Source organism: Prosopis cineraria, unplaced genomic scaffold, assembly GCF_029017545.1.
Source record: "Prosopis cineraria cultivar Desert tree isolate PC_DT_omini unplaced genomic scaffold, ASM2901754v1 PC4, whole genome shotgun sequence".
NCBI lineage: Eukaryota > Viridiplantae > Streptophyta > Magnoliopsida > Fabales > Fabaceae > Prosopis > Prosopis cineraria.
This window is the reverse complement of record NW_026555335.1, coordinates 7,374,889-7,437,323: the sequence shown is the minus strand read 5'-3', so window position 1 is coordinate 7,437,323 and position 62,435 is coordinate 7,374,889. Positions and strand designations below refer to the sequence as shown.

General features: G+C 32.7%; 4 protein-coding genes, 2 long non-coding RNA genes and 1 pseudogene across 7 annotated transcripts; 4 read left to right on the top strand and 3 right to left on the bottom strand.

Annotated features, from left to right (window-relative positions):
* Positions 1–2,968: 2,968 nt before the first annotated feature.
* LOC129308438 (beta-glucosidase-like SFR2, chloroplastic) lies at positions 2,969–8,829 on the bottom strand (annotated as a pseudogene).
* A 547-nt stretch (positions 8,830–9,376) lies between these two features.
* LOC129310022 (uncharacterized) lies at positions 9,377–24,893 on the top strand. 2 transcript variants are annotated; one of them, XR_008592999.1, is made up of 3 exons: positions 9,377–9,725; positions 9,805–9,970; positions 24,734–24,893. It is a non-coding gene; the product is annotated as an uncharacterized LOC129310022 (long non-coding RNA). The 2 variants fall into 2 exon arrangements; XR_008592998.1 differs by lacking the exon at positions 24,734–24,893 and adding an exon at positions 21,986–22,201.
* Positions 24,894–29,012: 4,119 nt separating this feature from the next.
* LOC129309699 (uncharacterized) lies at positions 29,013–31,735 on the bottom strand. The gene is made up of 2 exons (XR_008592953.1): positions 30,974–31,735; positions 29,013–30,537 (listed from the first exon to the last, which is right to left on the bottom strand). It is a non-coding gene; the product is annotated as an uncharacterized LOC129309699 (long non-coding RNA).
* A 3,246-nt stretch (positions 31,736–34,981) lies between these two features.
* LOC129310050 (UPF0481 protein At3g47200-like) lies at positions 34,982–37,488 on the top strand. The gene is made up of 2 exons (XM_054951883.1): positions 34,982–35,076; positions 36,032–37,488. The coding sequence occupies exon 2, from the start codon at positions 36,035–36,037 to the stop codon at positions 37,370–37,372; it is 1,338 nt and encodes a 445-aa protein (XP_054807858.1). The 5' UTR covers positions 34,982–35,076; positions 36,032–36,034; the 3' UTR covers positions 37,373–37,488.
* A 1,608-nt stretch (positions 37,489–39,096) lies between these two features.
* LOC129309979 (UPF0481 protein At3g47200-like) lies at positions 39,097–40,994 on the top strand. The gene is made up of 2 exons (XM_054951780.1): positions 39,097–39,291; positions 39,425–40,994. Exon 2 carries the CDS (start codon positions 39,476–39,478, stop codon positions 40,796–40,798), a length of 1,323 nt encoding a protein of 440 aa, XP_054807755.1. The 5' UTR covers positions 39,097–39,291; positions 39,425–39,475; the 3' UTR covers positions 40,799–40,994.
* A 302-nt stretch (positions 40,995–41,296) lies between these two features.
* LOC129307752 (alkaline/neutral invertase A, mitochondrial-like) lies at positions 41,297–45,367 on the top strand. The gene is made up of 6 exons (XM_054948629.1): positions 41,297–42,424; positions 43,049–43,214; positions 43,470–43,681; positions 43,920–44,413; positions 44,523–44,571; positions 44,743–45,367. Exons 1-6 carry the CDS (start codon positions 41,705–41,707, stop codon positions 45,067–45,069), a joined length of 1,968 nt encoding a protein of 655 aa, XP_054804604.1. The 5' UTR covers positions 41,297–41,704; the 3' UTR covers positions 45,070–45,367.
* Positions 45,368–46,402: 1,035 nt separating this feature from the next.
* Positions 46,403–56,194, bottom strand: LOC129308435 (gibberellin 2-beta-dioxygenase 2-like). The gene is made up of 4 exons (XM_054949543.1): positions 56,088–56,194; positions 50,392–50,718; positions 47,317–47,650; positions 46,403–46,860 (listed from the first exon to the last, which is right to left on the bottom strand). The coding sequence occupies exons 1-4, from the start codon at positions 56,192–56,194 to the stop codon at positions 46,603–46,605; spliced, it is 1,026 nt and encodes a 341-aa protein (XP_054805518.1). The 3' UTR covers positions 46,403–46,602.
* Between the last annotated feature and the right edge of the window lie 6,241 nt (positions 56,195–62,435).

Here is a 62,435-nt window from a genome sequence, read left to right as displayed (position 1 = left end):
TATATATATATATGTAATAATGGCACGAGGAAAAGCTGAAAGCATCCATTCCTTCTCTTCTTTTTCTTCTTTTTTTTACCTTTTCCCTTTTTTTATTATAATAATAATATTTAATAATATTTTTTAATTAATTTTTTTTATTTTAATTTATATGATATCCTAAGTTAGATTTACTAATTATTTTCTACTAATTGCTTACCTTTAAATATTTTTTTAAATTTTTATTAACCCAAATTAACTATTAAAATTTAATTGGGATGTTACAAATTTAAACATTAAAAAATAGTGGTCGGATTTACATATAATGTTAGAAAATTAACAATTAAAATTAGGAAATTAACAACAAAGTTACTTCTTAAATTCAGATAATTCATTAAACAAGTCTTCTCATTTTCTCACGGACTAACAAGTCAAGTAAGTAATTTAACCATAATATTGAAGAATTAATAAGTAAAGTTGCGATATTAACAACTCATATTGTTTCATAAAGTCAAGATAAATTAATTGAACAAATCAAGGAGTGTCAAGAAAGTAATTTACAACTAATATTAAGAAATTAAGAAGTAAAATTAAAAAAAATTAATAACTGATGTTGTTTCATAAATTTAGATAAACTAATCAACAAGTAACTTATAAAATAATTTTAATTGTTAATTTCCTAACATTAAATATGGACATTACCATTATTTTTTTAATATTTAAAAAAAAGTTATTTTGATCCTTTCATTATTTAGATTAATTTCATTTCAATCTTTCTGAAGATTAATTTTATTTCAATCTTTCTAAACTAAACTAATGCCCCGTTTGGTACACTAGAAATGGAGACATAGAAATGAAAATGGAATTGCAATTCACATTTTTTTTTATTTGGTATGCATGAAATGGATTCCATGTGGAAATGAAATCCATCAAAATAGGTGAAATTGAATTTCATAATAAGATCCATGGAAATGAGATGGGTTCCATGGAAGTGAATTTTTTTGGACAAAAATAACCTCAGTTACAAAATTATTTGATAGATTTGCCCCTTCATCAATCATTGAAGTAAATCAAAAGTTTTTTTAGTAAATATGCATATATTAAATAAAAAATATATCATAATGTAAAAAAATTGGTAGGGGTATTTTAGTAAATTAATTATATAGATGCATATATTAAAAAAAAATATATCTTAATTTTAAAAAATATATGGGTATTTTAGTAAATTGATTATATAAGTGCATATATTAAATAAAAATATATCATAATTAAAAAATGACAGGGGTATTTTAGTAAATTGATTATACAGATGCACATATTAAATAAAAAGTATATCATAATTAAAAAATTAGATAGGGGTAGTTTAATAAATTGATTATATAAATGCATATATTAATTAAAAAATATATCATAATTTCAAAAATAGATAGGGGTATTTTAGTAAATTGATTATATAAGTGCATATTTAAATATATCATAATTAAAAAATTGACAGAGGTATTTTAGTAAATTGATTATCTAGATGCACATATTAAATAAAAAAATATATCATAATTTAAAAAATAGATAAAGATATTTTAGTAAATTGATTATATAAATGTATATATTAAATAAAAGTATATTATAATTAAAAAATTAACAGGGGTATTTTAGTATATTAATTATATAAATGCAATAATTAAATAAAAAAGTATTCATAATTCCCTGTACATACCAAATATACTTTTAAACTCAACTTTCTACCTTTATTTTTATTTTCATATTTATTTCTATTTTTATTTTTTTTTCTATCAAAAACATTTTCAGGATACCAAACGAGGCATAAAATTTCATATTTTAATAAAATTTATTATTATTATGTCGCATCTAAAATTCTCCCAAACCATTATGTTAATTTAACAGCAACAAAAGTTAGTGCGCTTGTAATAATACAATTCATACTTCACCTCAATTTTTATTCGTTGACGAGCTCTCGAAACTCCATTCAAACAAACTTTCATCTGGGGGAAAAAAATCTTGTAACAGAAACGAAGACAGTGGCACATTTCTGGAATGGAATAGGTTTTATTATTTAATCATTCTGAAAATAACACTTTTTATAACACAAATCGTCTATTGAAACAACAGCCGCCAACCCAGACTCGCATGGCATGACTGCGGTTTGTGTTGATGCTTTATACCTTTGCAGGCGCTAAGCAACTAGGCCAGAGATTACTCGGCTGAGATTCCAGTTCATGCAGTGTAGATGATAAGAAAGTAAGCATTTTTTTTTTAATAGATCATTTGATGCCTCCAGAGAATATTATTCACATAGTACCAAGGAAAAGAATTGTCACAAGCGATGCAAAACTAAAAACAGCATAGCAAGTTATGGCATCTAATAAGTCATCGCAGGGAGCATATATGAACAGACTGCTTCAAAAGCATTAAGAGTTCCCGGGGGATGAACATTTATGTCTCATATAGTTGGAACTTGGATGATGAAACCAAACTAGAAGCGAGAAATTCTCTTGCCTTTATCCAATTACCGCAGATTATTCTTCTGCTGTGAAGGTTTGCCTCTCAAAAAGTTGAATTCATTGGCTGCACAAATTACAATTAGAAATAAACTTGAGCAGTATGATATGAGATTCTCCATGTGTTCAGCGCAATCAAATTTGAGAAAACAGGTATTCTACCAATCGTGATGAACGAGGATTGAGAGTGCTTAGGACCTAATATCTGGCTACTAAGCAAAGAGAAATGCAGGGTCTGCATTGGTTTGTAAGGTAAAGTAGACCCTTCTACACTTATATTATGCAGTAAATGACTTCTTTGTTGAGCATATATCTAGTATTTGGTGTTAAACACCATAATGATAGAAGCTCTAAATTGAACACAACGACAAACAGATGGAGTAATGGACGATACACTTGAACTCTTGCCTTGGACAAAGTGCTCATTATGAGACCTAAGTTTTAGATATGTGGCAGAATATTAAAATCTACCTTCAAGAGGCTGAAGAACTAATGTGTCGCTCTTCTCTCTGAGGTTTCCTTTTCTTTTCAGGGGGAATGGCGGATGATGAATCTTGAGAAGCGCTCAAAGGATCCTGTAGGCCATCCATCTCATAGTGGCCAAACCGCCAATCTCTCTCAACATAAGGTCGCTGAATGGGTTCATCGAGTCCACCTTCAATGAGGAACAAGGAAAACAGTGGTTTACTTTTATCCAAATTTACCACTAATATAGAAAAGTCCAGCCTTCGCTCAGGAGTCACAAGGAATTATAGACATGTCAAACTACAGTTACATGGAATCAATGTAATTTGATCTGACTGGTCAGATACAAATAGCCCATGAATTGAACAACTACTTGATATGATTTTTAAATTTGCTATGCAACAAGTCAGGGTAAGTCAAGATACAAGTACATAGAACTCAGAAAGGACCCAGAAATATTTGTCCTCAACTTCTGCGCATTGGTTTTATTATTACTTCTATAACCATGAACTGACAAAATTATTGGTTCGAAGTGACGCTGGCAAAACAATGCGACTGAATGAATTGGTGAGCAATTGTTAATATGAGAAGGGGGGATAGAGAAAGATGAGCAAGTGAAGTCCAAAGGCGCACGCACACATCACACGCACCATGAAAGCCTGAAACAGAATATAAGCTGAAAGCCCAGAATGTGAGTGATTATGACGGGCTGTAGGGAGTTTACAATAGGATAGGGAAGAATGAACGAAAGGAAGATGAAGGGAGCCTATTTTATACTAGAAGGAAGAAAAACACATAAGGACAAGGAGCTGGCAAGAGGGGCAAAATGGGGGGAAGCCCCAGTTTAACTACCTTTTTCTGGTACTGCGAGGGTAGGAGAGAATGGGAGCAGGACAGAATATTACAGAGGAAGGGAAGCTGGAGGAGGCAAGCAGAATTTGATTAGTGATAGAAGAGGTCTTGGTCTCTCAAATACCAGGGAAAGCATTGTCATTTTCTCTTTTTTCTTTTGTCGCTCTTTTCTCTTAGACATTCAGAACACTATTCTGTTAAGGCAACAGCAGCCTGCTTCCTTTGGTGGGCAATTGAATCAGAATCCAAAAATAAGACAAACTCAGACTCTCAATGGATACCTGCATACATCAAACCATGCTTATTTACAGCCCGATAAAATGGTCTTGTTTCTTCTCGTTGGCAGCTCTCTGGAGTTCATTCCATGCTCTGTCACGATCTTCACGTGTGACTTTCCCTGTGTTCACAATCTGGAATTAAGGATACATTAAAGGTGTCTGTTCAGAGAAAAATAGTGTCAAGTAAAACAACTATAGAAAGAGTTCTAACTTTAGAAAATAGGTAGTAAGAAGGGCGTGGGTTGCGTGCAAGATTATTAGCTCGGTCAACTGCAACGAGTCCAAACTTTGGACCATATCCATCAGCCCACTCCCAATTATCAGAAATAGTCCAAAACAAGTAACCAAGCACAGGCACGCCCTATAAACCAGAAAAAGAAGGCCTGGCATGATAACAATCAATACAAGGAAATGAATGATTTAAAGCTGATCAATGGTAAATTCAGAGTCCAAACCATTATCATGGCTGCATATACAGCAAGCAAATGTTCCAACAGATATGGACCTCGAATTAGATCTGTCTCATCAGAGACCCCATTTTCAGTAATGATGAAGGGTACGTTTAGATGTTTGTATCTTTCATGGAACTGAAGCAACATGCGATACAAGCCATCAGGATATACCCCACGACCAGATTCACTGTACTCATCTGTTTCCACAAGTTTCAGTCCCGCACCAGAAACAACTTCCTAAATGTTAGAATAGTTATATAAGTATGAGCCTAATGCACATAGTGCATTCACCATGTTATTAAAACAAACCTGCCCATAGTAGTTTATGCCTATAAAATCCAGCTTGCCAGAAATACTATCAATGTACGGGAAGAGAGTCATGGAGTTAGCCAGTGAAACAGCAGCAACATCAAACAGACCATAGGGTCGCATGAATGACACATGGTGTGCTACACCAACTATGGGTTTAAACGAGTCACTGCCAAAAGGTTTTCATGAATCAGAAACTTATAATTACAAAATCAGCAAAGAGGTCAACCATGGACATCAACTATGAAAGCATAACTTATTGATTAAGATGGATTCAAAAGAAAAAGGTCATAAATATTGTTCAAGGTTCTATAAGCAAGCTACATATTCTGTAGCTTCTTTGAGAAAGGCAAACCTTTGTTCATGGATATAATCATATGCTTTTGAGTGTGCAATAGCCATCCAATGCATGGCCTGTTGGAAAACACCAGTTGGAAGAGCAGATGTAGCAACCTCCAGCATATCAGGATTACCACCAGGCCAAGCTCCAGCACAATAAGTAAGCATACAGAAGACATGAGGTTCATTAAAAGTAACCCAATATTCTACCAGATCAGATACATTGTTTACAACAAGCCTGCAACATGGAATATAAGAGATGAGGAAAAGCATCATTTCACATACTACCGAAAGATGAATAACTCATTGACACTGAATAAGAACATAATCATGTAGGGGAAGGAACATGAGGACAAGTTCCAAGCTGCTCAATGCAATCTCAAAGTAACCACTACATGCTGATACCAACATATGGGATTTAATAAATATCAGCAAACAAACAGTGTCATAATTCAAGATGGACAGTTTACTATGGAGGGCAACTAATGTTCAGTCATTCACAAACCTTCGCAACTGTCTTAAGTGATTTTTTATCACAAGGGAAAAACCACTACTTTTTAACAACAAAATGTAACGATGGACAGATATATTAATCAACAAGGAGAAAGTTGGACAGCTCTGCCAATCAACATGCAGCTTAATTAAATTGTTTAATATGAAACCAGTGGTTTATATAATAGTATAATACAGCTCCAAGAATTGCTTCCAATTATTATATAATGGTTCAATATACAGGTCAGACAAACCTGGAAGACACGGAAAACCCAGTCAAATCAGGCCAGGTTTTTGGGTTGGGGCTTGTTAATCAGGCCAGGCTCAACATAAATTGTCATGAAAAGATAATGGTAGTGACAATGATCAAAACCTGACCACCCAGTCAATGGGACATTATCAATGACCATAAATTACTGAAAGGTTAAGCTTTTAGAAGAAGCCCAAAAATGGCTTTGATACCTTATCTTTATCTTTTGTTTTAATTTGCAGGCTTTTGTTTAGGGGAATATCTCGTACTCCCCTTTCTTTTGTAATACTTTTTTCCATTAAATTTTATTTTTTCCTTATCACACACACACACCTTAGTGAGAAAGAGAAAAAAGGCCCAGAAACAAGAAAATGATGCGATTCTGCAGTAAATTGCTCTCATATCATAATGGAGAAAAATCGAAAATCCAAATAGAAAGTTCAATCATGTTTGACATCACAATTGCTATATATATTGGGAAAATCATGATTGACATTAATATAATAAAGTTATAGAATAAATAATGCATGGAAAAATCCGCATGTCCTGATTCCATTGAAATAACAGTACCTTAAATATACAAGTTTGAGTACCTAAGTTTTTCTTTCTAAAAATCCCATTACATTGTGAAATAGGCATGCATGCACTGGTTTCCCTTACAAACAAGGATAGGCTGGCACAGTGCAGTGGTTGTTCTAACGCAAATGTCACTAGAAGCAGTTAGAGGAAATAACATAAATAACATATATGGACAACTAACACGAAGGAAAGACTAACCTGGTAAAGTCCATGAAATAATCAACAGTCTTTTCCAGCTTCCAACCTCCATACTCACCAGCCCAGGGTGGTAGTGAGTGATGAAAAAGAGTGAGCATGACCTTCATTCCATATGATCGAACCCTACTGATAATCCACTTATAACGCTCCAAAGCACATAATTAACCTAAGAAGATTGAGTAACTTACTCATAAAAGTAAAATATCTGGACCAGTTGAATTCACTGAACTGGTTTTTCATAAACAATATCAGAAAACACCTCAGCTGTCTCCTTAAGAAGCTATCTAACAATACTAATTATCAGTTATCACACTTGCGAAGCAGTGAAAGATGGCATCTTTTAATACTTAATCAGTATGGAAAGCCATTAAGACACTCACAGATTGTTTCAGCCCATTTACAGGTTCCTTTGGCATTATTCTTGTCCAATCTATACCCATGCGAAAGACAGTAACACCAGTATCTTTGGCCAACTTCAGTTCTGTATCAGGATCAGACCAAACCTTAATCTCTCCTTCCTGAGAATGAGGCATCATTTTATATTTTGAATGAACGTATCCCCTGTGACATGATTAAGATACTCCAAAAGCACACAATATCCATCTCTTTTACTAATTGATGCTTAAAAAATACATGATATCAACATTAAAATCTGGGCTTACGGGTTTGGAACATTATGCCAAGCAGTTACATTGTATTGCTGTTCCTCTTCCAGCACGGCAGCTGGTGCTTCTTCTTCTTCTTCTTTTGAGTACTCTCAAATCCTCTGATCATGGCCTCCATAGCAACCTTTAAAGGCCTTTTCCTCTTTTTGACTGCATAATCATCACGTTGCTGAGATGAAGCAGCTTGGTGAGACCCACCATCACCAGTAGCAGAGCCCATTAAAGCATCAGCTTTTTGTTTGACCTCTTGTGAGTCAACATTAGGCTTTTGTTCTTCTGCAACTGAATCCAAGCATCATTGAGCCTATCCTCAACATGCGCTGGTGCTGTAGCCAGGCCAAAGAGAAAACCATTTTTTCTTCTGCAGGTAGTCATCACGAAAAGAAACTTCGTGACCCACTTTCAGATATACACAATTGCACATAATTACATACGCTAAGTAGGATCACCATATACATGAGAATGTTATATTATCAATGACAAGCCAAAAATTTAATAAAGTTGTTGAGTTTGACAAATATAGCTCGTCAAATCAATAATAATACGATAGCTTCGCAGTTGCGGGCCGTGTAGTTCTTGCTTAATTATTTGGTACATAGAGGACAAAGCCAAGAAACTTAAACGTAGTCACAATCCTGGTCAGAAGAACCCCTAGAATATAATCAAGAACAGCGCTCCAACCCCTGGCGATGAGTAGTCAGCTTCTCGAATTGCAACATGCATTTGTCGAGAAATTTCTTGCCAACCACGACTCCATGGCCCTCCCAATAACCGAGTAATTCTTACTTCTAATCCTTTGCATAAAACCCGAAACCAATTTCAGTTGAAGTAAGAACTTAAACTAAATTTCCTCCCATTAAAAATCAAGTTCGAGCTTCATACTTCTTCGGACTAAACCCTCGCAATTGCGTTATATACGATTCTCCGAACTTACTAAGAATTCCCCTGTCCCCAAGTTTATATGACCAGAAGTAGGACACCAACAATTAACAATACTCAATAATCACTTAGACTTTACTAACAATAACAAATCCCAGATTGCTCAAATAGTCTGAAAACGGAAGTGATCATTTCTAGTTGCTCACCGTCAACATTGAAGACAGCGAGCACGTTGGAGGACTCGTCAATAGGCGAGCGGAATGGGCGAAGATTCTTTCTCTTGAAACGGAAGAATGAGAAGGCATTAGCGGCGACGCTGATCGTGACGATTGCTCCAGCGAGCTTCGTGACGGTAACGAAGAGAGCCTCAAACGTCATTTCGTCCTGCCTCCGGGGTCGCGCGCACTCACTGAAACGAAACACAAGTGAGGCGGAGGATATCCACGTGTCTGAGAGATAACGAACTCATAAAGCGAGAGAGCTGCAAGGGGCCCACCGATAACATTATGTACACGTGGGCTTAGCCTCAACGAAATACGGCAACCTCTATCGGCGTTTTCTGGTACGTGGGCGTGGTCGCGGGGATATCTGATAGCTCCCGTTCCGGTAAAAATCACTCAGAATCCAGCCCAAAGCAGAGTCCAATTCCCTACGGATTTGCAAGCTTCGTTATGATGATAAATGAAATTATAATATCACTCAAAACACAATAGAGGGATGGGGTGTGGGTCCAAAAAAATTGGAAAAATAATAACACTCATATATTAATATAAAAATTAAGAACCCCCAAACTTTACCCAAAAAAATTACTGAACTTTTTAGACTAAGCTATAGATCAATCTATATGTCTTGTATATCAAAAGATTTCAAGCTACATAGAAAATGGCTCATATCCACTCGTTACCTATATTACTCTTTCATTGAATAGTTCTAGCTTTATTTTTTGTTTAGCATCAGGCTTGCTGCTACAGGAAGTCAGCTTAAGAAAGGTTCCATCCCTTTATTTTCAAATTTCAAACTCTCTCCCAAATCTCAAATTTCAAAGAACAAAAAAGCTAATTACTCTACCATCTGCCGTCTACTACTCCACCCATCTTTTTTCCTTTCTCCTTCTTTCCCCTCCTCCTCTCATCCCCTTCTGTTTTCTCCTTTAATTTTGCCTTCGACATTCCAAGCTTCCTCCATTCAGCTTTCAAGTTTTCCCCCTCCAATCTTCACTTACCCTATTTAGATTTGTTGCCTTTGCATCGATACATTTGCCTTTCTCCTTTATTCTTTTCGTCTCACCCTCTCTTCTGGTAGCTTTGCCTTAAGGTTCTGAGCTTCCTCCGATTAAGATTTCATGCCTTTCCACCCTGATCTCTACTTCCTCTGTTTAGATTCAAATGCAAATGTAAATGTGCATTTCATTCTTTATGCTTATCGGCCAGCTTTTGGTGATTCTAGATCAACTTATTGATTTTGACTCCCAGGTTCTCCTATTTGACAAGATTAGTTTGCACTATGAGTTTTGCATCTTTTAAATGACGCTATGTTATTTTATTTTTTTAGCTTACAGTGATCTAGTACTCTTCATCATCCTCTCATCTGGTCATTTGACGGCTTTCAAGTGAAGTATTGTCCAAAATATAACAAGCATCTCAGCCATTTCTCTACTTGCGAGGCGTATGGGAAAATGATTGGAAGCTTTCTCCTGAAAATTAACTCTCTTTGTATGGTAAGCTTTCATTTCTCGAATCCCACCATGTTTGAAGCTATTTCATTATATGAAAGGATTAGTGGCTTTTCAAATTTATTGATGGCATTTAAATTTATTGAACCAATTATCAGAGCTGATGTAACTACCTTCATGTAAATTTAGAGAGAAGTTTTTAGACATGTTCTTTATGTAAAAACAGGGCACTTAACCTAAGCCCACACTGTTAGGCAAGAAATAGCCTAATATCTATTTTGAACCTTATTTAACCTTTTACATCATTCTAGGCTCAATTTAAATCGTAGTTTGAAGCCTAATTACATGATTAACCATAAATAACTAGTGAGCTTAGTGCCTTGGCACACTAGTGTTTTGAAAAGAGGTTTTTGATGTGGATGTTAGTATTTAAGGGTTGTTCATATGATTTGTTTTGTTTACCATTGTAGAGGTTTTCATCATGGATTTTTATATATTAGTGTTGACTCAATTTTAGGGGAAAGGTCAGAGCATTGCAACCTTTAGGAGTGTGCGAAGTATGCTAGATGAATATGCCCTAAAAAATATGGGTTGAATTAAATGATCAAGCGGGTTTTCAAGGTCCTTACCACAATTTCCTTAGAGAGTTAAATGCATGTGAGAAAAATAAAGGGCGCACCTTGTGATATGTAAAGCTCGATTGTATTTCTAGTGAATGAATACAACGGGGTGCTCTGTGAAGACAAAGAGGGAAAAAAAGTACAAACTAGCCTAGGAAGCTAAGCTTGCATAAAAGAAGTAGTTTGCATTGAGCGAAGTTATTTGACACGGGGTCAATATTAGCATTATGCATTAGGCAAGTCTTGTGTAAGTTTGATAGAGTGTTGGGAGTCCTTTAGTCATGCACTTGTTGTCTATTTATAAAAAAATAACAATGGTATGCTCCTTTTAAATTTAAGTTTGGCTCTATTAGTAGCAATTAATTGTTTATGCCACTTTATGGCAAAGGTGGGCCTCGTTGTGCAAAGTAAGGAGAATGAGTACTCTGAAATAATTGGGTAGTGGTCTAAAGTGGGAATGCTCTCATTGTTGCTTATCTAAATGTGGCATTCCACTTGTTTATGTGAAACCAACTCAACTCTAGGCTAAGTCTCCCCTCATATTAGATTGGGCTCCAGCTATTTTCCTCTTAGGCCCAGCATGCTAATTTTAGTCCAAACAATTAGAAAATCTCTTTTCAATCATGCATGGTAAGTTTTAAAGCTTATTTTTATTCTTTTTCCATTGTAGTTACATTGAAATTTTAAGTATAAATCTTTTATTAACTTAGTAGGATTTTGATTATAAGTTTATATTTTTTATAACATGGTTAACTATTATTTATTGGTTTTAAACTTTTTTACTATGATAGAATATTTAAATGAATTTCTTCCTTTTCTATCATAGTAGTATCGTGGGTTTGTTAAACTTAAGGTTGAGAGTTGTTTAGTTACATTATAATCAATTGTAGTGACATGTAATTTGGGCTTCAAATACCCGAGGTCCTAGTTTTTGGTTTAAAGAGATTTTCATTGATTTGTTGGACATGTTTTTTTGTTTGAAAAAATATGTGTTGAAAAATTGGGTGTAAGTTGGGGTTGTTACATTTTTTCCATCCATATGCAATCATCATGAATAGAAAGTCAACTTATGTCCAATAAAGGGAAATGCCTACTCAAACAAAAGGCTCAACTAAATATAACTTTATCAGTAATGTAACTAGAGACTGGTCTCTTGGCTTTATGGCTTTTTATTCCTAAAAGTGGTATCAAAATTTAATTTTTATTTTGGACCTAAATGAAAAAATCTATTATTGGAAGCTTATAATTATGCATAGGTTCAAGTCTCTTTATGAAACTATCTTTAATTGCAAGGGTAAGAACTTGTGTGTGCCACAACATTTAAAGCTTGAAAATTGAACTAGCAATAATTATGGAAGGTAGAGACTTGGTGTTTTACGGCATATTTAGGGAGTTTATGAATTACAACTGAGGACAAGATTGTTAATATATTCAAGAGTAAGTGAACTTAAGCTAATATGGAAGTCTTGCACCAGGTAAAGTTGTACATAATAGATAATATAGAATAAAGTGGAATTACTTATAAACTTGAGTTTTAAGATCTCAGAGTTAAAATATAGTGTCTTGCTATTCTCAACTGTTTATTTCTCATTTGTTCTCTCCCCCTTTTAATGAGACTTTTAAACATGAAAGCATATTATTCATTTGAATCACTAAAACCCTTGTATTGTAATGTATTTAGCCCAATATATATATATATATATATAAAGCCTCAAGTAACATGAGTAACATGCTGTTACAATTGATAATTAATAGTAATCAACCCTAGTACATATGTTCTACACTCCTCCTCAAGTTTGGAACTTTATAACCCTTAGTTCCTAACTTGCTGAGAAGGTATTCATGTTGCTCTCTTTTTAATACTTTTGTAAGAACATATGCTAACTGTTGTGCGGATTTGACATGAAGGCAAATCATTCCTTGTACAAGTTTTTCCCTAATGAAGTGGCAATTAATCTCTATATGCTTCTTAAGCTCATAGAATACTTGATTAAAAGCAATGTAAATAGCCGCCTTGCTATCACAATGTACTTGTACTGGTTTTAAATTATTGAATTTTAAATCTTTCATCAAGACTAATATCCAAATTATTTTTACTATTATTGATCCAAGGGCTCTATATTATGCTCTAACTGATGATCTTAACATTATAGTTTGCTTTTTTTTATTTCCAAGAAATTAATGAATCTCTTAATTTTATTATATATCCTACTACAAATCTCCTTGACTCAGTACATCTTTCATGATCAAAATCACAATAGCATTCGAGCTTTATGTTATTTGCATATGAGAGGAATATTCCTTGTCTAGGGCTGCTCTTCAAATATTTGACTAATCTCATTGCAACATTCATGTGTGATGACTTAGGAGTTTGCATGTATTGACTCAAAAGTTGCACAAAAAAAGAGATATCAAGTCTGGTTAGGGTTAAATACAACAACTTACCTATCAATCTTTGATAGACCTTAGCATCTTCAAGGAACTTGTCTTCATCTATCTCTTTGGGATAAGCTTAAGTTGTGTTTCATTAGAGTTGCTACTTCATATGCCTCATCCAATCCTATCTCATCAAGAAGTTCTAAATATACTTCCTTTAGCAAAGAAAAATTCTAATTTTTGTTCTCACCAATTCTATCCCAAGAAAGTATTTCATTTTTCCAATATCTTTAATTTTGAATTGACTATGTAGGTATTTCTTAGATTTATCAATGTACTTTTAACTAGTTTTAGTGATCATCAAGTCATTAACGTATGCTAATACAACAATAAAATTACTGACATGTTGCTTAAAAATAAAGAATAATTATGTTTACTTTGAACGAAACCCCCATTTATTAATGATTGAGTAAGTTTTCAATTCCATTGCCTTGATGCTTGTTTTAGTCTATAAAGAGACTTTTCAAGCTTACAAACTTTTGATTTATATCCTAGTTTTGTTTAAAACCCCTATAAGATAAACATATACAATTTTTTATGCAAGTCACCTTGTAAAAAAGTATTATCTACATCCATTTGATGTATTGCCCAATTATTTACAATAGTTAACATTAGTACAACCCTAGTAGTAACTATCTTGACAACAAGTGAACAAGTTTTATAAAAATCTATTCCCTCCTTTTGGTTGTAGCCTTTTACAACTAATCTAGCTTTCAGCTTATTAAGACTTCCATTTGCCTTGTATTTTGGTTTAAATACCCATTTACAACCTATGACCTTTTTTCCTTTAGGTAAAGGTACTGTTTTCCATGTCTTACTGGCTTTTAAGGCACTCATTTTTGTTGCATGGCTTTTACCCATCTATTATCCTTAACAACATCCTCATAACATATAGGTTCAATTACATTATTAATAGTAGCAATAAAATTATGATAAGACAGTGAAAGATGATCAAATTGAATGCATTCAATATAACTTTTTGTAGCCATGATGTTAACTATTGCCTCATTAGAAGTAGAGTCTTTCTTTAACATTTCTAAAATTTATTTATATTCTTCTAAAGTAAAGAATGATTGATTTGAAAAATTATCTTCTTGTCCAGCTATGTTCTTTATCACAACTTCTTCAATTAATTTGTTAACACCATCATCATATGGCCTCTTACTATGACTAACGAAAAAATTTGAGAGAAAACTAATAAGTTGATAATATGTTTCCCTATTATGCCCTTTCTTGTGGCAATGGAAGCACTTATTTATGGAACTACTACATTCCCGTCCCTTACCATAGCCTGTGCTTGTTCTACGACAGAGCCTTCAAATGGAGTAGAAGAAGGCCTAATGGTAATTTGTCATTGAAATTCTTCTTGAATAATCATGGAATAAGCCTTATTTGTGAAGGGTAAAGGATTCTGGAGTAAAATATAACTGCATGCTTGGTGGAAAGGTTCGATAAGCCCTATGAGAAATTGAAACAACTTTTACACTTGAACAACCTTAGTGTAAACTTGTGAGGCATGGCACTAACAATTAGGTATGACAAGAGCTTAATATTCATCCTAGACTTCTTTAAGCTTTGTAAAGTAAGAAGAGACATTCATAGTCCCTTGAACCAATGTGTTGATGGCACGACGTAATGCAAAGTGAATATTTTGGTCCCATTAGTTTTGTCAAATCTTTCTTTTAAGTCTTACCATACTAAATGAGCATTTTTGGAGAATCCAATGCTGTTGGCAATCTATTTATCAACAGAATTAAAAAGCCAAAAAAGAATAACATTGCAATGATCCTACTAACCTTGTAAAGAGGGATGTTGCTTCCCTTTGAGATAAGAACCATCAATAAAACCTAATTTATTTCATCCAAGAAAAGCAATATGCAATGAACGACTCCATACAGGGTAATTTTCAAATCCTAAAAGAACTTGTGAAACTAAGAAGAGAGTTTGAATGTCAAAGGGATACAAAGGATAAGAGAAATCAATAAGAGAGGCAGGTGATTTAAGGTGACCAGACTCACTCGAGGTATCCACTGGAGATAGTAATGAAAAAGGAGATATTAAAAAAAAGAACTCTAACAAACACAACCTTGTCACAGCAGCAAGAACACAAGATGTAAAGGGAGATAAACTATAAAAAAGAACTATCATGGTTGTACTTAAGCAGCATGGGCAAAAGTAACTGGGAACAATCTTAAGAAAGGAGTTGTCAACGTAACTTTGATTGAGTAGCGTCAACAAACGAGAACAATCTTAAAGGAAAAAAACTAAAAGAGATAGATGTGTGGATACAGGAACCAAGAAAATCAAATCTAGTGTATGCATTTGAAGATGAAAGAGTAGGCAAGAAAACAACACTTAACAGCCACTTTGAGAGCTCAAGAACAAAAAAGAGAAATGGGTACATTAAACAGGCGGAGCTTTAAGATCTTGCATTTGCTCTGGTACTATCTTAAACATATGAGCCCAAGACAAATGTGAAAGGGAAAACATATTATTAATTAGAATCATTAAAACCCCTGTACCCTAATGTATTTAGCCCAATATATATATATAGGCCCTAAGTAATATCATTAACAAGTTGTTACAATTGATACTTAATAGTAATCAACCCTAATACATATGTTCTATAATGACCACTCCTTATTCTTCAATAAATGATATTAGAACCAAGTTTCATCCTAGACTTATATGAAGCATGTTTAAAACTTGTAATTATTGCATTATATATGTACTATTTTTTTTAACCATATGCATGCACAAACAAGATAATACTTTTACCAATGAATGTATATGCGCATGAAGCCAATATTAAAATACACCCTTAAAATCACTTGTAATAAAGATAGTCTTGATATTAGAAAATGACAATATTCATGCACAAACTTATATAATCCTTCCTATCAAACAATGCATGATGCCAAATAATGCATTATATGAGAAAACATGATACATAAGGTTAATATAAAAAAATGTACCTTTAAAATCTCTTAAAGAAAGTAAACTAAATATTGATGAAAAGCCACATCCATGTATCATTTTATTGTGTTTCTGGTTTTTATGACAAAATGATGCATGAACTAATATAATTTTGAGTATCGATGCATACACATAAAGTTAGTGTAAAAAATGCTCTTACAAAATCATTTGAAAAAAAAATATGCTCTAGATATTTTAAGGAATGTAACATTTATGGCTTGTTTTTAATTTTAATTTTAATTTTTCATACCCAACAATGCATGAACAAGTTGAGTAACATTTTAAGAGAAAAGTGTATATGGAACATAGTAAATGTTAATTATATTTAATTCTTCTCACTAAACAATGTATGAATGGGCATGATATAACTTTTTTTTTTTATAAAAAAAGTATATACTTGAGAACAATAAAGATATATAACCTAAATGTATACACACCAAGCAAATGTACAATCAATCACTAGTATAAATTTGGCTTTTTACAAGAGACTTTTTACATCAGTTACTAGGCAAACGATGTAGAAAGCTAAAGTGGTACAATTTTGTACTTATTAGCTTCATTGTTGAACTTTCTATGTCGGCTCCTCAAGAAATTGATGTAGAAAAGACTTTTTACATTCGTTCCTTCAGGAACTGATGTAAAAAGTAATATTTTTTTACATAAATTGCCTAGTCAATCGATGTAGAAAGTATTTAAAATTTTAAAAAAGTAATTACTTTCTCTATAAGTTTTAGTTATTATTGATATAGAAAGTATTTCCTAGAACTAATGTGAAAAGTTTTTTAAACTTTTACATCATTATCTTCCTCTCATATAGATGTCATTTTTCATGTTTTGTCACTCATAGACATAATTTTCTCCTCAATCTTCACCATTTTCCTTGCCTAAAATCACATATCTTTAATGGCGTTGATCCTCCTTACTTATTCTCTTCCTTTTCTCGAACTCCATCTTCCATTTGTGCAAAAATCTCCCTCCCCTTTCTTTGTCTTCTCCATTTTCAACTGTGTTCATGTTAGTTTCTTTAGTGGGTTGCTCGTGGGTTTAGTGTAGGTATTAGTTCCAAGCATTTTTTTTAGGATTATCACTGAGGTAAGCTCTTCTAATCTCATTCTTACCCTCCAATCTCTTCTTTAAGCTAGTTTTTGTAGAGTTTATGGTTAGAGTTTTCGTTTTTGGAGATACTCAACCATTAGGTCTAAATTTTATGGCAATTTTAAAGTTAAATAGGTGTTATTTATATTGTTTTGGTGGTGATTATGATAATAAGGAGCTTAAATCTAAAACTCTAGTTAGACCAAGTTGATGAATTTTTATGATGATTTGAGATTGTGAAAGCTAAATAGGTGATATGTAAATGTAATGATGATTATGATGATTAAGTTTAAAGGTTTAGATAGATTTAACAGTATTGGCTAAATAATGACATGTACATATTATTGACTTGACAAGGTGAAAAATCATGCATGAACTTGAATTTAGCAGTGTTGGCTAAAGAAAAATTATGATTATGATTTTTGTATATATCACTTTCAAATATTTAGCATATTTTATGTGATTTAATGATGAATCAATTAGTTCTATTCTTACAATTCATAAGGCCAACTTGTTCTTTATTAGGCTTTGGAGCCTTTGAGGTAGGGCTAAGCAAACAACCCATGACTTGGTATACTTGCCAAAACCCTATCAAAACGAGCGAGTAAACAAAAAAAAATGTGTAGGCCACTTATACGAGCTAGCTCATTAACAAGATGAATGTGCGGCACAAGCTACAAGTTACCCCTCAAGCTAGCCTGTCCCGACTTGTATATGATTAATTTAAAAAATTGAAAAAAAATATCATACACGTGAGTAAACCTTCAAAGCAAAATAAGTAAAATAATTTAATTTCAATTCTCAAACTCTCTTAGCCAATCTAGCACGCAAGATTTGACACTAGGTGCCTCACTCTTGCACACATTTTGAATTCCAAGAATTGATTAGGCATAGCAATCTGCTATCTTCATCCCCTTCCTTCTCCCTTGTGTCAACCAGTGTAGAGAATAGAGATCTAATCAGTTGCCCTTTGCCCTCATCCCTCGACATGTAACGCCTCCCCTCAATGCCATAGTTGCTCTACTCCTTCCTTAAGGGATCTCAAACTCAAACGGAGTTTGATCTCAAGACAAAATCTCCTCTTCTTTTACAAACTATAAAGCCTTGTGCTGCATCCTTCCACTCCAGATCTAGAGTCCAAATTTAGAGAGTTAACCTTATCACCACCTCAAACTCATAGAATCACCATTGCAACTGCCTCACTCCTGAAGTCACCATCATTCCCTCTCCCATCACTTACCATCGACGCCGTGTAGCTCATCACGTTTGTTCTTAATCAACTTATTATTTATCTCTCTTATTGCTTAAGCTTTGTTCTAGATCTGTAAATTTTATTGAATGTATTCTAGATCTCTCCTGTTGCTTTGTTTTAGATTTGTAAATTTATTGGTTGTGATATGGATCTAAAACTCGATTTATCCTCTTCTTGATTTTATCTTTTTATTTCTTATGTAAATTTATGGTCTTACAAGTGAAATCAGGCTAGCCCATACCTGGTCTAACACAGCTCATTTTTAAACGGGTAATGACAGGCTAACTATGGGCACGGGCTATAGGTAGCCCTTCAGGCTAGCCCATCCTATAAAATATGCTTACTTAAACTCCATTAACTACCAAATTCATAGCAATTAAGAGTCTAAATTCAATAAGGATTACTAAGTTTATCAAATTTACACAAAACGGGATCTCAAGTTTTTATAATGTAAAATACTCCCGTAAATCATCAAACATTCACAAATTAGAGTTTAAAACTTATGCAAAAGCATAAGAATTGAGAGAATCAAAACATTTGCATATTAACTTCAAAATAATGAACTGTGTAAAAAAATAGCACATATGTTGAGGCTAACTATAGGTGTGCCATGGTATGCCCACCTCTGTGCCATGCACCGTGACGTGAAGGGCCATGCGCCACGACACATTGCATGAATTTAATAGGAAATTGTGTTGTTATATGATAGCACTCAGGATGAACTTTTAACACATCCTAATTCTTCATCTGATGTCTGATTGAGGTAATCTAGGTGTCTATAGAGAGCTTTCTCCTAGCTCTAGCTAATAGCATAAGTTTTACAATCAAATCATTTTTTATAAAAAGTTAGACACCCAATACAAATCTTACTTCTTTTTCACATTAACTTATATTTTAGTTGTCCAAACTCCAATCAATGTGCCAAAAGCCTATACTAATCTTTAGACCATATTCAATGAACTATTTTGGACTCGTGCAACAGACCATGACTAAATCAACATGCATATATCATAAATTCACTACTTAACTCCTTAGATTCTCAAAAACAAGAAGGGGGTGATAACTTTCATAAACACATTAATATCCATCCAAAAACAACTCAATTACACTTTACCTTATTTACACTAGTATTTCGATTCTATTTAAACTTTACAACTATATATCACTAGTTTAGGGCATGAAATACACAAAATCAGTTATAATGTAAGTAGACAAAATAATAGAATAAAATTCTAGTTGATAAATTAACAATATTTAATACACATAATTTAAACTAAAAGGCCTATAAGTAAGACTTACTCAAAATCTTATGCCTCTAGTCATTTTTCCCGATCTTGATTCGATGAACTATGCCCTGAAATATTGAATAATGGAGTGAGTACAACTACTCAGTAACTAAGGTTAATCTAGTTTATATAGTTGCATATCAATTAATTATAGATGCAAAAGGCAATAAACTCAATCTCTTTTTACACAAAATCACATATAGCCTCGGCCATAAAAATAATAATCATGTGATAGGCCATGCAGCTCATGTCATTAGGTATTGCAATTATACATATCTTGGGATTGCAAAAATAACAACCACGTACCCTTAAAACACGGTGAACCATAATAACAACAACTATATAGCCGGAACTAAATGTATGATTAATGCCAACCTTATACTCTCTTGATACCTCCGACATAAAATCTGTGACTATTAAGTGGCTACATTCGTAACTCATATTATATTCCTGTAGCTATATCCGCAACTCACATTAACCACATCATATTACGTTCCCATAATTCTCTTTCTCTAATATACTCTATATATCAATATCACATAAGAACATATTCTCAATCATCATCATCATTTATCACATATGTATAAATATACATTTTGCTTTTAATAATTTATCACAGCTTCAAACAATGTCAAATTTGTATCAATGGGTTTTCAAAACACCATACAAGTTTCAAATAATTAAATTCAACAAATAATTAATTAATAAACAATTATACAAACTAGATATTCCTCCAATTATCTCAAACTTTTAAGAGATTAAAAATTTATCTTTCAAAATGCTAACTTCTAAAGCTCCTTTTTAAGCTTGAATGGTGCCAAAACTAGACAATCTATAACCAATCACAAGGACATTTATTAACATCCCCTTTTTGAGTAATTTCTAATTTTATAACTCCTCATTCTCCCTTTCATCAAAGTTATAAACTCACTCCCAATTACACCCATTAGGTTTATTAAGTTTCAATGACCCACATTATCATTATTAAGCTAACAATCACCATTAATAACAATAAAACACTCCCAACAACCTTACTTATTGCCATTTTTAAATATTAATGGCCCCTAACAATCAACAATTCAAAAAATCATAGATGTGAGGTTTAAATACTTTAAGCCACTCCCATTATTCATGTCTTAGCCATTAGATTCAGACCCATGACTCATATAAATTGAAAATCATTATTTTAACTCAAACCCTAGCTTAAATCCTCATAAAATGAAAGGAAAGGGAAGAGAGAAGCATAATGCATTTACCTTTAGTGTTAGGAAGCCCAAAATGTCTCCAAGGTTCCCTAAATTTGTGCCTTAGTAGAGCCAACATCTTGCCTTTCATTTCCTTCTTTTTCTCTCCTCTAGTTTTAGTTTGTTTCACGACCATAATATTAATAAATTTTGCTCATATGCAGCAGTAGAGGCATCATGTGTCACAGTGCATGGCATAGAGAGGCCAATCCCTTATTGGTTCATGGTGAATCAACCACATGCCATGACACGTGGCACAAAATCACTTCCTTTAATTTTTCACCCCTTTTAATTCTCAATGGTTCATGTTACTTCGAACCTACATTTAGGGCTAAAAATATAACCAAACACACCTTTTAGATCTCTTTGGCCATACACCACATTAATGAACTTAATTTACTCTCATTAAGCTTAATTAATCGAGTTTAAATTTCTAGGATATTACACATCCTACTTGTTGCTTGGCCCTACTTTGAGGAAATTGGACCATTTAGAGTGAACTCTAATAGAAACAAACATGCTTGAAGAAGGTGAAATTCCTGCACACATATGCAAACATTTATATATACTCATGGGTCTTATTTTTGTTTTTCTTTCATTTTCAAGACTTGAAAAATTAATCAACTTCAAATCAATTACATATATGTTCTAGTGCTGATGAATGTATGTGGTGGAAAATGTGCTATTCTTGGAATCACCATCTAAAGTGGTGTATTTTTTTAAATCCATTATTTTGTACTAGTTCAAAACTATTCAATTTAATTTATTGCAAATATATTAATTACTAACTTTGTGATATTGATTATAAAGCAATGAGAACATATCAAAACATGGTCTTTAAAAACATGCATATGAGCTTAAGGATCATATATGGTTTGACCCAAAGGTAAGTGAACCTAACACTTTATAAACTTATTTAATTATTAGGATTTCTTACTGGTTGCTTACGATATGTTCTTATACAGAGCTGTAAACAACCAATAACGGCTAACTTGTGCAGACTTTATGTGATAATTGATGAGATACATGCTCAACACCATCATATTAAGCATGATTCAAATGACAAATAAACATAATTTTGAAAATTTTATTTTATTATGATGTTTAAGATTAGTTAGTTAACATTTTATTAATTGCAAATTATATTTCAGATGTTTGAAAATGTAGATCCATTCCCTGAAAAAGAAATTGAAGACATTCATGTACGTTGGGTAACTTACTTTGCAAAGAGTTTGTGAGCTTAGATATAATTTTAGACCATTTTAATAAGTTTGTTTGTTCTAGACAAGTTTCAGATACCTAGTGAATAGTTTTAGATAGTTAATTGTGACAATTTTAATTGTCACAAATTTTGAATGGATAGTTGATAGTTGATAGTTTTAAATAATTAAAATAGATTGTGTTGTTTGGATGGAAATTTTATATGAATTGTACTAGTTAGCTGATTATCTTTATGTGCAAAATGTATATTATATATATATATATATATATATAATCACTTTTTATATTGGTTATGATGACAACTAATGTAGAAAACCATTGGTTGTGTCTATAACTAAGGTTGAAAGTAGGATATCAGTTTTTTTAAAAAAATATTAGATGACTTTTTACATCAGTTTTAGACTTGATATAGAAAAGCATTTTCTACACTTCTTTGAACAACATTCCCATGTTAACCAATGTAAAAATATTTTTTTAATCATTGTAAAAAATCTTTGGATTAATGAGTAAATAGGACCTTGAACTTTTATTCAAAATCATCATGAACCTTGAACTCTTAAAATATGCAAAATAAACCCTAAATTTTTAAATTTATAACAAAATAAACCCTGACTGTTAACTTTTTTAATATTGTTACTATCCACCCGGGTATTATAACAGTCAAGGTTAAATTTGTAGGAAAATGAACCATAAACAGTGCCTGCATGAATAATAATGGTGTTAAAAAGTTAACGGTCAGAGTTTATTTTACAATGAATATAAATGTTTAGGGTTTATTTTGCATAATTTAAGAGTTCAAGGTCCAAAGTAATTTTTAAGTAATAGTTTAGGATCTTATTTGTTCATTAACCCAAAATCTTTTAATTTTTATTATATCAAATAGAATAAACCTTTTAAATCATTTCCAAAAAAAGATAAGTCAAATATTGAGAGAAGGTGATATCTATTCACCAATTTTTTTCCTTTTTTTTACCCCACACCAAACAATGTCTGAACAGGCATCATACAACTTAAACAAAATGTTTATACACGAGAACACTAAAGAAATCCAATATCCATGCATCATTGTTAAATTTCATCCCGTTCCCCTACAGAGCAATTCATGAACAAAATGCGTAACATTTTATGAGGAAAAAAATAATGTATATATGCACATGACAAAAGTTAATAACGTACCTTTTAATACCTTCGAAAGAACGAGGCCTAAATTCTGAGAAAGGCACCATCCATTTAATATTTTTTAATCCTTCTTACTAAACAATGCATGATGATGAGCCAAATAGCAACTTAACACGGACAGATTGATCTGGGGCCAAGGGGGGTCGATTGTCACAAAACTCAAATACTTTAAAAAAGATTGAAAGTTTTAGTTGTAAAAATCCTTAAAATAGGCTTTTGGCCTCCACACTTTACGTTTTATTTTCAATTTAAACCCCCCCCCCCCCAATTCATTACCTCTTAATCTATCGTTGCTTTAAAAAAAATAAAAAATACCATCAAAATCCCTTTGAGGGAGGATAATCCAAATATTTAGAAAAGACGATTTCAAATGTTTCTTTTGAGAGAGCAACATGAACAATACAAAAACAATAGAAATCTATTCATGCTAGTGAAAAATTGCAAATAAATAAGAAAAACAAACATATAGTTTTCCCCCTCTTTTGTGAATATTGATAACTTTTTAGGAGCTATATTGAGTCCTTGTTAATCTAAAGGATTGACCTTTTTCAGCGATAATTTTCTTCAACCATACAACTTTTGAACTTAAATATTGTTGAAAGTGACCATTGAACACAAACCACTCGGAGCCAAACTGTATTACCTTGTTACTAAGTCGTTAATTCTTATTTACATTATTAGGTCAAAGTATATCATATATTTGAAATCCAAAATGCACAAGAGAACAAACTCAATGACTAAAAACAATAATTGTCATTGCCAAATAATTAAGTACTTCAATAAAAATAAATTGAAAAAAAAATATGGTCAACTATAACATTTTTTCTAGGACCTTAAACCACTAGAGATTTAAAAACTAACTTAAAGCTTAAGTGACAAATCAAGACCCGAAGAATCAAGATCATCATCCTCCTCTTTGGAAGCTTCTTCTGGTATGAACTTGACATGTGGATCACCACTAATATTAGCAGTAATAGTAGTAGTAGTAGCTGAAAAAGAAGAATTATGTCCAAATTGATGATGAGTTGGAGGACTAATTTCACTAATTTCTTCAATCCTCAAAGTTCCAGGACTTGCCCTAATACCAAACCGATCTAGGGTTTGATGATCATGCCTAAACTTAAAATTAGGGTTATAAGAAGGTTTGTGAATCATGGAGTCCACTCTAACCCCAAGCGGCCTATTATAATTGAACAAAGGCCTATTAATCAGGGGATTAGGATGATGATAAGGGTAATTACCATAGTAAGGATGGTTTGGAGGATAATAGGGATGCCCTAAATAACCAAAATGATGATCAGAAACAATCCCTGCTTGTCGTCGTTTTGCAATTGCACGCTCTTGTTTGTGTGCGTTTTGATGGCCTCCTAGGGCTTGTGACGAAGAAAACTCTCTTTTGCAGAAGTTGCAACAAAAAGTCCTTTCTGTAGTATTGTTCTTCTCATGATCATCAAGATAATCATGTTCATGATCTTTTCCATTATTGTTATTTGTTTTAGACGAGGAACCAATGATGTTCACTTCAGATTTGAAGAAATCCAGCTCAACCTTCGATTTACGAACAGAACCATCGTTGCTGCTGTTAATCTTCATGGAATATATATATCAAGCAACAGAAGAGAAATAATTAGTTCATTGAATTAGTGACAATATGTGATAATTTAAATTTATAAATTACTCTTTCTTTGTCCTGAAATAAATTGACTTGGAAGGAACATGGTAGAAAAATTTAACTTATCTATTTTTCTCATTGTTAGACTATACAATTACACTATCAAATCCTCTACAGATATGGATTTTTATAGACTCCGAGAGAGAAATAGCACGAGTTGAGACCTAAACAATTACAAAAGTGACTGCTTATAGCATATGCAAGAAGAGATAATTTTTTTTTTAAAAAAATAGAGGATGATTGTAGAAAGAGAGAGAAAATAATAAACACAATATATACTCAGGACCTTCTCTGTATTAGTCTTTCTCTCTGAATATATGATTATAACAAATGTAATCTTCAACTTCAATTCAAAAAAATAAAAATAAAATGATTCAAAAGGAGGATTCCCATTGACGGATTATATTCATTATATTACACATAGCTAAGTAACTGATGATTCGAACCCTTGTGAGTTGTGACAGTAAGATAAAACTCTAAAACTGACTTGGAATCCCTTTGGTCAGAAAATACGAGTTATTGAAACTCAAGTTTCCCTACCATAACCGTAAAAATAATTTTTTAAAAAACTAACTAACAAGAAAATTTAAAAAAAATAACAGAGAGAGAAAGAAAGTTCTATATAAATAAATTTACTCACTTGAACCATCTTCATCTTCTGGTTTTCGATCACTTGATCTCTGGAACATTCTCCTTTGGACCCTCCTGAGATGCTGGAGGCTTCAGAGGGAGAGAGATCCAAACCATTTGCAGCCATGGAAGTAAAACACAAGATAAAAAAGAACTAACTTTTTGAACCCGTGAGACTGAGATTCAAATTAATCAACAAGAAAGAAGGGGGTTTATATATATATATATATATATTCAATTAGAGACTCCTATAGTTAATGCAACATAATCTTGAAAGAATTGGAAAGAAATCTCCTTTTAATTTTGCGGTTATGATTTTTATTAGTAGTGCTGATGAATGATTGATTTGATAACCAAGCTTCCTCAAATTTAATCACACCATTCCATAAATATGTATAAATAAAATTTAATGCTAATTGTTGTAATAGTCGAATCAAATCTTTTATAAAGAACATGAAGGTTTGGTGTTAGTGCATCACGGCTTTTATGCAGTTCGTATATGATTTCAACCTAGAAGTGAAATAGGAAACCGCGAAATAATTACTTATTTGTGTTGGCCCAAAAAAAATTACTTATTTGAATTAATTAATTATTTGATCATATCTTTGAACTTGGCCTTCTGTATAGAAGAAATAACTTAGGCGTGATTGATGGTTTTATTTATGGAAACGAATTGTGATAGCAACTTGTGGGGTTTTAGTCTAATCTTGTTAGAAGATTTGTGGACTATCACTTTTGATCCATCATTTAATTTGTTATCATGCCACATCGATCTCTTAAATGAAGAGAACCTGTTTTGGACGATGGGTAGGATCAAAATAGATGACAGAGATAATATATTCATATGTTAGAAAAATGGACAGGGGAGAGAATAATATTTGCTATGCATAGGTAATGGAATCGAAGTGATCACTTTTTTATTCAAAATTTAAAACTTAAAATGTATGAATATTTTTATTTTATTTTATATCTAATGCGACTTTTCATGTTGCTTTATTATATGTTTATTATTTAGATATGTAATTTTTCATATCAATTCAAACCCATTTAAATTTGTACATTTTAACAATTTTCTTCGATCTCATGTATGGGTTCATTGATTAACTCTATTCTATATTAAGTTGCATGGCAAAACCAATATTAATCTCATTTTCTTAGACTTTAAACGAAGCAGCACAAGCAAGTCCCTAGGCAAAACCAAAGCCAAATCTCTATTTTTCAAGACTTCAAACATATGCACAATTATCAGCTTCTAACGATATCTTTATTCAAGAACAAACAAGATCAATTTTTTGATTCTATTTAAAAGAAACAGAGACCACTCAAAAACAAATGAAATAATAAACCAGCCATGAAAAGTGGAGGACACTTGCACATATCTACGGAGGTGATAATGGATATATTGACAGTGTAATTTATTAATTTTGATTGTGGTGGTTTCTAAAAATTTCTTTTTTAAAAATTGTTACTCTAAATGCTAATAATTCATATGGACTATTCTCTCCTAATAAAAAATTTCAAAATACTCCTCACACTCAATATGTTTTAAGAGAAAATTAATTATTACTGTAAATTAAACATTAAAGATGAATAATGATCAACCATAGTTTTACGAGTACATAGAAGCACTTGGCTGGGTTCCATGTCTCACTTCATTGGATTATACTAATTATATTCTTTCAATTATCTCGTTTTTAATGTCATTGATGTAAGAGATGTCATTTTTTATCTATCTACTTCTATTTCCATATATTTAGGAAGTTTCAAAATTTAAAATCTGTCTAGAAGAAGGTTTGTGTTATATTATTGTTAAAAAGTTTATTGTTGGTGTTATTAGACTTTATGACTTTATACGCAATTATGTTTCTTTCAAATGTGAAGTAATTTAACTACCTTTGTTTCTAGTTATGATTGACATTGTTCTAAAATGTTGCAAGATATTCTAGCTCCTCGTGAACCATGCAAAGATGATTTCTTTTTTTTTTTGTTTTTTTTTTGTGGCTTGCCAAAGTAATGAAACTGCTAACTCTTTAGCACTTGTAGGTTATTAGAGAATGCATCCACTTGGATGGCTTTGTAAAGCTACATTCTCTTTATATGACTTTTTAATTACTTGTTGATTTTAGTGTTTTTGTTTTTGATTATTCTGGTGACTATTGGAACAAAAAAGGCATTAGTTTGAACGCTTTTAATTTGTTTGTTTTTTTACTATATATATTTATTTTTGTGAGTTTTATATGTTAGGTTGTATATAAGTTTTTTTGAATGCTTTTTGACATCGGCTATTAATATGTGTGTGTAATGTTTTTTTTTTTTTGTGATTGATTAAATTCACTCGTTTTTTTAAGGCAAAAAAAAATACCTTTTTGTTTAGGCAAAAATAAAAAACCTACCTTTGTTATGATACTAAAGAAAGTCACAATTTCATTTATCATTTGATAGGTTTAGATAGTTTTTTAAATAAAACAAAATGAGTGGTAGGTGTTTTCAATATTAAATTATTAATCACGCAAGGGGAGTTCGATGTAGTTTTTAAAACAACAATACTATTGTCACTTTTGTACAAGAAGGTTGACAAAAATTATAAAAAAGACATATAATAAAACTCTTAGTTTTTTGAGTTTGCCTGAGTTTTTAATTTAATTTACTTTTAAGTTTAATTTTTATCAATTTAATCTTTTATATTTTCTTAAATTATTATATTAATCATCTAAGTTTTAGAACATAAGTTGACTCTCAAATTAATTTAATATATAAAATATGTTGATGACTTCAAGCTAAAAAAACATGTTGATGACTTGACATTATATATAGCTAAACGAAAATAAATTAATTCTCAAATTATTTTAATTTTATCAATATAATTCTTACACTAATTCTTACACTACATTTTATTCTTTTTTTTTTTAAATTTTCAGGTTTGTTTTTTTCTTCATTAATTTATATGACTATCATGAATAGTCTATTGTTTATGTCAACAAATTGTAACAATATTATTTTATCTATAAATAATATTAAGAATCAAATCAATAACTAAAATAAATTTATAAAATCCAAAACAATAAAATTATACTCGAGGGAGAGGTAAGTTTAAAAATTAAAATTTTTATTATCTATTAAAAAATAAAAAATAATTGTCTCAGGAAAAGTTACGGTATACCCATTTCCATCCTCTTGATTTAAATCCAATTAATTTGCCTCATGAAAATATAATGATGAATTTCATATATCCAAAATGTCTTAATTCTCTTTATCTCTATTGGACCATTTATTAATGGTAGTAGATTTAGATTTTTCAAATTATTTTCAGACTAGACGATACATCATACTTTTTTTTTTAAAAAAAAAAAAAAGAAGTCAATTTTATAAAACAAAGTAAAACGAAAAACGATTGCAACTAAAAGGTCAGTAGTTATGGATAACTGAAGGCCCGGAGAAATGCAAAGAAACAGAAAAAACTCCAACGGAGACAATACTGAAACTAGAGAAATTACATGAGAACAATGAAAAATAAGACTCAAACAAACACAGCACCCTAAGAGCATAAAAGGAGAAAACAGTCAATGACTCAAAAACCAACAAAAAGCCCAAGATATCTTTGAAAGGTGCTGGCAGATGAAAAGAGTAATGGCTGGCACAAAAGTCTTTCTAACTAGCTCTAAAAGCCAGTTGCTGTCGTCTTCGCGAGCAATAGAGAGAGTTGAATCTCAGTCAACTCTATGAAAATTCTCCCGTACGATTTGAAGAACCATAGCAATGCATATAATAGCCACGGCAAGTGACGATAGTTATCAGCCAGAACAAGCCGAATATAACCTAAAGCTTTCACAAGTAAAAGCAACCAAAGAGTCCAAATGGACCGATGCAAGTGCTGCATCCAACTTAAGCTAGCTGATGTTGTTGATAGCCTCAATTTTGAGAAACCTCTGTTCTATTAGCTGAATAATCCATTGACGAAGAAGACAGAGTGAAATAGTGCATCGTTACCCATTCCTACTAAGGTGGCAAAGAAAGGCACCCTGAAATACCCCATGGGGTTTGCAATGCTGATCAGAAGCCAGCAGAGAAATAGAGACGGTGGAGGTTAACAGATAGGTTGATGACAACACGAGCACCAAAACCATATGCAATTCTGGAACCTCTACAGTAAACACTAGAACACCAATTTGGATTCAAGAAGCCAAATACAGGCACAAAAGCAATCAACATCCAAGAACTCCTTGCATTATCGTGCAGCAGCATGAAGAAGAAACCTAGTGCTTATGGATCATAAACCTTGAAGTTGGAGTTTGTGATTTTGATTGCCTCGTAATAATAAGAAAAAAAAACAAAAAGAAAAACATAAGACCTAATATACTAGTAGGCAAAAGCAGTTTAGAGACCCTCAGAACTATCATACAGGCTGGCAGAGCTTTTTGGCAGAAGCTCTACAAGAGCCCAAGTCAATAAAGGCATCTGAGTGAGATTCATCGAGCACTCTTTTAACTCCCCTAGCAGTTTGAGCCAATGTTGAGATGATGGTACTGATAAAGCTCAACTCTGGTCCAAACTTACGGGAAATAGATAAAGGACTAATCAAATTCCAGTCTTAAGCAAATTTTCTAGCAGAATTTTGATGAGCTTTTGCTGAATAAAAGAACCCCAGATTTTGGAGGATCCTGATAGTTATGCAATGAATTTCATTTCTCTGGCGTTTACCAAGACACTACCGGGTAAAGTGATGCTCGTAAGTTGAGGCTTCACATAAGAGCTTGGATTGGAAGCATCCTGCACGTCTTGGGACTCAGTCAACTGAATAGTAGAGGAATCATTAAATATGGTTTTCTTCCTCTTTTAAAACTTGTGACAAAAGGATTATCTGTGTCCTCCCCTTTCCTCTTTATACCCAAGGTTTGCAAATGATCTTGCATTTGTGACGCAGGTGATTGTTTTGCATTGATCTTCTTCGGCCAAACTCGGATTCCAGTAACACTGCGTACTAGCTGATATGACCCAGTTCTCCTGTTAAAATGAACATTAATCGAATGAGAACCAAACCTTGACAAATGCAATGAATGAGAAACATACGACCCTAATTGTTGGCAAGTATGATGGACATGACCAATTCCCATACAACTGTAACAAATTCTTCCAACACTTTCCAAAACAATTTCCAATTGAACCAAATCACCAATGGGCAACTTTAGATAAAGAGGAGGCAATGCTTGCAAACTAGACTCTGTCATTAGAATTTGAAATCGCATACAACCATTCCTAAAAATGCATATTTTGTCCAAGCAAATGAGTTGTCCCAAATGCTCTGCTAAAATGGAAGCCATTTCCATATTATAGTAGTCTAGGGGTAAACCATGAACTTGTAGCCATACTGGAAAGGATGAAAGCCATGATGAAGAAAGAGGATTGCTAGGCGACCAATGGGAAAAGGAGATAAAATAACCTTGTAAAAGCCATCAGCCATGAGATATCATAAACTTCAAATCCTCCTCTGACTGAAAATAGAACAGGGAGTAATTTCTAAATTGTTGAGCCATAGATATTTGTCCCTTAAGCTTCCATGATGAACTAAAAATTCCAACTTAGAGGCATGTACTCTGCGATTATCAATCACTCTGGCAAAAGCAAAATGCTGTTCAAAGAAATCATTCCAATAGAGCCAACATAGCTAGCACGAATTGAAGTGTATTGAGCCATATTAACAAGAAAAAGACCAAAAATCACAAAAAGAGGGGGATGATACACAGAGAGAGAAGGGTAGCAACAGAACCACTTTAGATCAACAGCAGCTAGAGGGCAACAGCAACGATCATAGTAAGCGACAACTACAGGACGACAGCGACGAGTGCAGAAGAAGGCAGAGATCGTGAGTGGCAGGACAACCTGTAATTTATTCCAAACAATAGAGAGAAATCTCTCCTTTAACCAGACACAGAAGAAGGGCAACAAGCAACGAAAGCACCGGTGACGAGTGAGGAAGACAACGACTGTGAAGAGCAGTAACGAGCTAGGAAGGTTATGGCAACGCTGCGACGAGCAACAACGGCTACGGTGGCAACAAACTTCTGGAGTTCCAGAAGCGTGAATGAGGAAACACTTTATTCAAGTTTTCCCATGAGTTATTGTATTTTTTTTTATCTTGAAAGGAGAGGTTTCTCTCTCTCTCATGCTTCTGAAACCCGATGCTGCTCATCACAGCACTCAAGAAAAATATTTGAAGAGAAGCTTAATAGATGTTATTTTTCTGCAGAATTTATAATTTGTTTTTCATTGACATGACCAAATTACCCCTGACATAGTTAATTGACTTGTATGATCTTCCTTTCTTCTTCTTCCTCACTCTTCCTTGTCTCTCAACTTCCTCTTTCGATACAAAAATGTAGGCACTTATAAGTAAATCTTTGGAGTTCATGAGTACTTCATGAGGTCATTGCTTGTCCTCTTCATCTTCTTCTATGCTCCATGCATCAAGTCCCCTTAAACAAGGACCATGTCCTATAAAGAAACCAACCCTCACTTAGCAGTCCCTTACGGCCTTCGCTAGGAGATCACGTGCCTCGCCCACCTCATTTTTCTACAACCCCACCACCATCCCACCCACTCTTCCTCCTTAGCGAAGTCCCATCATTGCCTTGCACCCTAAAATAGGTCAGAATCATTGAACCTTTCTGGAAGCCATCACGAACTTCTCCTTCTCTTTTGCCACTGCCATCATCACCCTATGACAATTCTTGTAAAGACTAATCCTGGTCTGCCACCCCCACCACTATCATCCTTACAACAATCCTCACAGGCTTACTAAGCTTACTCCCCCACCAAATCTCGCAAAATTAAGCCCATTCCCATATCGCCACCATCATTAGGTGATAAACCTTATGTGCCTCAGACTACTTTGCTATCACAGCCACATTCACATCCATGCCACCATGATCGGTGAAGTCATCATCATGATGGGTTTCAAGTACTCGACTAGAAGAAAACTAAACCACAAACGTGGTTATTGTTGATGTCTGATATTTTGGCTCATGATAATCATAGATAGGAAGGGTGAGGAAGAAGAATGGAGGAAGATGATGCACGATGGGAAACATGATTGCAAATAAGACTCCTGAGCCTGCAAAAATAAATATAAGAATCTATTGAGTCTTCTCTGCAAGTTTATCTCACTTTTGAGGTCCTGAATGTAATTCTTTTAAAAAATATTTTTTTTTATGGTATGTGGCACAATATTAAACCATTCATCTATATACTAAAATCTCCCCCTTCATTCGCCAAAAAAAAAAAAAGAATCTCCCCCTTCTTCCATTTACACAACAAAAAACCATAATATTTCAATTCTAAGATATTTTTATTAATATATATAAATGATAAATTTGAATAAATAATTAAAAAATTATCATCACTAATTTGTCAAAGGACTCCACTAACTTGAAGGAGGAGGGATGGAGAGGAAGAGAGTTGTAAGAGATTACAAAAATTATAATGATATTATAATTATAATGAAGGATGAACACTAGCCAATCATCAATCACTACACTCATACAATATTAGGAAAAATGATATTCAAAGACCTTATAAAAATATTAATTATAATTAAAAATCCTAAAATTTTAAAATTTCAGAAATAGACTATGGTTCTTGGTTGGAATTAAATTCTTTTAAGCAATACTCATCCTACAAATTTTTAGTGCTCTGTTTTAAAAATTTTGACTACTCATATCTCACTTTTTCAATGCTCATCTATAAATTTTTTTTTGGTAGGCACTCCTTTTTAGTATTTTTTGGTACTCAATTCATCAAGTTTTCAATAGTTATTTTAAATGTTTTCAATACTTATATTTTTATATTTTTAAAACTTATCTTTGATTCTTTTCAATATTAAAAACATAAAAGATGAGCATTGAAAATATCTAAAATGACTGCTATTGAAAAAAATTAAAAATTAAGTATTAAAAATATAGAAGATAATCACTGAAAATATAGAATATAAGCATTGAAAAAAAATTAAGTCAAAGAAAAATTTATGACATGCTTTGCGACAGAGACAAGTGGGGAAAAGAGAAAAGCAAGGGAGAAAAACTTTCCTCCCATTTGGCCAATGAAAGAAAAATAGGAGGTAGGGGAAATTGGAGAGAAATAATATGTAATACGAAGATCCACATATTTTTTTCTCAACTTTTCTTTTCAAGGAGATTTCATGGAGAAAAATTCAACTTCGAATTTACCATGAATATTTTTTTTTATCCCACCTAGCCTTCCTCCATTTTCCTATATTTGGCTAGAGTAAAAAAATTTTAAACTACTGTAGATTTGATAATTTTAAAAATTAAAATTAAAATTAGATAAATTAATTTGTAAGTATATTTTTATTATTTTAATAATATATAATGGAAATTAAATAAATAATACATTAAAACATAAAAATTTTAATGTAAAAATATTTATATATATTTGATTATATGAAATTTACAATTTTTCTTTATTTTTTATTTAGGAGAGAGAATCACATCTTTTCATCCTTCTCTTTCCCCCATTTCGTATTCTCTCTTCTTCTCTCGTTCTAGTAGCATGACCTTTTATCTAAAATTGCAAATTTTCCAGGTTTGAGATTAATTAATTAATGTTGATAAGGAGTGTTTGAACGCGGATCTGATACGGCAATTGACGTTATAAGCAGATTCCCATTAATTTTGGGTTCATTTTTTATTTTTTATTTTTTATTTTTTATTACTCACATGTACTAGTATTTTTTTATAGGAGACAATTATATTAAAAACATGATTAAATACTAAATATAAGCTTATCTCTCAATACAAATTTAAACATTAATTTGTTATATTATGAAGGATTAGTCCCTCCCACAAAATTCAGTTTCAAGTAATTTTTTTAGGAACTTTTAAATTAAACAAAATCCAATGTGAAATGAAAGCAGAATTTTTATTTTTTCTGGTTGAGTGTTACATATATGATGACGTTGGCTAGGGACGACTTTGCTTGTTGCAGCCAAAACTGGCCGAGTTTTGGGTCGCTTCAGTGTGGCTGTGTGCGACTCACAAATTAAATAACAAAATATTATTAAATTAAAAAAAATTTCTATTACTTAAATTATAAGATATTTTTAAATAAAATTTTATATATCAATAAACTTTATAAATTATACTTAAAAATTTTCTATTTTTTAGATAAAAATATAAAGTTTTAAAAATACTCATAATTTAATATATTAAAAAGAGAAGTGATGAAAATTAATTATAAAAAAAGATGATATTAAAATTGATGTATGTAATGAAACCTTAATTTATTAAAAGTATTTTATATTTTAAAATAATTTTTTTAAAAAAATATGTTATAATTTAAGGTGGAAGAAGTATAATATTATTAAAGGAAGACTTGTATAATGACTTGACTTCTCCACTGAGAAGACAAATATAAATTGCGAGGCGACAAGTTCCTCAGTCGTCACAAACGCAAACTTCCGAGGAAGAAGAAAGGTCGCCAGTTCATCATTTCTCTCTGCTTCTTCCATTTCCATATATCACTCAAAATGTCAGCTCTCGTCCTCTTTGCCCTTTTTTCTTTTTCAATGGATGATTAATCGTTCCCCTTTTATTCCTCTTCTATATGCTGTTGACTTTTAAATTTTCTTTTATATATAGATTTCAAGGACATAAATTTAGTTAGGCTTGATCTGGATGGAAAGACAAGTTAGAAGAAAACAAGGAGGAAAGTAAACTCGAAAGATAAATTTTTTTTTACTGTTTTTAAGAATTTTTTTCTTAATCTTTCTTTTTCATTATTTTTCTTCCCATCTAAATAATGGGTTACATATTTCTCATGGTCATAGGAAGAATTGAGAAGTTATCTTCATTCGAGGCCGGATAATTGTTTCGGGCTTTCGGCCGACATCGAGTTTTCTCTATGGAAAATGAAAAACAAGCCTTAATTTATTCTCTTATCAAGTTCTTCTGTTTCCGTAAATAATGTTACTTTATGTTTGAATAGATAAGGATTTGAATTTAGATTTATTTGGTATTTGGATTGGATATATAAAATTCTATAAATTTAAATTTATCTAAATCTAAATCCATATTTTATTATTATTTCTTTTTATTTTTTAAATTCATTTAAATTCTAATCGTTTAAAATTTCAACAATTTTAACTCTCTTGTTTTTGTTACATTTTTCCTATCAGTTTTTTTTATATTATTGCCTCTTCTCTCATCAATCCTTCTCGTCTTTCACCAATGCAATAATAGAGATAAATTATTCATCATTCTGCTTTTATTTTGAAATTCAACCCACATCTTTTATACTTTTAAAACTTCTTACACTATTCAAATATGAGATTTTGAATATATAAATTTTAATTGCAAGACTTTAAATTTAAAATTTGAATTTAAATTGATCAATCCAAATACTATGTTTAAGTTTGATTCCTTTTGTTACTGGGGGAAGCATATTATAACGTGCTCTGTTGTTATTTCAAAATCCGATGATACAGATAATGGGGGAAGCAGCTAACACGACCGAAGGATTCAATAATCACATCACAATCGATGTAAAGAGTCTGTCAAATTCACTGGTACAAAGTCTGGGGGACAAATTGGAGAATCTTTCTCCATTGTCCATTAAGTGCAGCATTTGTAGACTTCCTGTGCAACTCCGAGAACGAAATGAAAAATCCTTCACTCCTCGAGAAATTTCAATCGGTCCACTTCATCACAACAATGAAAACCTCAAACACATGGAACTACACAAATTAAGGTTGCTCAAAGACTTCCTTTCGCGATCAAAGGCAAGCCTATTTGACTGTGTACAGCTTCTAAAGAAGAAAGAACTTCAACTGCGAAACTGTTACGCAGATCCTATTGAATTTGACAGTGACAAGTTCATTGAGATCATTCTGGTGGACGCAGCTTTCATCCTTGAATTACTCTTCAGAAATAATATCTCAGATTTGCAGGATCAGTGTTATTATGATCATTTCTTTTGTGGCCCATGGAAGCTACGGTTCATCAAAACTGATATGCTCTTGCTTGAAAATCAAGTTCCTTTCTTTGTCATCGAGGACCTTCTTTCATTAGTCAGGCTCAGATCAGACATTCCCATAAAGGACGACGTTCGTCGCTCAGCAATCAAGCTAACCTACGAGTTCTTCAAAAGGAAATTGAATTTGTCAGATATGGAAGACTTTGACATTGAGGAAAAAGTTGGTGAACGTGAAATACAACATTTTGTTGATTTTGCCAGAATCTGTTACGTTCCTCAAGAGCTTCCAGGCAAAAACAAACTAAAGTGCACGAGCATGCCCAGCGCAACGAAGTTACACGAAGCTGGAGTGAAGTTCAAGGTCAAGAAAAGTGGGAATCCTTTTGACATCAAATTCAAAGATGGGGTGATGGAAATCTCGCCCCTGAGAATAAAAGATGCGACAGAAATTATTCTGAGGAATATCATAGCATACGAACGTTGTCACTTGCATGATAATTATGTGAATGATTATGTCTTTATCCTAGATCGGCTGGTAGACACAGCGAGAGATGTTGAGATACTGATATATTGTGGGATTATTGAGTCAAAGTTATCAGGAACTCAAGAAGTGGCTTCAACCATCAACAAGCTTTCACCAGGAATAACAATGGCGAGAAGAAGGTTCTACTTCACAGATCTGTGTGAGAAGGTGAATGATTATTACAAAGTGCCATGGCATAAATGGAGAGTAACTTTGAAAGAGGACTATTTTAGCAATCCATGGGCTATTATCTCTGTTGTTGCGGCAATTTCACTTCTGGTACTCACTGTAGTGCAGACTTCTTATGCAGTCATCTCCTACTATTATTAGCTGCGTACTGGGTGCGTGTTGTACGGATGGTTGTGAAAAAAAAAGGAAATTTTTAGTGGCCCTAATTATTAATTTAGTCCCTCAAATTTAAATTTTATCAATTTAATCTCTTAAAATTATTTTGGCTATTGATTTGGTGGGAGTAACACAATTTACTGACATAAATAACAAAATATCAATAACAGTCATGTAAATTAATAAAAAAAGTATAATTATTTACGTAGGAAAAAAATAAAATTTGAAATTAAAAAAATAACGAAACAAAGTGTAAGGGATTATGTTGATCAAAATTAAATTGATTTGAGAGTTAATTTTCCATTTAGTTACACATACATATTGCATATTAAGCTATCAATGTATTTTATACATTAGATTGATTTAAGAATCAATTTATATTTTAAAAGTTAAAGGAGTAACATAATAATTTAAGAAAAGGTAAGGGATAATAAACTCAATGAATTAAATAAATAATTGAGATAAACTTAAGTGGAGTAAAGTTTCATTATCTAAAAAAAATTAATGCAAGTTTGGTGATGCGTGGTTCAGATGTTCAAGTTTGTGAAGACTGGTGATTACTGTGAAGTCCGTAACAACACCAGCCTGCTCACTGGTGCTCTCGGACACCTCTAATGCCTCTATTTTACAGGCGGACCTTCTAATCAATGATTTTATTGGGCCTCAGGCCTACGACCTGTGTAATTTGGGCTTGTCCCACCTCCTTTTTTTTAAAAAAAAAAAGTAGACCAATGAGTACAGTATCTCATTTTATGTGTGTGTAAAATATGTATATTCTATCAAGTGAATGTGGCACAGATGATAGCAATCTGAGCCCCTTAAACATCACTTTAAGTTTTGATTTTTGAAGGTGTGCATAGAAAAATATTACTTGGGGAGAAGACAATCTCTTAACTGGAGCTCTAATTTCTCGGAGAATTAGTCTCACGATTGCCGGCTGTAGGAATATTTTAGGCATTAAAAAAATATGCATATTCCTTTTTTAAACTCATTGTGGTAATTTTTTAAGGGAGAATCAATAAAGACCTTTGGATCAAACTAATTTAAATTTAAAACTCCTAAATGTTTAAAATTTTACCACAATCTAAAATACCAATTTGATATTAAATTTCAAGGCAAAATAATACAATTGCCCTTCATTTAAATTAACATTAAACTATCCTAATTCACTTATTCATTTTACTAAAATGAAATTGAGTGAAACTCTGACAATGGACAAATAAAGTAAGGCAATGAATAACAGTTTGTAAGCAAATGAACAGCATACAATATAGGGACCAACAAATAGTCATCAGATCATTTAAATATCTAAAATAAAAACAAGTTGGGCAATAAATAACATTTTATAAATAAATTAATAAGTAAAGTAGGACAACAAACAAGTGAGGTAAGAAAGTTCTAATATCAATTTAAATAAGGGATAATTTTATTATTTTTTTTAAAATTTAATGTTAAATCAATACCTCTAAGTTGCAATGAAATTTAAAAAATTTTAAGAGTTTTGAATTTAAATAAGTATAATCTAAAGGTTTTCATTGAAATTCTCCCATTTTTCAACGCTGAACAAGAAAAGTAGGTCAAAAATGTTGAATAAGCTAGGTAGTTGCCACCATTGACGACGTTCTCGGTTGCCTGTGCTTGCAACTTGCAAATAACATCATCGGTATCTACCAAAACAAATTATAATATATGAAAGATTCAAGGAAGAACTCTGTCTCAGGCCCAAAAAAAAAAAAATATGGAAGAACTTTGACCTCTTTAGAGATCACAAATTACTACATCGGAGAAGACAAGTTCATCAGAAAATAAAACTTGGTAGGAAGACGAGGAAGGGAAGGCTATCTCATCATTTCTGGTTCTCTAGCTCTATTTCCGAATTCTTCCATATTCACTCAAAATATCATGTAAGCTCTTCACTTTCACCTAATTTTTCTTTTCCTTGCTTCCCAGACTTCGATTTCTGTCCTTCCGTTTTGCTTCTGATATGTCATGTTCTATCAATTCATTATTCTGTTTGCTTTATAAATGTGGTTGTAGTGATCAAACATACGACTTGCTATCTGTATTTGAAAACTCAAACATAAGAGGATGGAGGTGGTAACTGATAGAAATGAAGGATGCGACCATATCAGTATCGATGAGCAAGTGTTATCAAATTCACTTGCAAAACGTTTGAAACACAAATTGGAAAAGCTGTCTCCTTTGTCACCTGAATGCTGTATATATCGAGTTCCTGCAGAACTACGTGTTGGCAATGAAAAATCCTTCAATCCTCAAGTTATTTCAATCGGTCCTCTTCATCACAACAATGACAAGCTCAAAGACATGGAAGAACATAAAATGAGATTCTTGAAAGACTTTCTCTCTCGAGCTCAGGTTGGTGTGGATGACTGTGTCGAACTTTTGAAGAAGAAAGAAGGGCAGTTGCGAAATTGCTATGCAGATCCAATTGAGTTGGATAGTGACAAGTTTATTGAGATCATTCTGATAGATGCAGCTTTTATTGTTGAAGTTTTCCTGAGAAATAGTTCTGGTAACGAGGTTCAGAATCAACATGATCATTTTTTTGGCAGACCATGGAAGCTAAGGTTCATTAAGAATGATATGCTTTTACTGGAAAATCAAGTTCCTTTCTTCATCATTCAGGACATACTTTCACTCACTGGATCATCCATTCCCATAAAGAATGATGTTAGGCTTTCAGCAATCAAGCTGACGTATGAGTTTTTCAAAACAAGAATGTATCTGAAAGATATTGATAATTTCAATGCTGTAGAAAAAGTAGGTCAATCTGAGATACAACACTTCGTTGATTTTGCAAGAATTTGTCACATGCCACAAGAGATGCCCCACAAAAGTAAACTAAAGTCTCTTACTATACCTACTGCAACACAGTTACACCAAGCAGGGGTGAAGTTCAAGGTGAAGCAAAGTAGGGATCTTTTTGATATACAGTTCAAAGATGGGATCTTGGAGATTCCACGCTTGAGAATAAATGATGCTATGGAGAATTTTCTAAGGAATCTCATTGCATATGAAAATTACCATTTGAAAGACAATTATGTGAAAGACTATGTCTTCATCCTCGATCGCCTTATCGACACGGCTGATGATGTAGAAATGCTTGCTCAGAATGGGATTATTGAATCAAAGTTAGCAGGTAATCAAGAGGTTGCTTCTGTCATCAACAAGCTATCTCCAGGAATAACTCTGGTCAGATTCAATTTCTACTTCTCTGATCTGTGCAAGGAGCTGAATGATTACTACAGAGTGCCTTGGCATAAATGGAAGGCAACACTAAAACAGGACTACTTTACTAATCCATGGGCCATTATCTCTGTAATTGCAGCAATTGTTCTTCTTGGACTCACCATAGTGCAAACATTTTATGCAGTGGCCTCTTACAATTAAGTTTGCTTTGATTGTTTGAGAACTTGATGCAAGTTGGTTTTTGAGATGTTAGAGGTTTATGAAGACATATGTAGCTAGATAAATTTATATTTGGATTTTATAAAAATTAGCTGAGCATGGTTGTTGAGAATTTGCCATGTACTGTGCTGTTTTGAGCTTTTGGGATTAATTATTAGTCTTGAGCATTTTTTGTTAATTTCTTAAACTTTTCCGCTCATTTCCTGAGGGTACGTACAATATTTTTTATTAAAAAAAATCTTTAATATTTTCCATATATTTTTTTATGAGATTTAATTATTAAACGATCCATATAGCTTTAAAAAAAAACTTTTAAATTATTATTATTTTCATCCCATGGAAAATATCTAATAATAAGAAAAAACATTATTACATACACAATAAAAAATCAATTTTATCTGCAACTCTAATTAAACTGCAACCATAATAACGCGGAACTAAAAATTGGAAGAAAATGTTATATTCAAGAACAACTAAGCACCACATTCTCGTTGGTTCAGGATGCTTCTGTTTTTTCGCCCAACAAGAAACTACCGAGTGCGAACCTTCTCTTTGTCATCTCATCAATTGCCTCTTTGAGTTTCCCTCCTCATTTCTGCTAGCTTCCGAGTCCTTCGCTTTCCTTCATCCGAATCGTAAGTCAAACTAAATCCTTCTGAATTTCCCTTTCCATTCTCATTTCCCGTTTTCTGATGATGTAATTAGAATCTTTCCCTCCTCGATGACCCCCTTTACCGGGGGCCGAACATATGATTGCCAGAGACCAATTTCTTCTGTACTTCAAAGATGATATCTTAATTTTCAGTTGTCCAGAACCCATTTCTTCTTCTGGGCTTTAGTTAGCGTGTCATACATATTGCTACTGGTCTTTTAGTTGGAATCTCTACTATGAAGCCTTGTAGTAGAATCCTAAGAAGCTGTAAAAGCTCATCGATTTTTGCTTTTTCTCCGACGGAGCTCAATAATTCAGTCGAGGACATGTTGTCCAAATTACATACCAATTCAATACATCACTGTAGATACCATACCCGTGTGATCAGTAAGGATGGGAGAAATTTTAACGTTTCTAGTTCAGATTGGGGTCCATTTAGATTTTTTCGTACCGCCGGAAGTGTTAATATAGGGGGTGGTGGGAGAATTTCATCGATACTGAACGTAGATTCCTATGTTAGATATCATTCTACATCAGTTGATTCTCATGTTAATGAAAGAAACTTCGAGAAAGTTCACATTCAAGGTGGATTGAATGCGAATCCCTTTGTGATTGAAAGAATTGAGACTGATGAAAGTAAATTGGAACAAGTCTCTTTAGAAACAATTAATGGTTCGAATGTAAATATAGATAATCTGAATGGTTTGGATAAGAATAAGGTTGAAAGGGAGGTGTCTGAGATTGAAAAAGAAGCTTGGAAGTTGCTTCGAGGTGCGGTTGTCACATACTGTGGAGATCCAATTGGGACCGTTGCAGCTAATGACCCTGCTGACAAACAGCCACTAAATTATGATCAAGTCTTTATCCGTGATTTTGTTCCATCAGCACTTGCTTTTCTGCTCAATGGCGAAGGGGAGATTGTCAGGAATTTTTTACTTCACACATTACAGTTGCAGGTAAATTGTTTTCCTAATAGCTGCATCAGTTTGTAAGAATTACAGTTCAAATGTATAACTAGTAAGGAAACTTTTTCTTGTCTTCTTCTTCTTGTTCTGTTAAGAATTGCTACTTTTATAGTTTTCCAACGGTGGGATTGTGCAGTTTAGCTTTCTTGCCAGTTGCCAAATTTTTAGGCAGTCTGTTGCTTCATGTTAGGGGCTTATTCGGCTCCTGTATAGAGGATGAACCAAATGTGATGCCTTGGTGTCTTGTTAACATTTCTTATTTTCTCATTTTGAATTGTGATAAGTAAAATCTCATTTTCTTGACTGTTAGTATATTTCTCATTAAATGTCCAACTACCATCATTTCATTAAAAAAAAAAAAAGGTACTATAATTTTTTTTTTTTGCCGAAGTTTTTTCTACTTCCCTTCTTTAGTTGCACAATTTCAATGAAAATGGCATTTTTTAGAGTGCAGTCAGTTAATAAGTGATGAGTGCATAGGACTGAGGGATTGTTATTAGAGGTTCTGTCAATAATGATTGTCAATTATTCTTTAATGGAATTTTAGTTATTGGTTCTTGATGTCCTAACCTTATTTGACAGTTGAATTAAAATTCAATTATTTATGTCTGCCAGAGTTGGGAGAGGACTGTTGACTGCTACAGCCCGGGGCAAGGGTTAATGCCAGCAAGCTTCAAAGTTAGGACCGTGCCTCTTGATGGAAGCAATGAAGCATTTGAGGAAGTTTTGGATCCTGATTTTGGTGAATCAGCTATTGGCCGTGTTGCACCTGTTGATTCTGGTATGTTGAACTTCACTGTGGAAGCTCAGACATTATGGTTTTGTTATAGGGAATGTTCCCGCACGATCATCAGGTTTTGATATCCTCATTAACCAAAATATTATTAATACTGTTCTAAAACACGAAAATTGTATTGTTGATTTTACCTTTGCAAGGTCCTCCTTTTATATCTCCTGTTTATAGTTTGAATTTATAATCCAATATCAAGCTTATAATATTAAAGCCCTATGTATATGTTGGATATTTTGCCCGCAGGATTATGGTGGATTATCTTGTTGAGAGCTTATGGGAAGCTCACTAGTGACTATGCATTGCAAGAGAGGGTGGATGTCCAGACAGGAATAAGGCTGATTCTTAAACTGTGTCTAACTGATGGTTTCGATATGTTTCCTTCTCTTTTAGTTACTGACGGCTCCTGCATGATTGATAGACGTATGGGGATTCACGGTCATCCTCTTGAGATCCAAGTAAGTTAAGAGAGTTCACTGCCTTATCCAAGCAAACGTGGTTGTTTCTATCTTAGACTAGGAATGATAATTAAAGTTAGTAGCCTCCTAAAATTGCCCCCATCAATCTACCACGTTTCATCATTGATTAGACTCTACCCCCCATTTTCCTGTCCAAAATATTAAATCTTGTCTGTCTGAATGCTGCTTCTTTGCTTAAAAGTTTCTCTTCTGGTGGTCTTGAATTTCAAATTTGCAGGCCTTATTTTACTCAGCCTTGCTTTGTTCTCGTGAGATACTTACAGTCACTGATGCAACCGAGAATCTTGTTGCTGCCATAGATAATCGCCTGAGGGCACTCTCCTTTCACATGAGAGAGTATTATTGGGTCGATAAGAAAAAGATTAATGAAATTTATCGTTATAAGACTGAAGAATATTCTACTGATGCCATCAACAAATTTAACATCTATCCTGAGCAAATTCCTTCTTGGCTGGTGGACTGGATCTCTGAGGAAGGTGGCTACTTCATTGGCAATTTGCAGCCTGCTCATATGGATTTTAGGTTTTTTACCCTCGGAAACCTTTGGTCCATTGTTTCTTCTCTAGGCACCACAAAACAGAATGAGGGAATATTGAAATTAATGGAGGCCAAATGGGATGACCTTGTCAGTCAAATGCCTTTTAAGATTTGCTATCCTGCACTCGAGCGTGAGGAGTGGCGTATAATCACTGGCAGTGACCCTAAGAACACGTAAGCTTCTTTGGTTTTATTTATTTGGTTTAGTGTTCTTTCTGAGTGCTTTCTTTCCCTCTGATGAAATCACATACAAATACTGAATAATCGGTGAACTTGATTGCAGCCCTTGGTCATACCACAACGGTGGATCTTGGCCAACACTTCTCTGGCAGGTGAGATAATAGATCTGTACATGCACTTAAATTTTATCCGTGAGTGAAAGAGGAAACAAGTTAACGTATTGTTATATAATTTCCTTTTAATTTTTTATCCTGCCTGTTGGCTTGATGTTTACAAGGCCTTTTGTTTTGAGGACGTGACAAGTCGTTTGTTCTAAATTTCAGTTCACTCTAGCCTGCATCAAGATGGAAAGGCCTGATTTGGCAAATAAGGCTGTTAACTTGGCAGGGGAAAGGCTTTCTGTGGATGGATGGCCAGAGTATTATGATACCCGAAAAGGAAGGTTTATTGGCAAGCAGTCCAGGCTGATGCAAACATGGACTATTGCTGGTTTCCTTACCTCAAAGATGCTCTTACAGGATCCAGAGAAGGCATCCTCGTTGTTTTGGAATGAGGATAATGAACTTCTTCAATCTTGTATCTGCATGCTTAGCAAAGCTGCTAGAAGGAAGTGTTCACGTTTTGCTGCGAGACCACAGATTCTTGTTTAAAAGAGAAGCATATCAAAGTTTCAACCCTCTTCTTTCAGTCTGCCTGGTGGTTCAGTGGCCGACTATGGGCATGCAATGAGATCACTCTTTAGATGAAAGTAATCATTTGAAGGTGACCTCATTCAATAGCAGAATTGGTTCTGAAGAAACCCCATTTTATATAATAAAAAACATTGTTTTCCAATTTAATATGAGCTGCTATCCGTTTAGTGACAACAGCTCATTGTATAATTTTTGTACCGTTAGAAAAGCTTCAAAAAGGTTTGATTAATAAAATAAATTTAGTCAATTGTTAAAAGCCGTATAACTGAGGTGCGTTTTTAATTAAACTTAGATATGACATGTTTGCATGTTATTTTATAATTGATCTTACGGTTCTAGGATGGCCAGAAATCGCATGGTGGGTTGATCATATCTTGTTTGCATTTCAGTATGTTTCTTCAGTGGGCGGGATATAAACAGTAACCCAGCCTACTTCTTTCAAGTTTGATCAGCGATAGGGTTGTTTCCTTTTTACTGCCTGCCAATGTATTATTGGTAGAGTTGGAAATAAAAGTTGAGTTTAAAGAGTCAAGCTTGAAAGCCCTATTTAGATGAGGATTCGAGTTTTGAAAATAATTTTTTTTAAAAGTAATTAAGCTTGAAGGCCTAGTCTTGATAAGCTCAGTAAAAAAAAGTTTGAGTTTGAACAGTCTTTCAAGCCCTATTATATAATAATAATAATAATAATATATTATTATTATTATTATTATTATTATTATTATTTTTAGTGGAATTTGCATTTGAAGTTAAAGATTTGTTCACCTGAAATCCTGATCCTACACACATTATATTATTATTAATTTTAATTTATTTTAAAATTTATTTAATATAATTTAATAAATATTAGTGCACAATATAATTTTTTTGTATTTTTTATTTTTTTATAATTATTATGTTTGTGTATTTATAAGAAATGAATTATTTTTTAATCAAGATTTGAATTTTATTATTAAAATTCTAAATGTATGTTGTTTAATTTTTAAAAGATTATGAGAATTTTAATTTTTTTAATTTCATAATATTTTAATTAATTTGTAATGGTTAATTTTATTTTAATTTTTTTTTAAAATAGGACTTGTAGACTTGATCCTGAACCTTTCAAATTAGGGCCAGGCCTAAAAATAAAGTGAAAAATAGAAAATTGAACTTAAAAAGCTTAGGCTCTCATGGGCTGAATTTATAAAGATTGAGCCCGCTCATTTCTCAACTCTAATATTGGACTTGTAAATTCTGGAAGTAACTACAAAAATTGATACAACTAAACCAATTCTCCTTCATGAGTGATCTACAGAAGTGCTAAACTCGATTGGGTACCACATTAAAAGGCCAGAAACAGTAACCCCCTCTTCCCTTCTTCCTCTTCTTTTATTTATCAAGTTATCTCCCACTCGGCTCAACTTTTCCCCCCTTTCTGGGGCTGACCTGCTCTCAAAACACTCGCAGGAAGCAAGTTTCACATTCATTCTGGTGGTGGGCTATAAGTATAGCCTATCACTGGTCTACTTGCGTACACATCCTGAAAAGGTGAATTCTGTGATCACCAAGCCTGAGAGAGTAAGCAGCTTGCTTGTACTCAGCCCAGGTGAAAGGCCTGTAAAGTGATGGCCTCTGGGTGGTAACCATTTCCGGGAGAGCAGCGATGCAGGCATTTAGAGGTGGAGCCCCAAAAAATGCCATTGACATTCTGGACTTGTCTGAGTTTGTCATAGCCCTGTGCCTTACGCTTACAAATCTGCCATTTGTCATCACCTTCACATGAACAAAACTAGGATCAGTTCCATTAACAATGATCCATCTCGGATCTCAGAAAGCCTGCACTGTCACTAACACATTGTTTTTTACCCGCTTTCTTAAGCAAACGCTAATATCCAAGTGCTTAACTTAAGCAGTACGATATTATATTCAGTTTCATGATATCACATTGATCTGACTGGTTCTGAAATCTGGACAGGTGTATGGACCTACACAGTAAAGTTGAACTGAGAAGCAGCAATCTGGTTGCAGTGATTCCCACTTCATTTGACTTGTCTTGCTGCCAACTATTCTTGCTTTATTTGGGCCTTAGAGTAGGACCCACAGTCACATAATAAGGAAAAAAAACCTAGTACAGTTTTGGTTGTTGCTATGCATGGCCATGAACTGCTAGACATGAATAGACAGATATTGAAAGGAGAAATGAGGTAGGAAGGAAGGGAGGATAGATACCTGCAGAGCATCACCCACATTAACGAAGAAGGCAGAGGGATCAGGAGAGACAGGGAACCAGAGGCCATCGGGGAGGGAGATCTGGAGGCCAGCAACATCGTTGGATCTGAGTAGGGTCAAGATCTGGGGGTCAGAATGCTCTCCAAAGGCAACATTAATGTCCTTGAGAAGGAGAGGCGGATAGTGATTGAACCTGAGGAGAGAGTCACTGTCATGGTGTCTGAGGAAAGAACTGAAAGCCAGGGTATCAGGGACCCCCAGACCCTCTGCCATTAGCTCCAATATTTCACATGCCAGCTCCCTCACTGCCCCTACGTATTCACTCACAGTAGACCTGTCAATGTACAACTAATTCATCATTCTCACTTGCCTTTCATAATCATACCGATGCCTTTCCTCCTCCCAAGCTTCAAGAAAATAGCCCCCCCCCCCCCAAAAAAAAAGGAAAGAAAGAAAGAAAGAAAACCAACAACACACGCATGCTAGTTCCATGAGTTATTTATGATTTATTACCACTCTGTTGCTGACTTTCTTCTTAATTCAACAAAACAATGACATGCATAGATTCTCAGTTTGAACAGTCAAAAGCAAAAGATACAGATACTTCGTCTTATTTGGACTGAAAGTTAAGTAAATAGTTATTGTTGAATTATTAATGAAAAATGACATATGAATGGTTTTTTTTATTTAACATTGCATTATTAAGTTCTTAGTCACAAGGCATACAGTTGTGCATTCCAGATATTTATTAGGGAAAATAATAATTAAATCTTAAATGATTGAATTAATGACACTTAGATTTCCAATAAATTAAAAAATGAATGATAATTATTAATTTAAATAATTACAAACAAAATTTTTTATTATAATTTAAGAGTTAATTTAATACTTAAATACTTATTTGTAATTTAAATTTTTAAATTTATAATTATTTAAATGAATATTTTTAACTTATTTTTTAAAAAAATTTATTAAGGATTTTACAGTCATTAATTTAATGTCATGAACGGAGGGATTACATGTGAAAGAACTAAAAGCTACTAACAGTTAAAAGCAACCACATTACTTATTTGAAAGCGGATAGGCTTTTTGAGCTAAGTCTGCCGGGAAAATATTGTGACGATGATTAATTAACTTTTTGGATTTTCATGTTTTATTTGATTGGACGTTGCTGATGTATCTATGACATGTCATTCTCCGGTTATTCAATTCAAACTGTACTTGAAATCATCCCCCAAAAATAATCTCTTGATCTCCAGTTTTTTTTTTTCTGAAATTTATTTTAAATTGAATTAGAATTTGTCAGAAAAACTGATTATATAATATTTAATAATTAAAAAATCCATATCACGATAAAAGCCAATTGATAGTATGAATTAACTAAAAATATATTAAAACAAATGAATAAATAAACTGAAATCATGAATGACTTGGGGGTGGATTTGAAAGAGGGCTGACATGACAGATATGTCACATTCAAAGAAAAGAGTAAAAGGAGGTAACATGTCTCTGACAAATACTATCCTCCCTCCTAGGACATCTTTCTTCCTCCATAGTCCCCATGTGCAATCTGATAGTGTGTGTGTGTGTAAATTAATATTAATTTAGGTTAATAATATTAAATTACTTAATTGTTGCATGTAAAAAAAAATATTATCAAATAACTCACGTTTGATTATTTTTTTAATTAATGTAATATTATTGAGCACAAATATTATTTCAAATTTTGCGAGCGCACAAAAAATCAAAATAAAAATATTTCATATAATTACATATGAATTATATTTATTTATTTCTAATAAGAATTTTTTTCTTTCTATTTATTATTTGTCATGATCTTGATATAAAATGGTCATCAACCAAAGCTGAATATATACTCCCTTCAATTTTATTTATAAATTATTTTTATTAATCTCATCAATATTAATATAATAAAAATATAAAAAAATAAAATTTAATAAAATTACAAGTATAACTTTCAAAAATTAAATAAATTATATAATATCATTTTTATGTTTCTCTCTCTTTCTTCCATTTTAAAGAGTAGTTTAGATATTTAATTTGAAATAAAATATTATTATCAATTCAATAACTTATAAAGTGGATCATTTCACCTTTTTAAAAGGTGATTAATAAAGTGAACAGGAAGGAATACTTCCTAAAGATTTTGAGAATTTTTCTGCAAAAGAGAATATAAGTAATATTGTTCTAATTGAAATCTCAACGATCTCCCCCAAAAAAAAATGCACCAATGTCATGCAAAGTTGTGTTTCAAAAATTAAAAATAATTCCAGATAATGTTAACGAAAATTTACAAAAGTTAGGATAAAGAAATTTGACATCCCAAAATCACAGCGGCAGATAAACAAAATATCAACCACTACGTCCACAAATGGAAAAAGATTAGAAATTTATGACCTTATAGATCCCCCAAGAATAAATAGGCAAAATATATTTGAAAAAACAAATATAAGCACGAAAATTAAATTCATTCCATCAATGACTGGCCATCGTTGCTGTTTGTTTTGCTCATACAAAGAATGGAGAGAGAGAGACAGTAACAAATAATGTTGGTGATTTAGAAAACAGTTTTCTCAGTTCTCACTCAGTTTGTGCGTGATATACTCACTAGTAATACAGGAAAGAAGAAAACCTTTGAACTGGAAAACACACACAAGAATCAAATGTAAAGTGTTCCAACTTTAATTCAATTTGCACTGCAGCTATCTTCATATAATAATTGAAAGATTAATAAATTCCTTATATTTCAAGTTTGATCGAATTGCTCAGAGTTTATCAGCTAAAAACACGGAGAAGTACTTCTTGGAAAGCATATCTGAGTACGTTCCTGAACATATTAACACGAAAGAAGGACACAAGATCGAAGGAAATGAACAAAACTGACTAAATAAACCAGCGGCCATGAGTTTCTGGTTGTGGTCCGATCACTTTCAAAACTTTCTGACTCTTTTTGCAGTAAAAGGAGAAATAATAAAGCGTGATATATATAGACCAAGCATGCAATAAATGTGAAAGAGTAATATGAATGAATGAATGAATGATATATTTACGTACCTGAATTTGGAAGGGTTTAGTTGGGAGATAGATGAGGAAGAAGGAGAGGCGTTGAGGAGAAGGTAGTCGAGGCAGCCGACGTCACCGCAGAAGCCGATAGTGTTGGAGCCATAGCCGGCGACGGCCTTCTTCTGAGCCACCGGTTTTGCGAAGAATGCGGCGGCTTCTTCTTCCATGGCGGCTATGGTGTGCTCCGGCACTCCATGCTTCACTACCTTGAAGAAGCCGTACTCTTCGCTCGCCTTAACTATCTGCTTCGCCACCACCCACCTCTCCTCCGACAGGTCCACCCTCGGAAGCTCTAACCCCACCACCATCTCGCCGCCGCTGCCGACCGCGTTTTATTATGTTCAATCTCTCTGTGTCTGTGGAACAAGGAGGAGATGGGAGAGGTTATATGAGTTGGATATATAAGAAGAACAAGTTGGTGAGGAATTAATGGGCTTATATCATTAAAAAAAAAAAAAAAGGAAAAAATCCGATAGTAGTGTGCGCGAGATATGGTTCCATGAATTACGTTATGGCAAAAGGATTTATATACACTTCCTTTGATCCTACTTAAAAGTTAGTAAGAGAAGAATTTTTTTTTATTTATAAGTCAATTTATTAAATTTTTATTATAAATTTTCTCATTTGATCTCATTGAATGTTAAAGGAAAAAAATGCATATTTAATTAAAATATACATATTTAATAAAAATAAAGTTAAAAAATTATTAACTTTTTAGATAGAATAAATGAGTGTTAAATTTTTTCTTGATTATAGCGAAACATGTCAAGACTGCTTTATAAATAGGATCAGTGGAGTAGTTCAATTAATTTTTCTATATATGCTGCATTTAGTGCCTTTTTTATAATTGTCAATAATAAGAACCGAATCATCATTTGAAACCAGTTTTAATGCTTATCATGCATATAAATTCTCAGAGCTTATCACCTATGGATTGTTCAAGTCTAAATTTATAATTTTTCAATGGGTATTTTTTAATTAAAAATTATTTTCTTGAATAACTGACAGTTGAGATTCTAAGATTGTCTTTATTTTATATTCTTATAAATTAAAATAATTTCTTAAAAAAATAAAAGTAAAAGTTATAAATTTGAATCACATAGATTATATTTAAACAATCAATGAGCTCTTAGTATTCATTTATGATGAGCATTGAAACTGATTCTCATTTTGTGTTGAGTTAATGACATTACATTTGTCTCTCGTAATTTTTTTTGTAAATAAATGATAACTAGGCCACGTCTATTCATGAATCTTTCATAAATTTTTATTTAAGGTAAAAGTTTTAATTTAAGGGAGAACGACAACTAAATACTTCTTAATTTAAGAAGGTTAATATCAAATCAGAATTTTTTTTAAAAGATATTTCAGTGTTAAAATATAAAAGGATGAGTGCTGAACTTGAGAACCTAATATGAAATCTTAATTTGATATTATAATTTTCTTCTCAGATCTGTGGTTGTCATAAATCTCAAGTTTCTAAACGTGAGCACTATTCATGAATCATAAATCTCAGCTCATTTATACATGTTTTAAAAAATAAACATATCATCTTTATAATTTGAATAAAATTACGACAAATTAAAGTTGCATCATTTGTTCTTTTTTCTGACATTTGTTCATTTACTTTTTACAGAATAAAGTAGATATAACTAAATCAATTTTGTTGACAATAATATATTTAAAATACATAATCTAATTATATATTTTTTGGTTTTATCATTTTATCTTTTTCATATTGAGTAAGAAGCGGGAAAAAAAAAACAACAACAACAAAGAGACAAGTCTTGGGTTTGGGAAGTCATGAGGACTTCTGTTAAACGTTTTGTTTTAACCTATAATTTTGTGATTCACATGGTACTATATATGTACCGGAGATTTTTATACCCTCAATGACTCATATTAAGTTATTAACTATACTATGTATTGAGGTTTGTGTATTATTAATTTAATATACTTGAGATTTTTGTTTTTAATGGATTAAACTACTAGAGATTTTGAGACTCTTTTTTTTTGTAACACAAATTAAACTCTAAATTTTTACTCATGCTTCATATCAGTCTTGTTATTCGAATTAAAGACTCGCGTATGGTTAATATAATTGAGACCGGCCGGAATTTAATTCTGTTGAATTTACATTCAAAAATATTATTTATTTATAAGTTACAATTAAATTAATGGCATGTGTATATTTACCTCAAAGAAATTAGTTTTTTTTAAGTGTTAATGAGTATCATAATCTTTAAAATATAACATGAATAACATCATGGACACTAAATTTTTAAAATATGCAAAAACATTTTTCAATATTCAAATTTTGAGTGCTTGAAAGCTCGTTGTTTAGTAAAAGAAAGCTGCCATTACTTTTGCAGTTATAGGATTTAGTTGCATACTAACGTGACACTCACTTTGTCCCTTAAAAATAATGATCTTTCTTTTTAACTTAATGTAAAGATTTTAGGCATTAAAGGTTTAAAAGTCAATGAAAGTTTTTGCATATTTCAAAAGTTTATGATTCAAGATGCTATTCATACAATAGTCATTAATCCTTTTTTTTTTTAATGAACCGCAATATCCAATTATAGTATAAATAATTTTGACCTCCTTCATAAATATTCTTTGACTCATGGCTTTCCACTATATTATATATAGATATACATAGATATAATTCAGGGCCCAAAAAAGGTTAAATATTAATTATAATTGGTCCCCTACCGCTGCTGCATTCACTGATACACACATTTGAAACGTTTTACGTTTCTCGCCACAAATAAAAACCAGGACAATTCTCATAATAAATAGAAAAGAAATTGCAACACTACTGGGTAAAAAATTACGTTTTTCGATCAATTCTTTTACAACGCACTCAAGATTTTTCTGGAATCATTTATACTACAATGCTTCCATTCTTTTTTTTTTTTTTTGTACTATTTATCGATGCTTGAAATTTCCAGAATTATGCTCAATTGATGTAACCTCACAAAAAAAAAATGGTCTGAAAAAAAATATTGAATAACTTTCTATCCTTTTAAATTTATAAAGGTCAACAGCTGTTCAGATGAAAAATTCTAATTATATTGATATTTAATTTTTACAAGTTATAAATAAACAAGAAAAACACCCGTACATTAATTGTACGGGAGTAACATAATTTAAATATACAGCCCAATCTATAAAAAAATTGTGTGTGAAATATGCAGTCAAATTAGCCAGTAGTTTGCTTGATATTGATATTTTAATTTGAATGAAAAAATAAAAAAATTACAATATATATACATAAAATTAATAAATAATTATAATATAATAAAAATAACAAAGCAGTTTTTTTTTTTTCCTATTTGCTGGAATAGGTGAAAAGAGATATGAAAGTTTGAGTATGAGTTTAAAAAGACATCTTTAAAAAGTTATTCCATTTGAATTGAATATGCTCAAATCCGATCTAATTATTCAAAATATCAGATATTGTATATAAGCCATCTTATTATTTTGAAATTTTTCTTAGATTTTTGTTTTTGGGTTACTAATTAAAATGAATGGAGTCATGCAAAGAAAGTACGTACGTGCTTAAACATAATGGGAAATGAAATGAAACAACAAGTGTTTTCTAAATGTGAGGGACAATGATGATGTGACCAAAAATATCGAAACCTCTTTTTAATGATTAAGGATTGCATTTTTTTTTTTTTGAGTAAAAGGCCAGGGAAAAACCGTGCAGATAGACAGATTAAATCATATCAGCGTACAAAATGTGACTACAACCAATAGGAGGACTATTAAAAATCTGAACAATTGAGTTGTCGGGAGAGGCTTGATGAGTCATCTAGTCTGCGCATTTGTTGGCCTCTCTGAAAACGTGATCAAAAGTGACAGTCCAATCGTGTATAAAAAGGTCTCTGATTTTGTTAATAGTTGCAACAAGTGGATGAGTATTAGAAAACTCATTACGTATGAGAGTAATTGCTTCAGTAGAGTCCGAGAAGACATTGACTCTATTAAACTTCTCAGCCCAACAAATAGTGAGTCCTTCAAGAATGCCCATAAGTTCAGCCGCAGTGCTGGGATGGTAACCAAGAAATTTAGAGAAACCTTTGATCTAATTGTCGTAGTTATTTCGAATGAGACCACCACAAGAAGCAGCCCCTTAATTGCTGATAGAGCTATCTATATCAAGTCTTACCCAATCTTTTTCAGGGGGAAACCATTGGGCCTTTTGGCAAATGGCAATTGATTGATACTAGAGTCTCCAAAATCAAAAAGCTAACAGTGCCACGTATAAATATGCGTAGCCCACTGTTCCAACATTAGATGCTACCTCGTCACGCCTGGTCTGTGGTACTAATACTCATCACCCCCTTTTCTTCCCCCCAAATTAAGTCCATGGGTCGGCATTTTAAGAAATTTAGGTATTAACCACAATTCAAATAAGAGGAGAAGGAGAAAATGGTGGAGTCCCATGAACCAAAATATCACGCTTGACTCCAATTTTATCTTCTCTGCTTCAACAATGCCAGACAAAATATGGATCCTCCTGCTTCAACAGAAGAAGTGGATCTGCTCAAAAGAAATATCATAAGGCTAGATAAGGAAATGGTGGACAAGGGTTAAGATTCCTCAGACCACCATACCAAACAACCTCCCATGTTTAAAGAAAACACAAAAAACTCCGGTCATCCTATAGATATTCAAGCTAATACAAGTAAGATTCATGATGCAAATGCATGGAAAGAGAATATGATCAATGGGATTAAAGCCTTTGAAGCTCCAATCTCATATAAAGACTCTCTCATTGGTTATAATGGCTATTTTAGGATTAATGAGGCTAGAGACATAAAATATATCAATGAAACTCTTGCTAAAGAACTTGAACAGGAATGGATACCCACAGAGATAACCAAAAAGCTAATAAAGAGGTTTCCAATGATACCTATCTCAGATCAAGAATGGAAAGATATCTGCCTTCCTTGGATGGATGCTTTAGTTATCAACACTCTTGGTATACAAATCCTCCAAGACCTCTCAAGCTCAGGTTAGCTAAGATATGAAATTTAAAAGACCTTGAATTGATTGACCTAGTAAATAACTACTACATTGTGCGTATAGAGAATACTGAAGCTTATAAGAGAATCCTCAATGGTGGACCATGGATCATTTTCAATCATTGTATTTTCGTTCAGAGATAAAATTCTCAATTCAATCCAAAATAACAATTCTTTAAGAAAAGTAGCCCTATGGGTTCGTTTATCTAATATTCCTGTTCAATCTTATGATAAGGAAATACTTTGAAGAATGGAAAATCGTATTGGAAAAACTCTTAAAGTATATGCTAACACTCTCTCGAATGTTAAGGTGAAGGATGCAATAGGAAAAATTGAAAGGGGGAAATTTGCTAGAATTAGTATTAAAATTGATCTACACAAAAAACTCATTCTAAGACTACTCATCAGGGATAAACTGTATAACATTGAATACAAAAGTATAAATCTAATTTGCTTCGGGTGTGGCTGCTATGGGCATAATAAAAAAACTGTCCTTTTAATCCCAAGCAATCAATCAAAAATAGAGGAGAAGTGTTTTATCCCAGAAAAACCAAACTCGAACCAATCTCTGAATTAGATTGCAGAACAAGGGATTTTGAACAAGCAAACAAGAAAAGGATCATTAGAAAAATCTCAACAGTGCATACTAACAGAGGACTGCGGTGAAAGGACGAAAGTCCAGCGTCATAATCACGCTTGATTTCTGAGATTTCTAATGGATACATCATCTGACCATAGAAACTGCTCACAACTCCCATACCAAGGTACAAACTTCTCTACCAAATCTCATTTTGATTTGCTTTCTAACCTTGATCAGGTCTGCAAAGGTGACAATGGGAATAAAGAGACCAGTATTCAGAATATTACACTTACAAAAACCCTTAAGATGAAGGTTGTCAGACAAGTATAGAGATGGAAGGATATATCTGGAAATAAATGAACAAGAGTAGAGGAAAGTGAGGGAGCAAACGGCGCTCGTATAGTTGGAGATTACACTGATAAGGGAAAAAAGAAGGTTTACACAACTAGGCCAAGTTTAATTAGGAAGGCCCACATATATTAAGTAAGGATCTCATTAAAAATAATGACTGTCAGCCTAAAGACACAATTAACAAGCCCAATAAACGATTCCATATAGTTGTGAAGGGAAATAAAAGAGAAGTCAGATAAAGTACTAAGCCCATAAACAAATCCTATATTACAAAGCCTATGAGTGAAATTGAAGCTAGAATTTCATTTTAACTAAACTTACTATTTGGAAAGACCCAAACATATTTAATAAGAATCTTGACATATCTTTAGAGCCTAATCTCGTCCCATTTACAAATCACGACCAGAATAAACCTCCTAATCTAGGAAAATCATCAAGCTTAGTTCCTAAAACACAATTCACTGATGAGGAAGGTATAGAAATTAATAGTCAAAATATGATGATGGGGACCTATAAAGGCAAGAAGATGCAAATTATATTGAAGATTATGCTGATGATGATCTCCTGTTTGAAGATTATGAGAACAGGCTAACTAACAATGACCTAGAAGATGATAAGTTTAGTGATAACTCAATCTCTGAATCCAATATTTAATTAGGTAACAGGTTCCTTCTATTTCTTTCTTCTATCTATTTAATTATGGAAATCATTTATTGGAATTATAGAAGAGCTTGTGCTAAATTTTTCCGGCCCATATTAAATAAATTACTAATAAATATAATACTCAAATTCTCCTTTTTGTTGAAACTAGAGCTAGTAGTACTAGAGCTGATCATATTGTCAGGAAGCTCAGTTTCTCTGGTTGGACTTGTGTTGAAGCCACTGATTATGCTGGTGGTATATGGATGCTTTGGAACAATGATGTGGTGAATGTTGATTTACTCCAATGTTAAAACTCTCCATTGTAAAATATATAACCTCACTAATAAGACCTCTTATCTTCTTTCTTGTGTCTATGGGGACCCTAATCCTTGCAATCATGATCAACTATAGAATTCTATTAGTGATCTTGCAACTATTATTTTTGAACCTTGGCTTCTAGTTAGAGAGTTTAATTTGTATCTCTCTTGTGATGATAAATGTAGCAGAAGTAGGTATAATTGGAGGTCTATGAATTTTTTTTAAAGAATGCATCAATTCCTTCAATCTCTTTGAGCTAAATTTTACAGGTGATAGATTCACTTAGGAGAAAGGTAACACTAAGAAAAGGCTTAACTGGTCCTTCTATAATGCTGATTGGAGACTTAAATTCAATCAAGCTAACTCCTTCTATCTCCTTAAATATGGCTCTGATCACTATCTGATTAGAATCCAGCTTGAGAATACGGATAATTCTAAAGCCCAAGAAAAACCTTTTAAATGCCATGCTACCTAGATGGTTGAAGAATCCTTTCAGTCTATTATTAAAGATTCTTGGATTAATAAAGACTGGAAAGAAGGGACCTTAAAGTTCCCTACTTGTGCCACTCAATGGAATAAAAATAATATAGGCAGTATTACAGCAAATAAAAAAAAAAGATTATGTGAAGATTTGAAGGAATTGATCATAACAAGAATACTAAAGAAAGCTACTTCCTTAAAAACCTTGAAAAATCTTTATGGGAGGACTATAACAAAATTCTTCTCCGGGAGGAACTTATTTGGTTCCAAAAATTTAGATGTAAATGATTGAATTGGAGAGACAGGAACTCTAAATTCTTTCATATTATTACCATCATTCAAAGGAAAACTAATTTTATCTTTACAAGATGAAATTGGTAACTGGATTCACAATCACTTCACACTCAAAAATTAGGCTGTTACTTACTTTGAGAACCTGTTTAGAGAGGATAACCAATGCAGACTAAAGCTAACTACCAATATAAGTTTTCCCACTCTAAATTCCACTCAATTATAGCTAATTCATAGAGATATTATTGAAGAAGAAATTAAAATTGTTACCTTTGATATCAATGCCTTTAAATCTCTTGGGTCTAATGGGATAAATGCTGGTTGTATTCAATGCTATTGGAGTGATCTTAAAGATATTATCTTTCAACTTTTAAGAAGGTCTTCAGAAATCCCATTGCAATTAATAAAATCAATAACACCTTCATTATCCTTATCCTTAAAAATGAAAGCCCTACTTGCATGAAGGACTTTCACTCGATTTTTCTATGCAATGTAAGTTACAAAATTATCACCAAGCTTCTCTCCAACAAGTTGCGATAATGTATGAATCACTTTATAAGAGACTATCAATATAGCTTTTTGCAAGGAAGACAAAGCAGTGACAATATCACCATCGCCCAAGAGATCATCCATTCTATAAGAAATAAAAAGAGGGAAGGGCTTTATGGCACTTAAGATTGACCTTGAAAAGGTTTTAGATAGACTCTCTTAGGATTTCATTGATGATACTCTTCTATTATCGGTCTTAATGAAAAATTTAGAAAACTCATCATGGCAACCATTTCTACCACTCGTATGAATAGTGAACTAACAAATGAATTCACTCCAACTCATGGCATTAGATAGGGAGACCCTCTTTCACCCTATCTCTTGATTCTTTGTATTAAATGATTAAGTCATAGTATACTTAATAGCATTGATGAAAAAGATTGGAAGCCTATTAGTCTAACAACTAACAGTCCTCTTATCTCTCATTTGTTCTTTGCTGATAACTTATTTCTTTTTTGCAGAATCTTTTCTCAATTAAGTGAGATCATCTAACAGTGTCTTTTTAACTTCTATAATGCCTCTGGATAAAAAGTTAACAATAGTAAATCCAAGCTATTTTTCTCCAAGAATGTTAATATAAATAGGGCAATTCATATTAGTAAAGAATTAAGAATTCCACTAATTGAAAATCTTGAAAAATACCTTGGGATTCCTATCATCCATGAAAGAGTTTTTAAGCTTACCTTTACTCCGCTAATTGATAAAGTTAACTCATGTCTTTCCAATTGGAAGAGTCATTATCTCAACATCACTGGGAAAGCTGTTCTTATAAAATATATTTTATCCTCTATCCCTAGTTACGTGTTACAAACTATACTCTTACCTGATAATATCCTGGCTGACACAGAAGCCTACTCTCGAGACTTCCTTTAGAATTTTACTGATGATACTAAAAAGCCTCATCTCTTATCTTGGGATTATATCCCTAAGGATAATAAGCATGGAGGCCTTAGTTTTAAAAAGATTAAAAGTTAGATAAGGCCTATATTATGAAACTCTGCTGGGTTATTATTATGAAACCTAACTGCCTATGGGTTCATGTTCTATGTGATAAATATAGATGCAACAACCATATCATCCCTATGGTATGTAAAACTAACTCTTGTAAAGTTTGGGGCCAATTTATAGCTCGTGTGGGTTGAAAGGTAGGAAAGGGGATCAAATATTATTTTGGTATGATAAATGGTGTCCCCTTCTTGAATCGCTTGTGAAGTACGTGTCTCCTAATGCAAATTCTATTCTATATGCAAAAGTTTTCAATTTTTGTTCTACTACAAGTACATGGAAGGTTGGCCAACTTCTTAGATATCTGTACCGTGATATTATCTAATAAATCGATACCATATGTATTAATAACTTATATTAGGATAACCTTGCTAATTTCATTTAGTTATTTATGTTTTTGTGTGTGTCTCTGTGTCTATATATATATATAGGAATGGAGTGATTAAGTGGTTGGCAATGTATCAATCCCCAAACTTGGTGCATCAATTTTATCAAGTTTCAAGTTTCTTAAGTTGATTATATGGCAATAGAGTGATATGATGACAATGACAACTATGCAAGTAAGTTCAATAGGTCATGCGTGTATAATTCACTTGTAATACAAACACATAAAAAACCATTAATATTATTGTTCATTCCAAACTATATCTAGATTATAGAACAATTATCACTAAAAACATGTATAAGAATTTTCCCAATTGTCAAAGATGCATAGAACCCAAATGCCCTAAGTTCATTATTGAGGTATTGGGATTAGATTTTTTTTTCATTTTCATAAATTATTTCACATATATACCATCATGAACTTCATCTCTACATCTGCTTCAATGGAGCAGTGGGAGTGTTTTTAATTCTAAAACGGTTGACATACAGGGCTATGTATTTACTATTATATGCTGAATTTATGTTTCAACATTGATAATTATAGCTGTATATTGAGAGGAATACTCTTGAAAAAATATAGTAAGGTATGGATGGTATAAAGAGTACTGACATGTGAAATAAACCAGCAGACTTTAATAGAACAAATGTCAAAGGGCTATAGCTTCTAAGTACTAATATAATATAATATTAATTTTAAGTATATATGAAATAATGGCTGCTTAATTGGCTAAACATTGTCACTCTATATGGTACTATAATTAACTTTAGATCTTAAGTTTTTAAAAAAATGAAAATAACTTGTTGATTCAGCTGTGGCACTGATACAGTATATGATCCAAGTATGAGGTTGATTAGATTACCAGAAGGAAATATTGCTTAAGTGAAGGTATGTATATTCCTACTCTAATTTAAAAATGTTCGTAAAATTTTTTGAAGTACCTATTATTGTAGCATGTTTTTAAATCTGCTTATAATAAGCTTATGTGTTTTTTTGTCATAGTTCTTCCAGAGGATCAAGTTTCCTATCCAAATATTCTCACTGGATAAATACAAGGGTGATTTAAAAAGATTGTGCTCGCAAAGAATAGGTGTAACTTGACTTCCTTTTTTCTTTGTTTTTTCCTATGTATATGTTTAAAGTAGGTAATACTGAAGGATTGAATTGTTTATTTAGCTAATTGTATTCAATCCTTTGAATCATTAATTTATGTATACATTGTATCCTTTGCATATAATACATATTTTATTTTTTGTATTACATGCTTTTTCTAGCCAAAATGTACTACTGGATTTGGTTTATTTGAAATGAGGGATGAATTATAGAAGATATTTTTTTTTAAAAAAAAAAAGCAATTATGGCAACAGTTATCTACCATAATTGCTTTTTTAAACTACTTAGTGCAACGACAGTTCATAGGAGAACTGCCATTATAAGTGAGGACTTTTCGCGACATTTATTATTATAATGTCTTTGTAACTCAGACCCTTTTATGACAGTTCACTGATTCACTGTCGCGACAAGTCTCCTCTTTCTACTACACTTGTTTCCACTACACCGCGTCTTGTGTCATGAAAGTGGCTTTTTAACTGTCGTGAAAAATAATTTTTGCACTAGTGCATCCAACCTCCTCATCTCAATGCTCATGATGATACTATATATTAGAGGCCTTCTAATAATGATTGTTTCTCTATCAAATCTGCTTACAAGGTTATTGATTATCACAGCAACAATACCAACTTGAAGATTTGGTCTAAGATTTGAAAATGGCTGACCTATGAAAAAATTAAAACCTTTCTCTGGAAAGTTGCTTGGGATCATATTCAACCTAATTTCACCTACTTTGATAGGGGCAATCCTTGTCAAAGAACTTGCCTTTTTGGTTGCAACTCTCTGGATTTAACTTTTGCATTCTTTGAGAGATTGCAAGAAATCTAAAGAGGTTTGGTTAGAATTATTAAAACAATCTCAAGTTAACATTTTCTTCTCTCTTCCTTTATAGGAATGGTTAATTTGGAATGCTAAGAATGATGTTGTCAATGCTAGAGCAAGAAAGACCTCTTAGCAAAGACTCTTTGGCCACGTGTGTTGGAACATCTAGAAAGAAAGATGTAGAAATGTCTACTTCAAAGATTACATTCATGACAGAGACATTGCTTTCACTAGTATCTAGGATATTATCACTAACCAATACCTTCAATTGAAAATTGACTTTTTGACCCAAAAGGGTAATAGAACTAAAGCTAAATGGTTTCCTCCCAAGAAAGGATGAGTTAGGTTGGATGCAAATAGTTTCATCAACATCCATGGTGCAGCTTCTTGTAGTGGACTCATCCAAGACAAATGAGAAAAATAGATTAAAGACTTCTCCAAATACCTTAGATATCATCCAAGTACGGTG

Coding starts and splice junctions, on each gene's coding strand:
- LOC129310050 (XM_054951883.1), top strand. CDS start 36,035: ATGGGGGAAGCAGCTAACACGACCGAAGGATTCAATAATCACATCACA.
- LOC129309979 (XM_054951780.1), top strand. CDS start 39,476: ATGGAGGTGGTAACTGATAGAAATGAAGGATGCGACCATATCAGTATC.
- LOC129307752 (XM_054948629.1), top strand. CDS start 41,705: ATGAAGCCTTGTAGTAGAATCCTAAGAAGCTGTAAAAGCTCATCGATT. Junction 42,425..43,048: donor TTCACACATTACAGTTGCAG/GTAAATTGTTTT, acceptor TATGTCTGCCAG/AGTTGGGAGAGGACTGTTGA. Junction 44,414..44,522: donor GGCAGTGACCCTAAGAACAC/GTAAGCTTCTTT, acceptor ACTTGATTGCAG/CCCTTGGTCATACCACAACG.
- LOC129308435 (XM_054949543.1), bottom strand. CDS start 56,194: ATGGGAGTTGTGAGCAGTTTCTATGGTCAGATGATGTATCCATTAGAA. Junction 50,719..56,087: donor TCCTTTCACCGCAGTCCTCT/GTTAGTATGCAC, acceptor CGCGGTCGGCAG/CGGCGGCGAGATGGTGGTGG. Junction 46,861..47,316: donor ATGTGGGTGATGCTCTGCAG/GTATCTATCCTC, acceptor GTTCATGTGAAG/GTGATGACAAATGGCAGATT.